The sequence below is a fragment of the Lathyrus oleraceus genome, chromosome 5, assembly GCF_024323335.1.
Source record: "Lathyrus oleraceus cultivar Zhongwan6 chromosome 5, CAAS_Psat_ZW6_1.0, whole genome shotgun sequence".
Classification (NCBI taxonomy): domain Eukaryota; kingdom Viridiplantae; phylum Streptophyta; class Magnoliopsida; order Fabales; family Fabaceae; genus Lathyrus; species Lathyrus oleraceus.
This window is the reverse complement of record NC_066583.1, coordinates 567,490,142-567,562,230: the sequence shown is the minus strand read 5'-3', so window position 1 is coordinate 567,562,230 and position 72,089 is coordinate 567,490,142. Positions and strand designations below refer to the sequence as shown.

The window sequence follows — 72,089 nt, the reverse complement described above, 5'->3', positions numbered from 1 at the left end:
ATTCAGTTAACTCAACAGCAGACATACGGTACGGAGCCATCGATATCGGCCTAGTACCAGGTACCAAGTCAATAGAGAACTCTACTTCACGCTCTGGCGGCAATTCATTCACTTCTTCCGGAAACACATCAGGAAAATCACACACCACAGCTAGATCGTAAATCATCAGTTTATCTTTAGCCTCCAAAGTCGCTAACAGCATAAACAACTCTGCCCCATCAGCTACTTCCTCATCCACTTGTCTCGCTGATAGAAACAAACTCTTTCCTTCCTCACTCTCAGGAAATATCACAGTCTTATCAAAACAATTGATAGAAACTCGGTTAAACACCAACCAGTTCATACCCAGAATAACATCAATCTGCACTAGTGGAAGACACACTAGGTCCATTCCAAAGTCCCTACCAAAAATACTTAAAGGACAGTTTAAACAAATCGAAGTAGTAGTCACTGAACCCTTCGCAGGAGTATCAATTACCATACTACCAAACATCTCAGATATCTCTAACTTAAGTTTCACAGCACAATCCAAAGATATAAAGGAATGAGTCGCACCTGTGTCAATAATAGCTACAAGAGGAAAGCCATTAATATAACACGTACCTCGGATTAAACGATCATCTGCAGAAGTCTCAGAACCCGATAAAGCAAAGACCTTGCCTCCTGACTGATTCCCTTTCTTCGGCTTCTGACACTGACTTCCAATATGCCCTTCTTCTCCGCAATTAAAACAAATCACTTCCTTGTGCTTGCAATCAGCTATTGCATGGCCAATCTTACCACAGCGAAAACACCTCTTTACTTCAGCAGTGCATACCTTACTCTTATGACCAGCCTGACCACATTTGAAGCAAACTATACCAGCAGGAGCACCTCCCCCACTAGCCCTCTGAGTCGGAACAGCTCTTTGCTTCCCTTTTCCAGCTGGAACATCATATGGCTTGCCACGATTTTGATGCTGCTTTCCCCTGCGGTCACTGACAATCTTATAATGAGCATTATTGTCCTCTTCAAATATCCTGCAGCTATCAACCAATTCAGTAAAAATGCGTATCTTCTGATACCCAACAGCCTTCTTAATTTCAGAGCGCAATCCGTTTTCAAACTTGATGCACTTTGAAAATTCAGCACCAGCACCAGTGTAATGAGGATAAAATTTGGACAACTCCACAAATTTCGCAGCATAATCAGTGACAGACATGTTTCCTTGCTTCAGTTCAAGGAACTCAATTTCCTTTTTACCACGGACATCTTCCGGATAATACTTTCTCATGAATTCCCTACGGAATACATCCCAAGTAATGGCTTCACCTGCCACGGTCAACCTCTCGTGAGTCTCTAGCCACCAGTCATCAGCTTCGACTGCTAGCATGTGAGTACCATACCGAACCTTCTGAGCTGGAGTGCAATCCATAACACGGAAGATCCTCTCAATCTCTTTCAACCATCCCAAGGCTGCATCTGGATCATGCTTCCCTTTAAACACCGGCGGATTCTCTCTCTGAAAAGTCGCCAAGCTACGTGATCCAGCATCACCACCAGCATTTGGCAAGTTCTGCACAGCTTGTGCCATCGCTTGCATTGCGGCAGCCATTGCAGCGTCATTCCTTCCAGCCATTCAACTTATCACTACAACACAACTTAAAAGTTAGACTAGTAACAATTACACAATTGTTAGACAGTAACGACACGACAACTGGCCGGACAGACCGACCTGCTCTGATACCACTAATGTAACACCCTTCTAAATACCCCAAATATTTAATTAAAACAACAACATATAAATCAATATCAGAGTAATCATGCACCAAGGGTGTCACATAATACTTCACATAATTCACCGTAAAAATCAGTCATGCTCATTATTTAATCCAACATGAACACTTCTTTAAAAATTCGCAGCGGATAGAAACATTCAACATCTGTAATATCTTAAAATTAACATTTATTCAACAAATAAAACATCCCGTCCCGATGTTACATCTATCAGAGCATGACCCACTAAAACCACTCTAGACTTCAAGCACTAGCTTCTACTCAACTCACTGCTCGTTACCTGAAAAATATAACTGTAAGGGTGAGTTCCTCAATCGATATAACAAATATTATAAATCATCATGTTATGTTAAGTAACTTTACACGTTAATCACCCACATCATATCATGCATTCGGTAGCAGCATATTCAACTCAACATCATATTCAAACACAACGTAAATGCAACTCAAATGAGACTCGACTCTTCATGCATGTGGTACCATTTGGAGTAAAACTCCCAACTTAAAATCATTGCCAGTTTAGTGGGCATCAAGGCATAAGCCTTCAACTTTCAACTTAAAATTTTTGCCAATCCAGGCCAACGTGGTGTGAGCAAAAGCCCCATAATTTTGCCAATCCAGGCCAACGTGGTGTGAGCAAAAGCCCCATAATTTTTGCCAATCCAGGCCAACGTGGTGTGAGCAAAAGCCCCGACTTAATGCATATGAATGTATATGGCATGTACGACTTGAAAGTTCAACAACATAATAACAACGACAACATAACAGCTTTTTCAGCAACAACAACTTAAAAATCAACTTTGGCTCATCAGCCTACAACTCAGCATTTTCAACAAAACAACTTGTATTCAACTTTGGCTCATCAGCCTACAACTTAATATTTTCCACAAAAACAACTTATCAACATATTTGCAACATAGACTCCACGAATTTATTTATCACAATTGGATACAATAGGCCAATCACCAATTACACTTACATCATAAAAATCAACCATTTTTACATACTGCAACAGTGTTAACCGGTTAACGCTATAGGTTAACCGGTTAACGCAGGAAAATTACACTTCCAGGCAAAACGCAACAGTGTTAACCGGTTAACGCTATAGGTTAACCGGTTAACGCAGGCAAAACTCAACATTTTTCACAATTTATAACAGTGTTAACCGGTTAACACCCTGGGTTAACCGGTTAACGCAGGCGAAACAGCAGTTCCTGCGCTAACACAAGGCAGAATGCAGAGTTTCCGCATTTTCCGCCGTTGGAGGACTTCCGGACCTCCGATTCAACTTCCGTAAAAAGCTATACGCTCAGAAATTCACAATACACTCAAACACAAATTCAATTTCAGTTTTAATACAACTTATTCAACATAATTTCTCAGCATTCTAAATCCCAATTAGGGTCAATCGACGGCTTATCACTACCCATTACATGTTAATCGATAATACCCATTAAACGACGATAAACCCCCCTTACCTTAACAATCCGGCAACTCTTCGAGCTTCAAGCTTTTCCGTTCTCCAACCTTTGCTCTACAGCTCTTTGCCCTTTTCCTCTTCTCTGCAGCTTCTCAGTTTTCACGTAAAAACCTTTTCCAAAAAATGAAAACCTTTTCTCTTATTCCACTTATATATTTTCCAATAATAATTATTATTCCAAAATAATAATAATAATCCAATAATTCAATTTATTTAATTAAATTATTAAATATATTATTAACTTAATTAAATAATTCTTTTACTTTATTTGGGGTGTTACACAAATCACACAAGCAATTGTTATCCTAGTTCGGTGCAACTCACCTACGTCCGAGGGCTACCAAGCCAGGAAGGAAATTCACTAAAATAGAATTAGTTCAAAGACTCTCCGTACACTTCAACAAGTTACAGTCTTTCTCACCTAATCTCTACCCGTGCAATTCTACCTAAGCACTCTTAGATATGAGAACCCACTCACTTCCCTTACAATCACACACCAGTGATTTTAAACAACAATCCCTTGAGAAAAGAAAATACTTTTCAATTACACACTCTTGATTTTACTTCACAGTTTCAATCAAGAAGACACACTTTTGATCTTGCTTCACAGCTTTGATCAAGAAGACACACACTCTTGCTTAACAGCTTTAGAGTGACAAATTACAACCACAAATCAGTCTAATTCAATCATCAATGGATGACTTGAATGACCTACAAGTCTTACGACTAAACAGACACAAACCCTAGCTCTCTCTATGTATTTCGCTCAGTCTTGGTTGTGTGTTCAAACAGGTTTTCTAAGTCCCTTTTTATAGAAGCATTCTGCTGGACTTGGACATCTTGAAAACCCTAAATCTATTTTCCAATCAAATCTTTTTATAACAGCTGGTTAGATCTCTTTGGAAAATAAGTAAATCTGGTTGTAATCAATGATTGAATGCGCCAGCTAATCAGATCTTCAATCATTCAAAGATTTCCATTAATTGTGCAATCATAAAACACCAGACATTCATACTGAATGTTTTGTGTACAGGATGTCATGACATCGGGTCTGACATCCTGGAAAAATCCTGCATAATCCAATAATTCCTTTTATAGCTTTTAGAAGGGGCAACCATATCAGATGTCATGACCTTGTGTATGTCATCTGAAACAATCCTGCATGAACATGTCTTTCATTTAAGCTCTAGTAGGTACAACCAATATCAGAAGCCATGGCATTGTATGTGGCATTCTGAAACAATCCTGCTTGCACATGTTCTTGAACTCCAGCAGGTACAAGGATATCTCATGTTAAGATATCACATATGACATCTTGTGAACACTCTTTGTTTTACCAAAATTGTTGTCAACACTTAGAATCAACATTTCTAATTTGAAAATAATGTCAAAGTTTGGACAAAAATGAGTTTGGCTTGGGTTAAAGTGGAGAGAAGAAGAGAAGGGCTAGTCCTAAACATGCAAAGATAAGAGAAGAGATATAACCCTTGGAGTTCCTTTTCTTGAGATCATAAAGATGATTCAAGATGCTCCTTTCCTTTGGACTTATAAATCAATCACTCAAGCAATGAAACAAATATTATTCAAGCTCCTAGGATCTCCATTTGGCTTGTCTCTCTTAACTTGGCTACTCATGACAATGGTCCTTCTCACTATCTCAAGATGGAATCCCTATCACACAAGAGCAAACATCAAAAAGTTCACAACACAATAAGAGGAATGGACAAAGAATGAGTTTAGATTATGGGTCCTTTGGAAGTCAACTTTAAGATTTAGCATTCTAAAGGCATGAAGCCTAGTTGCTCTTCAACAAGTTTAGCATTCTAAAGGCATGAGGACTAGTTGCTCTTGAACTTCTTTAAGCATAGGTAAGGTCCTAATTCTAAGTCCTTTCTCCTTGGCATTGGATTCACACAAACAATCACAAACACAAAGCAACAATATATTTATATATAATAATGAGCTCAAATGAGCAAAAGAAAAATGGCATAAGCATAAAATATGAGCTCAAGTGAGCAAAGGGAAAAGGCAATATGAATAAACAAGTAAGAAAGTAAATTGTACTAAAGTAAATTGCAAGAAATTAAATGCTTGAATTAAAGTTAGTAGTTAATGGTTAATGTTAGTGTGTCATAAGACAATTTAGCGCTATGTTAAGCAATCGTAAGTGGACTAATGTAGTAGTCACACCTATCTGAGGCCGGTCAATAAAACTATAGGCAAATAAACACAAGTTAGAGATCGTGACTAGTAAGCCAAGCTCCTACAACTTGCCATGCCAAAAGAAAAGAAGGAAAGCCTTGTATGGATTTTAAGTTTTTCGCTTGACCAAGAAGCAACCTATCTTGGACACAAAGCAACACACTTGATCTTTGATCAAGTTGAGTTTGATTTGGATCAAAGAAGGTTAAGCCTCTCATATGTCAAGACTAACCACAAATCATTAACTCATTGGCCAAAATAAAAATAAGAAGATGAAGATGAAATGAAATGGAAAGAACAAAAGGAAATTCAAATGACATAATCAAAACACAATGATCAAATGTGAATCAAATCATCATCAATCAATGTAAAACAAAAGAGAAATGAAGATTAGAGGTCAACAAAGTCAAACATATTTTTTGGTATTTTTTGAATTAAAATAAAACATAAAATAAAATGAACAAAATATGGTCAAACCTTAAATTCAATTCAAATCAACTTCAACAAGTCCAATTGAATCATCATAGGTCTAACATGGTCAAACAACGTTTGACAAATTTTCTCAACATTTTTTGAAAACAGAAACTATTTTAAAAAAAATTAAAAACAAAGAAAAATAACACATTATGAATTAAAATCTCAAATAAATCTCAAATCAATTAAGAAATTGATGAGACTATTTTTCATTGATTCATCATGATCCATATGTGTTAAGAAAATATTTTTTGGAATTTTTGCATATCAAAAAGTAATTAAAAACTATTAAAAACAAAATAATTCACAAAAAAATATTAAATGAAATCACAAAAATAATTAAAAATCAGATTATGAAACTAGATTTTTCAAGAAATGTTTTGCCATTGGTCTCATATTTTTGTGACTCCAAATAAAATAGTTATGAATTTTTAAAAATAAATGGAATTAAAAGAAAATAAAACAGAAAATAGAAAATATGAAAAAACAAGTAGCGCTGGATGGAATTCATTAAATGACGTGGACACATCCAATGGCACAGAAGCACTGGAGTATCATGGTCATGAGTCAAGCGCGAAACAAAATGAATTAAAATAAGTCAACTAAATGCATGGCCAAGATTAGATCGTGTGAGCCTCATCCAAGGGCCTAGGTTCAACCACGCGGGGATGGTGGTGGAAACCACCATCTTCTCTGGTGGACCAACTAATTCTGGCAACCAGTTGCAAGTTTTTGAACCTCAACCAAAATGCACAAGCCAGGTACCAAAATGAAGCTAGGGTGATGTACATCACCCCTTTAACCTTGGATTATCCTCAAGATCTCTATCAAGTGAGAAATCTGAGCTTGAAAATCCAGGTATGCAAACTGAAATGCTTCAAAACATGAAATCAACACCACCACTGGCCTGCCTCTTGCTCGAGGACTTCAGAAAACCATTTGAACACAAGCAATTCACATCATGGAGCAAGATATAGATCAAAACAGTTAGATGATAAACCTTTGAAGTGCAACTTTAAACAACACGATCTGCTCCAATTCTTGCTTCTACTTTGATCAGGAGATGATGATAATGCAAGGCTTAGGAATTGGAACTTGAAGATCAACCAAGGAAGTTGAAATTCAAATTTGAAATTGAGAAATAAAAATCATAATTCCTTTGAGTATGGTTGGGTTTTGATTTTAGCAGAGCTTCAGACTGCCTTAAGGTTGAGATTTGAATGAGGCAAGGCTTCTATTTATAGCTGAGTTGAAGGCAAGGCAAGGTAGAACTCGTGTGCATGAAGCTTTGGGTCCTCCATGCATGGGCCTGTACAGGCGCATGTGAGGCCCAAAATTAAGTGCAAATGCAAGCTGATATCATACCAAATTGAAATGGACGTGCATTCTGAGCTGTAATGGCTTGTGCATGAAGATTCAATGTGAATTGCATATTTGATCACAAATGTTCACCTCTTCGAAAGTCACTCATGGAAAATCCAAACATAGGCATGTGAGTAATGGTTTGAAAGGTATTGACATAAGAAACAAAAGCTATGTTGTGTAAAAATCCATTTGGAGTTTGGAAATTTATGAAAACTGGCCTTGAAGTTTGAGGTACAAAACATGTCTTTGGAAAATTTGCCAAAAATGGTCAACTTCAAGCCCTTCTGTTTTAATGATGCAAGTCTCAAATGGAAAAACCTCCAACATAAAAGTTGTAGATCTATTCAAGATGATCAATGTAGACTCGAATTGTGCATTATTTGGATTTTTAATGAGAAAGTTATGGGCACTTGAAGTTGGACATTTTTCAAATTCAATGGTTTTGATCCAAAGTGACCTATAATGTTTTGTATTATCACATGTGTTTATTTTATGATTATGAAATTTTTTCAAACATAACAATTGAATTAGACATCTTAAGCTTTCCAATGCAATTGGTCTAACCTCAAAATCATAAAAAATAAGGAAGTTAGGTCCTTGGGAAGTTGACCCAAAATTAGGGTTTCAGTCAAAATGACCTATAATGTTTTGAAATGAATGATGACCTTCCAAGTTTCAAATGAATTTTTGATGAAAATTAAAGTTTCTCATATGGTCCCTAAGAACATTTTTATATTGGGGTCATCTTCATTTGACAAAGACATCAAAAGTTAGGTCTCAGTGGATCTCAAATTGGTTAGATGACTTGACTGGTCAACTTCTCAAGGCCAAACTTAAAATCTTGATGAATGAATGATTAAGGATACTCACAAAGGCTCATATATGAATAAAATAATTAATGAAATAACTTCCCTTTATTGAATTTGATAAAAGGCCGAGGTTGATTGGGATTAAGGATACCTGATCGGATTAACCATGAATCAAGGGTTTGTTGCAAGTCACGAGCATGGAGTTTAGGTTAAGGACCACCCAAAAGGAGTGTACTAAGGTTTAAACCTGCCAAACATGTTCTACAAAAGGTTCCCATAGTCATAATCCCATCTTTCGGATATTATCAGAGGAACGACTACTCGTATTCCAACAATATTCTCAAGAGAGACTCTTATGAGTGTAGTATCGCGTAACAATCGTATCAAATCTCACACTTGAACGACTTTCGCACTACGTCCTACGAATAGGCCAAGATGGGTTTGGTAAACTAAGGTCCTCGGCTTCTTAGGTCTATATTGGAACAAGTAATGTCTAACCACAACTTACTTGTGTGACATCATTGATCTCAACATGACCTCCACCAAGTGAATGGGCTTGCAAGTCGACTCGCTAAGGAATAACTCCACACAAGTCGACAGGACTATGCCATTCTCCTATCCTAAGTGCACTCGAGTTCGGGTATAGAACTCATCTCACAAAGATCACCAAGCAGCCATAGCCAGCCAACAGATAAAGCAATGATATGTACACAATGCAATAAGGTAAAGCAGGTAAATAAATAACCGTACAAAAGCATGAACACCCAATAAACAAACTACAAAAGCTAGGAGGGACTCGCTTAGGGAAACCGGGTCCCCAGCAGAGTCGCCAGTTGTCGCAACCTGAAAAATACAGTGCGAAAAAAAAAACAACCGGCGAAAGAAAAAGACAGAAGAGTCGCCACCGTGCGTTATTCATCCCAAAGGAGGGAAAGGAAACGCTCGAAGTAAACCTGAAAAAGGAAAGGACAAGACGGGGTCTCGCAACCAAATCTTGGGTTCGGGAGTCGGTTATGCGAAGGGAAGGTATTAGCACCCCTATGCATCCGTAGTACTCTACGGGATCCACTTTTGTAGTTCTTGTCTAAAGGGTGTGAGTTTATCTTGTGCTGTTTGCCAAAAAAAAGGGTTAAATGAAAATGACTCGCGCGGATGTCGCATCCACTGCATACGTATCTCATCTGAATATGAGAATCAGAGTCTTCGTAGCTCGGCTGACCTATGGGTTGGGGGGATGTGTGCTCGCTAAGACATCGCGTCTTATGCCTACGTATCTCATCTGGCCTGAGAATCAGAGCAAAACGTAGTTCGGCTAGCTACGGGGTTATGGATTGGGTTTTGGACGAACGACGTTACTACGCAATCTACCGGATGCTCGACCTTTGGAGACTTACTCGCCTGTAGTAGAAGGAGTTAGCGTGTTGCTTTGGGTTTTAGGGTTTGGGATACTCGAGGGAAAAAGGGCAGTCCTTGACGAAGGAACCGCGCTACCTGCAGGGATATGAATACAAAACACAAACATGTATCTCAAAGTAAAATGCCACCAAGGGGCTCAAACGTTGCCTCCTATTGAGGTCTTCCAGCTAGGAAAGCAGTAAAATGCGGGAAAAATGTAAAAGTACCACGCGGATAAAGATCCGAAGTAACAGCAATTAGAGGAATGGGAAACCCTGAGATCCTTCCAAGCTAATGCCATCATAGAAAAGTGAGTCAGTACAGGTAATCGGAATGAACCTCCAGGGGTTATCCCACAAATAAAGTGGGAAACCACACAAGTTATCCCTGCAAAAGTCATGTGAGCCCTCACAAAAATTCAACAAAAGGGTTAGTGAAACACCATAAGCATTTTTTTCATGATCAACATTATGGTTTCAAAAAACTCAAACCCTGTGGCATACATTTCAGAAATTAAACGGTTAAACATTCAAGGCATTGTTTATACATTCATATACATATTAAACCCATGGGCAAAGGTAATGGGAATAATGGCAAACCTGATTGGAGAGCTTGATTGAAATTGAGTTGCACCCGTGAGGTTTACAAAACAATCTTTAGGGTTTATGTGAGGCAGAGGTGATTCTGTGTAGTTGAGTTCCCTTCGGGGTTTGGAGGCTGCTCTGAACTCCGTTAGGTCTTCTCTCACTATCTTTTTCCTCAGGGTTTTGTTCCAAGGAAACCTCAGAGTATTTTGCTTCTCTTCAAAATCCCCCTTTGTTCCGTGTTCTCTCAAGTGAAGCCTTGGTATTTATAGACTGAATTTCATGGTTTTGTGGGCTCAAATGAGAGAGACCCAAGTCCAAATTTTTTTATTATATTTTATTTATTTAATTATTTAATTAATTAATTAATTAATAAAAAATTTTATTATTATTATTATTTTTTTTTTGTAAATTTTTTTTTTTTCGTTTTTTTTTTTGGATCTAATTCTGATTTACATGATGCAATGCAATATGAAATGCTAAATGAATGCATGAATAAGGAGGGCAAATTTTGGGGTGTTACAGCTGCCCCTATTCAAACATTAGCTAACCCGAGTAGGAGGAAAGCGAACAGCTTATCAGACAAACGGGGTGAGCTGTGATTGAATACCAAAGACAGACCGAAAATTTGTGCTCCGAGAATACAACAAAAAACACGGAAATACACCGCGTTGTTTATCTTTCTTCCGATCCTCTAGCTTAATCTGGAGTTTCGATCCTCTGGCTGAACCTATACTCAATTTAGTCCTCTGGTTGGATATTAATTTTGATCCTCGGGCTGGATACGATTTTGATGTTCTGGCTAGATCTTCTTCGATCTTCTGGCTAGATCTCCTTCGTTTCGATTCTCTGGCTGAATCTATTTCCTTTGATTCTCTGGCTGAATCTACTTCGATCTTCTGGCTAGATCTGAATTGTTGCGATTTTCGATCTTCTGGCTAGATCTTCTTTGTTTCGATTCTCTGGCTGAATCTATTTCCTTTGATTCTCTGGCTGAATCTACTTCGATCTTCTGGCTAGATCTGAATTGCTTCGATTCTCTGGCTGAATCTATTTCCGGTCTTCGGGCTAGACCTGACTTCGATCTTCTGGCTAGATCTGGATTGTTTTGATGATAAATTCCCATCATTAGGATCCCGCATCTGAGGCATGCGCTGGTTGACCCTCTTTTGAAATCTACACCCAACCTTCATATTAGATATGCAGCTTCGAGAATATTCCACTTTTGGGCTTCGTACATATTCTTCGGGCTAGAACATGTTGTAACGACTCCTCAATTAGACTTGCTGGGGAATAAAGCTTGTAGGCGACTTCACTGGGGAATCTTCAAATTGAGCCTCAGGCTGACTCTTGGGAAAACAATTCTCAGACTGAATCTTCAAAAATGACCCTCATGCGGGATCACGGGAAAACGATTCTCAGGCTGAATCTTCAAAAAGTGACCCTCATGCTGGATCACGGGAAAACGATTCTCAGGCTGAATCTTCAAAATGACCCTTAGGCTGGATCACTCACGCTTGATCCTCTGGCTGGATCTCATGACCTTGGTTGTAAAGTAATTCTTCAGTCTGCTTGGAAGAACCTGTTTATCAGCTTATGTGTATGCTTGATATGATATGCATGCGAATGCAAATGCTATGCATGGTGTAAAAGAAAAAAGAAATCTGCTAGGGGAAGCAAACTCCGGTAGGGAACAGATCGCTGTATCAATCCTTGAATGCTCTGTGGGGAATGATCCGTCTGCCGGGACCAATGAGCCACCAAAAATAAATTGGCTGCTTGAAAAGTTGACCTTGCGGGGGGAGTATCAACTATGGAAACTTTTCTCGACGAGGCTCTGTGAGGAGAGTCTGTGGGGAAAACACTTTCTGGAGAAATGTCGTAGGAAACGACCTTTGCTGGGGATATGAACTTGCTAATTGTCCTCAAGCTGGGGATTAGAACAAATTTGTTAGAAATAATCTGCTGGGGATGAGATGAACACTGGGAACACCACCCTCTTGTCCGTTGGGTATGCAACCACTCCGTTGTTGCTAGGAAGATACAGTCTGACACCGTCAACTCCGCTGGGGATATATAGTCTGGATACTGTCAACTCTACTGGGGATAGACAATCTGGATACTGTCAACTCTGTTGGGGAACATGCTCTGCTGAGGAGAGACTTTGTCAACCGCTTGGGGATGAGGATTCATGACTTGGCATCCGGTTCCTGTGACCTGCAACCAAAAATACACGTATGCCTCGGGGGAATTACTCGGTTTGAATTCACCGTTCGGGATTAAGCACATTCAAAGCAATTTTAAATGTTTTCCTGTGCAAATCATTTGCAAAAGCCACCATTATGTTCATATCCAATATGTTTTATCAAAAATTCAGACATTTTTGCAAACAAACTGATAAATGAAAAATAAAGAGGCTCTTTAACTGAATTATTCGACTCTTAATGGGGAGAAAATTTGTGCCAGGAATAGGCGAGGGTATCAGGAAGCTGATCCCTGAAAAGAGGTGACCGCTATAAAAAAGAGAACTATCCTAATGGCAATGTGGAAACGGGGTCCCACTGAGTTTCGACTCTGCTATGGTTCGTATGTCCTCAAGACGCTCTACTCATCTTGCTTTCTGAAGTGGATGATTTAGTCGATCTTTAACCTTCGAAGATTGCCAGATTGAATGAAACGGTGATATAACACTGATGAACTCAGATCATAGTCATTCGCTTATTCCCTAACTTTTGCCTGGATCGCCCCCTTTTCGGGTTTTCAATCCACCGGGATACCTATTTTTGCCTGAGCCGCCCTTTTGGGTTTTCGACTCACCGGGTGTACTCTTTTTTTTTTATATATCCCTAATTTTTGCCCGAACCTCTTTATTCTCTTTTTTTTTTGTTCGTCGGGATGCCCCTTTTTTGCCTGGACTATTCTTTTTACTCTCCAGCGGGTCTATTTTATGCGAAGTATTTTTTAACTGCGTCTGAGTTGACAGGGGACGGGAAGTCTTCGCCATTCATGGTTGTTAGCATCAAAACTCCGCCATAGAAAATCCTTTTAACCACGTACGGACCCTCATAGTTCGGTGTCCATTTGCCCCTGTGATCTGTGTTGGGAGGAAGAAATCTTTTGAGTACCAATTCACCGACTCGATACTCCCGAGAGCGCACTTTCTGACCAAATGCTTTCTTCATTCGTCTCTGACCGAGATACGTCAATTCTGGGTACGTAGTTCCAGCATAGCACCATTTCCCTGTTGGTTTGATTGATGACCAAAGCTGAGTCCCCGTATACATCCAGGGATTTAATCTGTATTTTGACGGCTTCCTCAAGTCTTAGGATACAAGCTTCGTATTCGGCTTCATTGTTGGTGCAAGGAAAATTTATTCTGGCACCAAATGGCATATGAACCCCCTTCCGGTGTGATCAACACTATACCAACTACGCGACCATTGACGTGGACCGCCCCATCAAACATCATAACCCATTTGGATTCAGGGTCAGGCCCCTCCTCCGGGAGTGGTTCCTCTCAATCTTTCGATTTGAGGAACATGATGTCCTCATCAGGAAAGTCAAACCTCATAGGTTGGTAATCATCAATCGGTTGCTCTGCAAGATAGTCTGACATGACACTTCCCTTGATGGCTTTTTGTGAAGTGTATTGGACGTCGTACTCTGTCGGTATCATTTGTCGCCTAGTAACCTTTCCGGTAAGTGCTGGCTTTTCAAAAATATACTTGACTGGATCCATTTTTGATATCAATAGAGTCGTGTGAGTCAACATATACTGTCTTAGTCGGCGAGAAGCCCATGCCAAAGCGCGACAAGTTTTCTCGAGCAATGAGTATCTTTGTTCACAGTCGGTAAACTTTTGCTAAGGTAGTATATTGCATGCTCTTTTCGACCTGACTCGTCATGCTGACCGAGCACACAACCCATTGACCTTTCTAACACAGTCAAGTACATGATCAACGGTCTTTCCTCTCGGCCTGTAGACTGGCCTCGATCTTGATTTCTTTCTTGTCGTCTTTGGTACCAACGTTGATGGTCTCAACCACCTCCTGATAAGGTGTAATAGCTCGGTCCTCCTGTTTCAACAATCTGGCTAACCCTTCAGGCAATTCACAATCTTCCTCAGCCCCTTCTTCGGCTTGATAGATAGGATTCTCGAAGTCATACTTGGCCATAGCAGTGTCGTTAGCAGTGAGATCCGAGTGGTCGGCTCTGCATGATGGAGGATCATGCTTTACCTTAGAATGAGAGATTTTTTTTTTGGAAAGAGAGAAAAAACGAAAAAAGAAACATTGCCATTTTTTTTGTAAAAGTAAAAAAAACTGAAAGAAAGAGAACACAAAATTGTTTGCAAAAACCGTCCTTTATTGATGATAAAAATAATTGCGAAACGTAACTAAATGGATGGCCCTACAAATGAGCCGTTACACCTTGGGCAAAGTGTAAGACTTTATTATGCATGTAATAAAGGAAAAAAAATAAAAATCACTCTTTCAGCAGAGTAACCCGAACGTTTTTTTCAGACGACCAATTGTCGAGCTTTTCTCCCGGGACACACGGGCGAATCCAGCTATCTAAGTCACAGTCGCTGTCAGCCTTGTCTTCATCTGCAACACTGACGACGTGGGGAGAAACCAAACCCCCGCTGGAGAAAGTACCAGCTTCATTCTTCTGAGATCCCGGAGCATACCCCAATCCAAACTTGTCTTCTTTGATAACTGGCTCCACAAATTTGCCCCAGCCTTGGGCATTACCAGCTTTAACCACTTCGACAGCTTGCTTGTATGAAGAGATAGAAGTCCCGACCTTCTCAAACTCAGGTGAAAAGACAGCTTCGGGCGCGACCTCATTGATGTTTGTAGTTTCGAAGCCCTGACACAGCATCTCATGCATCTCGCCCTCCATCTCTACATACTTAAATGTAGACAGGTGGCTAACAAAAATATCCTCTTCACCACATACAGTGACGATCTGACCTTCTAGTTCATATTTGAGCTTCTGGTGGAGGGTAGAAGTAACAGCACCGGCAACATGAATCCAAGGCCGACCTAGCAGACAACTGTAGGCAGGCTGGATATCCATCACATAAAAGGTGATCTTGAACACCTGCGGTCCAATCTTAACTGGCAACTCAACTTCGCCAAAGACAGCTCTCTTAGAGCCATCAAAAGCCCTCACAACTAAGTTACTTGGCCTCAGGATGGTGTCATCGCAATCCAACTTCGTTAAGGCTTTCTTTGGAAGAACATTCAGAGAAGAGCCTGTATCAACCAAAACATGGGAAAACACCACCCCTTTGCACTCCATTGTGATATGCAAGGCTTTGTTGTGATTCCTGCCCTCAGGTGTCAGGTCATTATCGGTGAAACCTAGCCCCTGGCTAGCGTTTACATTGGAAACTACCGACTCCAGCTGGTTAACAATTATCTCCGGTGGAACATAAGCCATATTCAGTACTTTCAACAAGGCTGCTCTGTGCGCCTCAGAGCACAGCAATAGTGAGAGAATGGAGATCTTTGAGGGTGTCTGATTTAGCTGGTCGACTACCTTGTAGTCACTTTTCTTGATAATCCTCATAAACTCATCCACTTCCTTCTCGAATGCGGTCTTAGGAGGATCTTCCTCAGTAGTAACCTCTTCGGTGGATACCTGTTTCCTTTTAGCCTTGGCATCTGCCTCGGCTTTAGTATTCGTGCGTAATGTTGATGGTGTAAATAGGCGTCCACTGCGAGTGAAGCCACCAAGCCCTCCAACATTGTCTACAACGGAGCTACCAATGTCAATGTCTTCTTCGTTAACTTTCTGCTCCTGGCGGTAGATATCAGCCCCATAGTGCCACGGGATAGCATTGTCTTTCTCATACGGAACAGGTCCTGTTATTGTGATGGTGATCGGACCAACCAAAGTCGGTTGAGGGCTGTCAGAGTAAATTGCGACTGGTGCTGAACTTTCGATGTTCACCGCTGCTGGTTCTGTACTTTCTGGGAAATATATTGTTGTCGGAGCGAGTCTCTCGGGAACATATATTTCTTCAGGAGTGAAATAAAACGTCACCGTCGATACATCGTTCTTCACTGGACGGGCCTGATCGAACTGAAGACAACCTTCATCTATCAGTTGTTGAATACCCCTTCTCAAACTGTCACATCCGTTTTCGGCAGCTTGACAATTTCTGCATTCTTCCCCACAACCCGGGAAAATCTGTCCTTTCAGAAGTCGGTCTTTAACCACCGATAGCGAAGTCTTCACCTTAGTCACATCAGAAACCAAATTCAAAGTTTCCCCACTATCAACAGCATTAATCCTCTGCCCGCCGTGAGCCGGCATCGGGTTCTGGATAACATTAGGCACCGGAGCAAAATTGATAGCCTGGGCATCTCTCAAATCTTGTACCTTTAACTGGAGAGCCTTGCAATTATCTGTAGTATGGCCAGGTGCGTTGGAGTGAAAAGCACATCTGGCGTTGACATCATAACCTCTAGGAAAATTATTGGGATCGATTGGTGGGGCCAGAGTTCTCAATGTAACCAGATTCATGTCAATCAGCTTAGGAAGTAATACTGAATAAGGCATTGGGATTGGCTCGATGACCCGGTCCGTCTGCCTTGGACGTTGTTGATAGTGTCTCTGCTGACCCGGATTACCTCCTTGTTGTTGATTGTTGTACCTGGGTTGTTGTTGCGGATGATATTGCGGTTGAGGAACGGGTGTTGGAATAGTGACTGCGGCCACTTGATCTTGGTAATAATTAGGGCGTCCTCTACCCCTGCCTCTGCCGGCATACACAACGCTTGTCTCGCCTTCTTTTCTTCGCTGACCGTTACCAGCAAACGGTCTCTTGGGACCTGATGAGTTGGAAGCACTATTGTCTTGAATTCGGCCCATCTTCAACAGACTCTCAATTCTTTCTCCAGCAATTACTATCTCTGCAAAGCTGATTGACGGGCAAGCAGCCAATCTCTCAATATAATTTCCTTGAAGAGTGTTCATGAACATGTCCGCCATCTCCCTTTCAGACATAGGGGGTTGGACGGACGCAGCAATCTGTCTCCAACGCTGAGCATACTCTCTAAAGGTTTCCTTGGCAGTCTGAGACATACCTTGCAACAAGGTCCGATTTGGAGCCATGTCCAAGTTGTATTGATATTGCTTGATAAAAGCCTCTGCCAAGTCTTTCCAGCTCTTGATGGTAGTACGAGACAAATGAGAATACCATTCACGAGAAGCTCCAGTTAGACTGTCTTCAAAATAGTACATCCACAGCTTTTCATCTTCCGTGTGAGCTCCCAACCTTCCCAGATAAGATTGGAGATGAGTGCGTGGGCAAGAAGCCCCGTTGTATTTCTCAAAAGTAGGGGGTTTGAACTTGTGAGGAATCCTTACTCCCTGAACCAGACCAAGATTTGTGACATCAAAGCCTAAGGAATTTTGAGACTCCAAAGATTTGAGCTTCTCAGCAAGCTCATCCATACGGCGAGTGGTCTCGAGGGCCTCGTCTTGCAAAGAAAATTGATCACATTGATAATCTTCAGTAACGGGGTGCCCGTTAATCTGAATTCCTTGATTCACATTGTACCTTCCGCCAATATCATTTCCAACATTCCCTGTGTTGCCAACATTACCCGGGTTTCCATCAGCATTTGCGTTACCCGCGTTACCAGTGTTCACAGGGTTATCAGCGTTCCCAGGGTTACCAGGGTTTCCCTCAGCATTTGGTATCTCCAAATCTGGATTGGGCCTCGGTTGCTCAACCAATTCCCTCAACTTTTCTTGGCCTGCTGCCATACCAGTCATCAATCTCATGAACTGATCCATCCTTTCACGCATATCAGCCAGCTCTTTCTGTACTTGGTCCATCGCTAGCTGTGGACGATTTTCCTTTGTCGGGTACCTGTGGACTCGGTTGGGACCAATAACTGCCTGATACAGGGAACAAACATTAGACACTGCGGTGACACCTGCAAAACAGACAAGGGTTAATATGCATGGTATGCGATGCACTGCTTGTTCAGTTTTAAGGCACCCCCGTTTTGAAAGGGAATACCCTGCAAATGAATAAGCATGAGATGTTGGATGCAAATATGCAGATGATGTTATGCAATGCAAAGGCATGTCAATCAGAATTAATGTATCTGCTTGAACATCTGTCAGGTTGCACTGTCTGGAGAGAAATTAAGAGCACACCAAACAAAGGTCATGGGATGGATCATGTTATCCTTAATATCAACCACCTATTTTGGTGGATTATGGTTTACACCTTATCAACACCCGAGTTTCATTGATATTAAGGATACCTGATCGGATTAACCATGAATCAAGGGTTTGTTGCAAGTCACGAGCATGGAGTTTAGGTTAAGGACCACCCAAAAGGAGTGTACTAAGGTTTAAACCTGCCAAACATGTTCTACAAAAGGTTCCCATAGTAATAATCCCATCTTTCGGATATTATCAGAGGAACGACTACTCGTATTCCAACAATATTCTCAAGAGAGACTCTTATGAGTGTAGTATCGCGTAACAATCGTATCAAATCTCACACTTGAACGACTTTCGCACTACGTCCTACGAATAGGCCAAGATGGGTTTGGTAAACTAAGGTCCTCGGCTTCTTAGGTCTATATTGGAACAAGTAATGTCTAACCACAACTTACTTGTGTGACATCATTGATCTCAACATGACCTCCACCAAGTGAATGGGCTTGCAAGTCGACTCGCTAAGGAATAACTCCACACAAGTCGACAGGACTATGCCATTCTCCTATCCTAAGTGCACTCGAGTTCGGGTATAGAACTCATCTCACAAAGATCACCAAGCAGCCATAGCCAGCCAACAGATAAAGCAATGATATGTACACAATGCAATAAGGTAAAGCAGGTAAATAAATAACCGTACAAAAGCATGAACACCCAATAAACAAACTACAAAAGCTAGGAGGGACTCGCTTAGGGAAACCGGGTCCCCAGCAGAGTCGCCAGCTGTCGCAACCTGAAAAATACAGTGCGAAAAAAAAACAACCGGCGAAAGAAAAAGACAGAAGAGTCGCCACCGTGCGTTATTCATCCCAAAGGAGGGAAAGGAAACGCTCGAAGTAAACCTGAAAAAGGAAAGGACAAGACGGGGTCTCGCAACCAAATCTTGGGTTCGGGAGTCGGTTATGCGAAGGGAAGGTATTAGCACCCCTACGCATCCGTAGTACTCTACGGGATCCACTTTTGTAGTTCTTGTCTAAAGGGTGTGAGTTTATCTTGTGCTGTTTGCCAAAAAAAGGGTTAAATGAAAATGACTCGCGCGGATGTCGCATCCACTGCATACGTATCTCATCTGAATATGAGAATCAGAGTCTTCGTAGCTCGGCTGACCTATGGGTTGGGGGGATGTGTGCTCGCTAAGACATCGCGTCTTATGCCTACGTATCTCATCTGGCCTGAGAATCAGAGCAAAACGTAGTTCGGCTAGCTACGGGGTTATGGATTGGGTTTTGGACGAACGACGTTACTACGCAATCTACCGGATGCTCGACCTTTGGAGACTTACTCGCCTGTAGTAGAAGGAGTTAGCGTGTTGCTTTCGGTTTTAGGGTTTGGGATGCTCGAGGGAAAAAGGGAAGTCCTTGACGAAGGAACCGCGCTACCTGCAGGGATATGAATACAAAACACAAAACATGTATCTCAAAGTAAAATGCCACCAAGGGGCTCAAACGTTGCCTCCTATCGAGGTCTTCCAGCTAGGAAAGCAGTAAAATGCGGGAAAAATGTAAAAGTACCACGCGGATAAAGATCCGAAGTAACAGCAATTAGAGGAATGGGAAACCCTGAGATCCTTCCAAGCTAATGCCATCAAAGAAAAGTGAGTCAGTACAGGTAATCGGAATGAACCTCCAGGGGTTATCCCACAAATAAAGTGGGAAACCACGCAAGTTATCCCTGCAAAAGTCATGTGAGCCCTCACAAAAATTCAACAAAAGGGTTAGTGAAACACCATAAGCATTTTTTTCATGATCAACATTATGGTTTCAAAAAACTCAAACCCTGTGGCATACATTTCAGAAATTAAACGGTTAAACATTCAAGGCATTATTTATACATTCATACACATATTAAACCCATGGGCAAAGGTAATGGGAATAATGGCAAACCTGATTGGAGAGCTTGATTGAAATTGAGTTGCACCCGTGAGGTTTACAAAACAATCTTTAGGGTTTATGTGAGGCAGAGGTGATTCTGTGTAGTTGAGTTCCCTTCGGGGTTTGGAGGCTGCTCTGAACTCCGTTAGGTCTTCTCTCACTATCTTTTTCCTCAGGGTTTTGTTCCAAGGAAACCTCAGAGTATTTTGCTTCTCTTCAAAATCCCCCTTTGTTCTGTGTTCTCTCAAGTGAAGCCTTGGTATTTATAGACTGAATTTCATGGTTTTGTGGGCTCAAATGAGAGAGACCCAAGTCCAAATTTTTTTATTATATTTTATTTATTTAATTATTTAATTAATTAATTAATTAATTAATAATTTTTATTTTTTTTTGTAAAAAATTATTTTATTTTTTTCATTTTTTTTTCTTTTTTTCATTTTTTTTTTTGGATCTAATTCTGATTTACATGATGAAATGCAATATGAAATGCTAAATGAATGCATGAATGAGGAGGGCAAATTTTGGGGTGTTACACTTAGTGGTCTCAAACCAACTCACACAAGTCCCAACCCAAGGGTAAGGAACCACACATGCTATGATCCTTGAGGCAAAGCAATGAGCAATGATATGATGCCATGAGGGATCTTAGGGTCAAAATTAGGGTCTCACAGTACCCTAATGGTTTGTTATTGTGTAGCTTTAACAACAAATTTCGATTATGAGTATATGACGTGCAACATCACCAGTTTTTGATGATGTTTTCCAAAATCGCTTCTACGCCAATCATAAGAAGTTCTAAAAGATGTTTAAAGTTGTTGCTGCAATGATCTTTCTGCTTCTGAGTTGATTCACTCCTAAGAAGCTTATGAGGAGATGTTATGTTCCTACTGCAACATTCTCTCCGTTTTTGCTTCTAGACGTGAGTCTGATCACTAAGCTTATGAAGAATGGAAAGCTTCTGAAGTTGTGTTACTTAGCTGAATATTCTAAAGATCTCAAGGCAAATGTTGAGCTTATCAAGGTTCTGACCGTAGATTCTGAAGACTCTGAAGATTATGAAGATAATGAAGATCTCAAGCCAGACTATTGACACCGTCAAGGTTCTGACCGAAGATTCAGAAGTTTCTGAATCCAGCTTTATGTTTCTTCATTCCATGCTTCATCAACTTTCATCAGAAGCAAATGAACTTGAAGATAGGATCAAATGGGCATGTGATCAAATAGTACATAGTACAAATCAAATATCCTTTCCACTACCTGATATTATGGGCAAGGACAATACTATACAATACACCTGTCACTGAATTTTTGGGCGAAGGACAGTATGCAATATCACTCCTTTCACCATCCAACAGTGGACAACCGCTCTATGAGCTTTCCCCATTTCCCCCCCAACGATCTTCTTCTTATGCGATATAAGTGAGACTTGGAGAGTTGAAGAAATATGCAAGTGCTACAACAATTTTGAAATGTCTGTTTCTCTTATGAAAAGTTATTAATTTTGTACACAGTTTTTCTTTAAGTATTTATTTATCATTTGTGTAAAATCTACTTGTATATAAGCAACTTGTAACACACAAAATATTATTGAAACTCTTTGTTGGATTCCTTAAGGAGACTAGGGTATAGTCGGATCCTTGAGAAGACAAAGAAATTTGTTTTTTGTGAGTCTTTAAGGAGACTAGGGTATAGTCGGATCCATGAGAAGACAAAGAAGGTTATTCTATGTGATTATTGTAATCAGTTGATTATAATGTATTAAGTCCCTGTGTATAAGGAAAAATCACCTTGGTGGGTGGACTGGAGTAGCTTCGAGTTTCAAGTGAACCAGGATAAAAATGCTTGTATTTTTATTTATTTGTTATTAACATTTAAGTGGTGTTCTTGAGTTGGTAAAAGATTTTGTTTTGTAAAACCCAATTAAAACCCCCTTTCTTGTGTTTTTAACACCTTCAAGAACCTCTTTAGATATCGAATCATGCATAAATCAAAATTTGGTCAAAATTCAATAACCTAATCAGTTCTATCTAATGATCAATAATGAAGTAGTCGATCATATTATGTTCCTTAACCCTAAGATGACAAGTGTGAATGATGATGTTAACTAGTTATACCCCATTGAGGCATAGGCAGAGGTGGCTACGCATCCAGGTACACCCACACCTCAATATCATCCAAGTCCTTGATTATGGGAGATAAAGACGCTCTAGTTAGAACTATATCTTCATTCAAACCTTTTGAAAGACTATTCTAGGTTTGGTATCTCTTATAGAACCCACATCTATTGATGAAGCTCTTCTGGATAATTAATAGATTATGGTTATGCAAGAAGAACTGAATCAATTCACCAGAAACAACATTTTGGATCTTGTTCAGAAACCAAAGGGTTTCCATATTATTGGAACCAAATGGGTCTTCAGAAACAAGCTCAATGAGAAGGGAAAAGTTATCAGAAACAAGGATCGACTGGTAGCACAAGGTTATAGTCAGCAAGAAGGTATAAACTTTATATAAATCTTTGCTACAGTTGCCATGTTAGAGTATATTCATCTTTTAATTTCGTTTGCAGACAATCATAACATCATCCTTTATCAGATGGATGTTAAGAGTGCATTCTTAAACGGATATATTTCTAAAGAAGTATATGTGCACCAACCTCCTGGTTTTGAAAGTTCTCAAAATCCTGACTTTGTTTTTAAATTGAAAAAGTCGTTATATGGTTTGAAACAAGCTCCTAGAGCTTGGTATGATAGACTAAGTAACTTCCTTTTGGAAAATGAGTTTACCAGAGGGAAAATGGACACAACTCTCTTTTGCAAAACCTTTAAGAATGATATTCTGGTTGTGCGAATTTATGTTGATGATATTATTTTTGGTTCTTCTAATGCTTCGTTGTGCAAGGATTTTGCTATGTCAATGCAGGTAGAATTTGAAATGAGTCTGATGGGAGAACTCAAGTTCTTTCTGGGAATCCAGATTGATCAATGTTTAGAAGGAACGTACATTCATTAAAGCAAATATACAAGGGAACTTCTGAAGAAGTTTAACTTGTCCGAATGCAAGCAAGCAAAGTCTCCAATGCATCCTACATGTATTTTGGATAAAGAAGAGGTAAATAGTAAGGTAAATTAGAAGCTATTCAGAGGTATGATAGGCTCTCTCCTTTATCTAACTTCTTCAAGACCTGATATTTTATTCAGTGTCTGCTTATGTGCTCTCTTCCAATCAGATCATAGGAAAACTCACTTAACTGTTGTTTAGAGAATCTTTAGGTATCTGAAATGTACTACTAACATTGGTTTGTTTTATAGAAAATCAATTGAATATAAATTAGTAGGCTATTATAATGTTGACTACGCTGGAGACAGAATAGAAAGGAAAAGTACTTCTGGAAGTTGTCAACTTATGGGAGACTATCTGATCTCATGCTCCAACAAGAGATAGTCAACAATTACGCTTTCAACAACCGAAGCAAAATATATTTTAGCTTCTGGATGCAACACTTAGATACTCTGGATGAAGAGTCAACTGGAAGATTATCGGATTTTTTAGAGTAACATTCCTATCGTCTGTGATAATACTTCTGCTATCTGTTTGTCTAATAATCATATCTTGCATTCTAAGGCTAAGCATATTTAAATTAAACATCAGTTTTACATGACTATGTTCAGAAGGGTCTTTTTAACTTAAAATTTGTTGATACAAACCATCAATGGGAAAATATCTTTACAAAGCCCCTCGTTGAAGATAGATTCGTTTTCATTCTGAAAAACTTATTTAGGGATTTATGTCCAAAATGAAAAGATGGATTTCAGAATGTTTAAGTCTTCAGAACTCTAGATTAGATTCTGAGAATTTATTTGTTAACTTTGAAACATGAGCTTCCTAAAGTGAGAAAGTTTCATGAATCAGAAAGGTTATGATCAGAAGAAATCTTATCAATTTGTCTTTTTGGTTCTAAATAGTTGTTGCATTAAATGGTTGTCATATCGTTTGAACTCATGTGGTTCTAAATGGTGACAACTGTCCCACTTTCTGAGCATGCGTGATAATAGCATGACACACTGGGTTTCACAATTCTTAGAATTAGGTTAAAATCACTTACGCTTCCCCCAATGACTGTGTAATTTTTACCTTCTCATCATTGTAAATTTTTCTATATAAACTCACTTCACTCACATTTTCACACTACTTGCACAATATTCCCACACTTACATCTTTCAATCCTAAAACACCTCTCTGCAACTGTTCATCCTTTCCTTCAACTTCAATAATGGTGCTCCTTAACAACAGATTCATCAACAGTTTCAACAACTGCAACTAGCTCATCCTCAATCCCCTCCTAGATCTGTCACCATTAAAAGCACTCCTTCATTCAAAGAAGAAGTCAACGATAGTAATATCCCATTGGAAAACTATCCTATCTTCATAAAGATCGATCCACCAGAAGTTTTGGCATACTACATGGAGATTTGTCTTGAAGATAATATTGATCCATTGATGGGTCCCTTGAATCTCCCGGATGACTACCTAACTATTCATCCGCCTCCTCCTCCTTCCCAAAACCCTTAGTTTTTAAAAATAGTCTTCGCACGTATGTGTGTGTTTTTTACCTTAGTGTGTGTGTGCCTTTTTATGTATGTTATAATACTTGTTGCATTTCTGTTGTGTTTTTCATTGTATTTCCATATTTATAATCAATTGTGTCTTTTCTGCCTTTTGGCATGAATAATAAAAACTTTGTTTGTTTCTTTCCAATCTTTATTTTATTTGTCTATGTCTTTTTGATTGATGACAAAGGGGGAGAAAAATTTCTAAGGGGAAGAATAGTTATTTGTTTTTGACATACCTAAGTTCCTGAATAAGAACCCAAATATTGTTTAATATTTCTACTAACAACTACTTCGAAGAATAATTTTTAAACTGTTTTGCAGGGTTAAGTTCAAACATCATAAGCTTATGTGAAGTTTCAAAGATCAGAATGTAAATTACCAGTTCTGAAGAAATGGTCTACTATCTGAGTTCGAAAAAATTTCATGCCGATGATTGAGAATCAAATCCAAGCATATGAGTCTTCAAGGATTTAATAACCATGTCCTGAACTTGGAACATTGGGTACTTGGAATCAAGTTCTAAAGAATTGGAAAATTTGGCATCAAACTATGAAGAAGTGTATCTTCCATAGTAATCAGACTTGACAATCAAGATCTTAAGAAGAATTCTTAACCAGGTTCTAAAAACTCTTATCAAAGGGTTTTGCTATTCAAAGGAAATCTAGCTCTGAAAGAGAATTTCAGAGACAACTAGAATTCAAGTTTCTGAAGATAACCAAACTATGAATCTTCTTCAAAAGAATTCAACTAAGCTTCTAAAGTGAAGTTCATCAGAATGTTAATGTTAACAAACTAGTGCTTTGGACAACATCAAGCAACTTCTAAAGACAAACCAGATTCTAATTGAAGATCATTCTGGTACTTCAAAAAGGTTTATCAGGAAAGTGGTCTTTCATTCTGATTTTATCTTTTTAGGATTATACATCTCAGGAGGAGCTTTGTGCTTCTGTAATAAGTATCCTTCTATGATTACTCTGTACAAAATTGTTCATCAAAATACATGTTTATGTCATCATCATAAAGCGAGAGATTGTTAAAACAAGATTTAGTTCGACATCTATGCCTTGAGTTTTTAAGATAACAATGTTGTATTTGTGTGAGAACAATTTTGGTACCCTAATGGTTTTTTATTGTGTAACTTTAACAACCAATTTCGATTATGAGTATATGACGTGCAACATCATTAGTTTCTGATGATATGTTCCAAATTCGCTTCTACGCCAATCATAAGAAGTTCTGAAAAATGTTTAAAGTTGTTGCTGCAATGATCTTTTTGCTTCTAAGTTGATTCACACCTAAGAAGCTTTTGAGGAGATGTTATGTTGCTACTGCAACATTCTCTCCGTTTGTGCTTCTAGACGTGACTCTTATCCCCAAGCTTATGAAGAATGGAAATCTTATGAAGTTGTGTTATCTAGCTGAAGATTCCGAAGATCTCAAGGCAGATGTTGAGCTTATCAAGGTTCTGACCGTAGATTCTGAAGACTCTTAAGATTATGAAGATACTAAAGATCTCAAGCCAGACTACTGACGCCACCAAGGTTCTGACTGAAGATTCAGAAGTTTTTGAATCCAGCTTTATGTTTCTTCATTCCATGCTTCATCAACTTTCATCAGAAGAAAATGAACTTGAAGATAGGATCAAATGGGCATGTGATCAAATAGTACATAGTACAAATCAAATATCCTTTCCACTACCTGATATTATGGGCAAGGACAATACTATCCAATACACATGGCACTGAATTTGTGGGCGAAGGATAGTATACAATATAACTCCTTTCAACATCCAACAGTGGACAGCCGCTCTATGAGCTTTCCCCATCCCCCCCCCCTCCAACGATCTTCTTCTTATGATATATAAGTGAGACTTGGAGAGTTTAATAAATATGCAAGTGCTACAACAATTTTGAAAAGTTTGTTTCTTTGTGAAAATCTATCAATTTTTTACACAGTTTTTCTTTAAGTATTTATTTATCATTTGTGTAAAATCTACTTGTATATAAGCAACTTGTAACATACAAAATATTATTGAAACTCTTTGTTTGATTCCTTAAGGAGACTAGGGTATAGTGGGATCCTTAAGAAGACAAAGAAATTTGTTTTTTGTGAGTCCTTAAGGAGACTAGGGTATAGTCGGATCCTTGAGAAGACAAAGAAGGTTATTATTTCTGATTATCGTAATGAATTGATTATAATGGATTAAGTCCCTGTGTATAAGGAAAAATCACCTTGGTGGGTGGACTGTAGTAGCTTTGAGTTTCAAGTGAACCAGGAAAAAAATACTTGTATTTTTATTTCTTTGTTATTAACATTTAAGTGGTGTTCTTGAGTTGGTAAAAGCTTTTGTTTTGTAAAACCCAATTAAAACCCCATTCTTTTGTTTTTCACACCTTTAAGAACCTCTTTAGATATCGAATCGTGCATAAATCAAAATTTGATCAAAATTCAATAACCCAATCAGTTCTATCTAATGATCAATAATGAAGAAGTCGAGGATATTATGTTCCTTAACCCGAAGATGATAAGTGTGCATGATGTTGTTAACTGGTTATACCCCATTGAGGCCTAGGCAGAGGTGCCTACGCATCAAGGTACACCCACATCTCAATATCATCCAAGTCCTTGCATACCTTCCTCAAATATCTCTGATGCTTCTTCTTCTGTATGACCACTCATCCACTGTGTTAGGGATGTCAACTTTGCACTCCACATCCTACAATAAGATGTAACTGCTTTATGCCACAAATTTCTAGAATATACAACCCAAACAGCATAGCAAGCTCCACATAATCACCTACGTGATGAAATGATAGAAGATATATGGTATTGTATGATCAGTACGGGTATGCGTCCAGCAACACACCCTTGTGGACGCTGATTATCCCACTTGGTTTTCCTTTATTCTTTACACTTGTGACAAAACATTGAGAAAATGTGCGACTTAAGTGTAGCGGAGGAACTTTTTCCCGCTTTCCAAGTTTAGATTTTCCTTATTTCCTAGTTTAGATTTTCATCGCTTTCCAGTTTTCATTAGCCGAGCTATCGACGTTAAATTTAACGCTGTATGAGAGGAAACCTAGGAAAATTTTTCCTTTTCTAATAGTTTTAGTTAATTGGTTGCTTAATAAAAAAGGAGACCCTAGAAGGAAAATTACTCACTAGTCACATCTAAAAGTTGAAAACTGCACAAAAACTGAAGCTGACGCCCATCAGCATGCTCCTACAAGAGCGTTGATGGTCGTCATGAAGAAAGAGTTCAAAATTTTTACTTTTGGAGAGTTGACGGGTGGATCGTCAGTTAGTATGACACCCGTCAACACGTGCTAACCACTTTTTCAAAAAAAAAATGGACAATTTTTCCTCTCTCTCTTCTCATTTTTCTCATTTAAATCCTACCACCTACTTTTCAGTCTCTCTCTCTCTCTCTCCCTCTCTCTCTCTCTCTCTTTCTCTCTCTCTCTCTTCATATTCCCCCACTTACATTTTCCCACCAATTTTCTCCTTCTTCATCTTCACTTTTCCAACTTCCACTTCTTCTTCTTCTCCATTATTTCTCTTAAAACCTCCATTAATACACCACTTTAAAAACTCAATAATTCACTCATTTTCCACTCAAATCACAAATCGTAACCACATAATTAACCACCACGCTCTCCAAAACCCTTTTCCAAGCTCAAAAATGAAACTTTCTACCATCATAATTTTAAGATTTCTCATTGCCCACCCAACAAAGAGTCAGGAATTTGCTTCCATCATGCCTCAAAGAGCCCGAAATGTAGATTATATGGATATAGAGTTCAGAGATGAGGAGTACAGGTGACAGTTCATAACATTATTTTAATGCCCCATCATTTCAACCAGGTATTCTAATGACCCCTATCTTATAACTCTAGGCCTTTACGATTCTGTGCTCTATATGTATGAGCGCCTAAGGTTGAGTCACTTCATGACTCTAAGGCACAAAACTTACACTTAAATTTAGATTTCTTAAGTTCATTCGATTACACACCTTTGAGGTGTGTGGGTCACGTAAACGGCAACACCATTTTAGAATGTCCAGTCAATAATATACTCTAAATTATGATGAAATATGGGCCTATTTTCACTTTGTTGCAAGGAACATCAATTTAGTCACCACAATTCCCACTATTGATGTACCAAATGCTCTAGACTTTGTGTCGTACCTAAAAAAAAGGACACAAACTCACGAAACACAATCAAACACTCGCGGAATGGACTTACAGAGTCGCCACCGAACTTTATTTATTCTAATACAAGGGACATGGAAACTATCAATAAAACCCCTAAAAGAACGACAATGATATGGTCGTCCCAACCAAATCGAGTTCGGGAGTCGATTATGCAATGGGAAGGATTTAGCATCCCTCACGTCCGTTGTACTAAACGAGAACCGTTTAGTTAGTTGGTACTTAAGTGTTTTCTTTTGAAATGTTTGCTTCTCGAGTTATAAAAAGTTTGAAAAGAAAAAGAAAAGGGTCACAAAAAAGTTTTTTTACTAATGTGCCTGACAAGATTGCGGGTCTTGCTTCTACGTATCTTCGCGTGCGATGGAGCACTCAAGGCTATGTAGTTCTGGTTAAAAATGTTTGTTTGTTAGTTAATTTAATGAAATACATTTTGTCACTAATGACGGAAAGCACTATTTACCCATAATAGTTTAGAGGAGTGGACATTTGCATCACACCAAATGGATTTCTAAATATCAACATTTGCGAGAAAACACCGCTTATCTCAACTCACAGATTTTGGGATGAAATGTTGGTTTGCATCATCTTAAGGCAATATATCTTTCTTTTAAGAAGAGAGTTTTCGATCGTACGAAATCCAGAAGATAGATTTGATGTGTTTAGTATGTTTTAAGCGGAAGACGAATATTCGAACATAAAGCTCTACAATATTGTCCAAATATTCGGGGAAGGAAAAGTTCTACACCGTCCTTCCTTTTTCTTCTCATTGATTATAAAAATTATATGGATAATTGAGTTGAGATTCATTGCACGAAAAAACGATTATTCACACAGGAGTTATACAACGTTGTCCAAATAATCGGGAAGGGGGAGGGTCTACACTTTTTCCTTCTATAGGAAAACCAAACTCAATTCAAATGATTATTGTGCTTTAATATATAGGATGAACGTTCGAACATAGATCTCTACAGTGTTGCCCATCCATTCGGGGTAGGAGAAAGTCTACACAACCCTTCCTTTTTCATCCATGTTGTTGTAAAAATAGGACAATAAATATTTAAATTATTAAGAAAATACACTAGATGTTGGTCGAGGTTTGATTCTCATTTGCGAAATGGTTGAAACAGATTGAAAATAGTTGAATTGATAGTGCAAAATGGTGCAATCTTTTGAAAGCTAAACTTGATGTTGATCAAGTGTTTGAATATTATTTGAAAGATTGATTTTAGTATGTACATTAATTCTTGTTTTTTTATTTAACAATTAATCGTCTACATACATTAAGTAAATTAATACATGCAACCACTCACAACTAACAAGTAGTAAACAAGGCATTCAAACATCACACTCTTAATCAAAGGTTAAGCAAATCAAACATTAATGCAATAAAATTGTAAAGCCTAAGTCCTAAAGGAAACTTATTGGGCTCTTGAAAGGATATTATTGTAAAGAGAAAAGAACTAAAAAAAACTATGTATATTTTTTTTAAGAAAGCCCTCAATATACCACATGAAATCATCGTCCCACATGAAAAAAAATACCTACATGTGCGTCTGTAAGACCCAAATTTTGACCCTAAGATCTCTCATGTTATCTCATCATTTGCATTGGCTTTGAGATCACACCTTGGTACACTCCTTACCGCTCATTAATTGGGTTGGTATTGAGAGATATCACCAAGCACATTTGTGATTGTATCATAATTTATTTTCTTTTGCTTACTAACCAAAATACCAAAAATAGATCTAGTGTAGCTTTGTTTCTTTTGTAGGTAGTGTGTGTGTGTCCATCTGTGTCTCATCAAGCTCATATATAGGGTTTAAGACCCTCAATGCAAGAGATCAATCAAGGAAAGGTTCACAATGGTTCTAAGTATCATATATGGATCCCCATGCTCTTTAATTGCCATTTTTATCAAGAATTCATCAAGAGTTTGAAGCTTGTTTGCCTTGGAAGCCCTAGTTCATCTAGGTCTCTTGTGTGACTTCCTCATCAAGTTTTTTCATCAATTGGTCCAATATATCAATGGATACTTCATTATACTTCATATTAAGCATATATGATCCTCCATGAGCCCCAAAGAGTAAAATAACTTCAAGTTTGCAAGTTGGTTCAAAGAGGTTGACTAGAAAAGTCAACTGGTCAAATCTAGGATTCCCTAGACCCTATCTCCTACAATTTTTGTCATGTGAAAATGATTTAAAGATAAAAGTTACTCTTTATGATATTCCAAAAAACTTTCATGTTGGCATCAAGATCTAAGTTTGCTTGGAAAGTCATTTTTATGGTGAAAGATTATAGGTCATTTTGTTTGTGCCCTAGATGGAAGGTCAACTTCCAAGAATCATAACTTGCTCAATTTTTATGATATGAATGCCATACAAGTTTCATGATCAATTTCAAGATGTCTTATCTAACTTTGCTTCTTTGTGAAATTCCAAATTCTACTTTCAAGGGCATGTTCCAAGAGGAAAAATTATAGGTCATTTTGGGTCATAACAAGCAATTTTCCTCAACTTCTAAATACATAACCCCCTCATGCAAGATTCAAATAGTGTCAAATTTGTGACCAAATTGAAGAGGAATGAAAGAGATACAACGTTTAATAAGGAACCAATTTCATTTGAAGCTCATACCAAAAGTTATTCAAGGTGGTAGAAGTGATCATTTGACTTTTAACTCAGAAAATTATTAATCAAAAATATTTGCAAATGAGACTTCATATGTTCCTTGAAATTAAAAACAATCAAAAACATCGCATTACATGCATCATTTGGATAACATGTTTCTTTAGCCAAATGTCTTATAGTTCTTCTTCTGTGTGTCAAACAAGCTGCCTCATCACTATAGCACTCGAGCTAATCTCCATAGAAGAATGAAACATCTTAAACAAGAGAACATAGAGCTTAAGGATGAGATTGCCAAACTCACTACCTTGATGGAGTCTGTGATTACTGCTCAGAATCAATCATCTCCGCCTCCTGCAACTTCTCCTCCTCAGAGGACTATTATTTAAGAGATTGCGTCAGCATCTGTGCCTGGGGTTACTAGCCAGTAGGTGCCTACCATGCCTGCCGGATTCCAGTGGGGAACGCCACCAAACTTTTTGCCTGAAGGTTATGCTTTGACATTTGCTTCTATGCTGACATCTAGCTCGGTCCTGTATGTGCCTCCTCCTATTGTGCATACTTTACCCCGTGTTGAGGATACCATTTATCACTCTGAACCGTATGAAGGTCCTGATGTTTATGAGAAGATGGACGAGATGAAAAACCAATTCCTTTATTTGGTAAGAATGCTGGTGAGTTATTCCTAGTGCCCAATGTCAAGATCCCAATCAAGTTCAAGGTCCCATACTTTGAAAAATATATGGGGAATACCTACCCTATGAGTCATCTTGTCATATATGCTTTAAAGATGTATACTCAGACCGACAACTATCAACTACTCATCCACTACTTCCAAGACAGTCTAACTGGTGCTGCACTCAGATGGTATATGGGCTTGGTGATACGACTCGTGACTGTATATAGAATATAGTCAATCGGGTACTTGACTGCAAGTGCACAGTCCACTCGTTTTAGTTTTAAAAGATATCGAACCCACAGGGACCGATGGTCAAACTAATGCTACCGACGTTACTATGTTTAGCTAAGGGAATGATTTTTAGAAGATTGGTTGAAGAAAATTAGATCTAAGGGAAGTTGAGTTTTAAGAAAGAATTAATATGAGGATATCAGTACGCAACGCATTAATCGTCAGGGATTCGATAAGTCACCGGTGTATAATTTAAATACCAAATATCTTTTATTAGAAAATACTTATTTAAAAGGCTTTATCTCATACTCTCGTGATTGTTGATTCGGCTTATACCTTTAAGTGAGAATGTACGCTCTCGCTGTCCCATTTGAAGTTAAAAATACTTTTTGAAAATAGATAAGTTTTAATTGCTTTTAAAGTGCTCTCGCTGTTTTTAAAATCAATGCCTAGTTTTTACTATCCAGTTCAAGCCTCACGCTCTTGCGATTGTTGGTTCTCACCTTAGTTAATTTCCCACTCTCGTGGCAAAATCGTATTAAATAGCTTCTCACTTTTGTGACAAAGTTAATTAAATTTAAATTAAAAACCACAGCTGAAAAGATTATTCGAGAAAAGGAGTCTTTCACCGATTATTAAATCCCGTCTAATTAAATTGTTACATACCGATACCGAGCAATTAAATCCCGATTATTATTAAATCCGGTAATTGTTAACAGTGCGGCAAACATAATTATAACAATAACAGAGCAATAATAATAATAATTGAATAAAAACTTGGCAATTGGATAAATAGAGTACGTCGAATCACTTGAGCAGTCCTCCACAAGTCGGTAGGATTCTACTTCTTCGATACAATTGTTAAACTAAATTAAATAAAGTGTAGTAGTTCCCTAGTGTAGGAAACTACTACTTTGGCTAACTGAAAAACGGAAAGGGAAAGGGAAAAACGGAAATTGTAAACGGAATGGTAACTGAATTGCGGTAAGGGAAACAATGTTGCTGAAGGAAAATAATACTAGAAGTTGAGAATGCTGTAGAAAATAAATTGCAGAGAGAGAAATTAAGCGTCCCCCACTTTTCCAACCTCTGTCCTTTTTATATCTCCTGGTAAGTCATGGCAGTTGAGAAAAACAAGGATGACTCGGTTGAGTGAGGAATCCATGAGAAAGTGGTTCTGTTGGAGAGAATTTAGGCACGTTTTGGTTGCTTCTGTTGACTGCTTCAAGGCGTTAATTCTGGCCGTGTGACGTTCGTCATGGGCCTGTGACGGTCGTCACAGGCTAGGCGTGACGTTCGTCATACTCCTTGTGACGGTCGTCACATCAACAGTTTTTGTGTTCTGATACTTTCTGGTTTTCTGCCTCTTTCTCTTCTGTTTCTTGTTCTTTTTCTTCCTTTTCTAAATTTTGCCCATTTATGCATGGAGATTTAAATACCTACAAAAATAACTCGAATACTTGCGAAATAATCAGAATATAAACGAAAGTGGTATGATCTTTGCGTGTAAATAAAGGCAAATATGTGATGTATTTTCGCGTTATCAAACTCCCCTAAACTTGAATCTTTGCTTATCCTAAAGCAAATAAAATTTGAAAACACTAGTTAAATGCGAACACATCTCCAATTCGTACGTGGTTGTTAGAACTTTGTTAAGATGGAAGATATTCAAGTAAAACACTAAAGATACAGTGACGACACAAGCAATAAGCATTAACGTAGATCTCTCCTTTGTACAATCCAATTCGAATCATGCTATTATAGCTCAACCTAGTCTCCCTCGTTTCTATTTCACCCGGTTTCATTCTAGCGCAATCACATTAAGCCATTTGCCTTCGCCCGCACTTAGTGAAGTAGCCGGTTAGTGACTTTGATCCTTTTCTTAGCACGGGGTCTGGTGCACTAGTGCGGTACCCCTTTATATATCCCCTTTTTTTTAAGGTTGTGGGGGATCGAACCGTAGTTCGCCCTACCGAGTCCAGTACCAGGTACCTCTGAACCAACCAGCCGGGTTTTTCTGTTCCTTCCTTCTGTATATCTTGCAACCGTTTGTATGGTTCATTTATCAATTTCCTGATAGCAAAAGTATGAAGGATTTTCTTAATTTGTAGGCATCAAACACTTATATTCATCGGCTCTTCACGTGGTTTATGCTTGAGACGATGTTGTCTGCTAGTATAAACTAATAGGGGTTAATCTAGAACGGAGACTTAAGGTATTGGTATAATGGGTATTCAAACTGATCTCGCAGAAGTGAGGGATCTAAGGTGTCGGGACGGTATCAATCTTGTTAGATTTTTCTCAGTTTCCTAACAGAACCTCTGTAAGACAACCTATATACTCGTAGGGTATGCATTAAATCTTAAGGACAAATTTTTTTTGTATCAGCTAAAAATAGAAACAAGTAAAGGAAAGATAGAGATTTCCTCCCACATTTAAACAAAGCATTGTCCTCAATGCGACAATATAAAGAAAAAGAGAAGAAACAAGAATTACTGCATAGAATCAAGGAAGGGGAGCAAAAATACAAACGAGAGTCGAAGAAGGAAAATACTTAGTAACAAAGATAACAAATAAAAGAAAAGGCGGGTTGTCTCCCACTAAGCACTTTGTTTAATGTCATAAGTTCGATAGTAACGTTACGACGTACTAGTTTTGGGGTTGAGCAGGCAGCTCTATAAGTCTTAGACTGTTTGAATAGTCTCTACTGTCAATATTATGATAATGTTTTAATCGCTACCCGTTTACCATAAATGGGTCACTATTCCGACCTTTGATTTCTATCGCACCGCTTTTAAGAACTTTTGTGATTTCAAAAGGGCCTGACCACCTAGATTTAAGTTTTCCCAGAAAAAGTTTAAGTCTCGAATTAAATAGTAGTACTATGTCGCTGACATTAAACTCTTTCCTAGATATATGTTTGTCATGCCATTTTTTGGTTCGCTCTTTGTATATCCTGGCATTCTCATAGGCGTCTAGTCGAAGTTCTTCCAATTCGTGAATGTCCAAAATTCGTTTCTCACCTGCGGAAGTATAATTTATATTTAGGGTCGTAATTTCCCAGTAAGCTTTGTGTTCTAATTCCACAGGGAGATGACATGATTTACCGTAGACTAATTTAAAGGGTGTGGTCCCTATTGGGGTTTTGTAAGTTGTCCTATAGGCCTGCAGAGCTTCGTTTAGTTTAGATGACCAGTCTTTTCTGGATATTCCGACAGTCTTTTCTAGAATCTATTTGATCTCTCGATTCGAAACTTCGACTTGCCCACTGGTTTGTGGGTGATAAGGTGTTGCTACACGGTGTCGGACTCCATACTTCAGAAGAAGTTTTCCAAAGATATTTGATATGAAATGGGAGCCACCGTCACTAACTACTAGTTTTGGCACACCGAATCAAGGAAAGATGATGTTCTTGAACAACTTAATCACTACTCGTGTGTCATTGGTCAGAGAAGCTACAGCCTCGATCCATTTTGAAACATAATCGACAGCAACGAGTATGTACTTATTACCAAAAGAAGATAGGAATGGTCCCATGAAGTCAATCCCCCACACATCGAAAACTTCCACTTCTAAGATTCCGGTCTGTGGCATTTCATCGCGTCTTGAGATATTACCAGTGCGTTGGCACCGATCGCATTTTATAACCGCATTATGGACATCTTTCCATAGAGTAGGCCAAAAGAGGTCCGACTGTAAGATCTTAGCACCGATTTTTGAAGTATTTGTGTGCCCACCATAGGGAGCGGAATGGCAATGAGAGATTATGTCCTCTATTTCATCCTCCGGAACACATCGACGGAAAATACCGTCGGTACCTCTTTTGAAAAGCAGAGGTTCATCCCAGTAGTATTGTTTTAGATCATGAAAGAATTTCTTCTTTTGTTGGTAAGATAGGTCCGTTGGAAGTACTCCAACAGCTAGGTAGTTGACAAAATCAACATACCATGGCAGAGTTGCACTCGCTTGAATTTCTTCCACGGATTCTTCTATTTCGGTATCATTTATTGTTAGTTCAGACATGTCGCTTTTCCATTTGGGCTATAAGTCGTCCGTAAGGGAAATTGTCATTGATTGGAATTTGTTCAGGTTTATTCCCTTCGATTCGTGATAAGTGGTCCGCTACTACGTTTTCAGTACCTTTCTTATATTTTATCTCTAAGTCAAATTCTTGTAAGAGTAGTATCCATCTTAAAAGTCTTGGTTTGGCATCCTTCTTACTTAACAGATATCTAATAGTGGTGTGGTCAGTATAGATAATGATTTTAGCCCCTACTAGGTAGGAATGGAATTTGTCCAAGGCGAACACGACGGCTAAAAGTTTCTTTTCAGCGATGGCGTAGTTCATTTGGGCTGGATCTAGTGTTCTGCTTACGTAGTAGACAGCATGAAGTTTCTTATCCTTTCTTTGTCCCAGTACTGCACCTACGGTGTAATCACTCGCATCGCACATGATTTCGAAAGGTAATCTCCAGTCAGGTGGTTGCATTATGGGTGTGGTGATTAAAGATGTTTTTAATTGGTTGAACGTTGTTAAACATTTTTCAAAAAAAATAAAATTAGCGTCTTTCATTAATAAACTCATTAGTGGCTTGGTAGTTTTTGAGAAATCTTTGATAAAACGTCGGTAGAAACCGGCGTGTCCCTAAAAGCTTCATATTTCTGTACGGTTTTCAGAGGTTGAAGGTTCTCTATGATTTCGATCTTAGCTTTGTCTACTTCAATTCCTTTATCAGATACTACGTGACCTAACACGCTTCCTTGTTGGACCATGAAATGGCATTTCTCCCAATTCAAAACGAGATTCATCTTTACGCATCTTTCGAGTACCATTTCGAGGTTTGATAGACATCCTTCGAAACTCAGCCCACAAACAGAAAATTCGTCCATAAAGACTTCCATAATGTCGTCTATAAAATCAGCGAAGATTTCCATAATGCATCTTTGGAATGTTACGGGAGCGTTGCATAATCCAAATGGCATTCGTCGGTAAGCGAATGTACCATAAGGGCATGTGAAGGTTGTCTTTTCTTGGTCGTCAGGATGGATTGGAATTTGAAAGAATCCTAAATAACCGTCTAGATAGCAGAAGTGGGAATGCTTAGCCAATCGTTCAAGCATTTGGTCAATGAAAGGTAGAGGAAAATGATCTTTTCGAGTGGCTTTGTTTAGTTTTCTATAATCGATGCACATTCTACTTCCGGTTACAACTCTTTGTGCTATAGATTCTCCCTTCTCAGTCTTAACAACTGTAACACCCCCTTTCTTGGGTACTACATGAACGGGGCTAACCCATTGAATATCGAAGATCGGGTATATGATTCCAGCATCTAGTAACTTCTTTACTTCATCCTTGACTACCGTACTTAAGATTGGGTTGATCATTCTCTGGTGTTCTCTAGAGGTTTTACAATCTTCCTCCAGCATAATGCGATGCATACAGATAGAAGGACTTATCCCTTTTAGGTCGACGATGTTATATCCTAACGCAGTTGGATATTTTCTTAAGACATCTAGTAACTTTTCAGTTTCCATCTGTCCCAAGTCAGCGTTGACTATTACTGGTCTTTTGAATTCAGTGTCTAGGAATTCGTATCTTAGGTTCTTTGGTAGTGCTTTTAATTCCAAGTCAGGTTTCTTTGGGCATGGCATGTGGTTGGGCGTAAGTGCTAAGCATTCGCTTAGACTGTCGTTTTGGTATGGTTCATGCCAATTATCGTCTTCAAAGATTGGAGGGATTTGGATTTTCATTATATCAGAGTATGTGGTTTCTTGCATCTCCATCTCTCTTACGCACTCGTCTATGACATCAAGTAGATAACATGTGTCGTCTATGGCTGGCGCTTGTAATAATTGTGTTAAGATGAATTCAACCTTTTCCTCTCCAACTTCGAATGTTAGCTTACCTCTCTTTACGTCTATTATAGATCCGGCGGTATGAAGTCTGTAGGAATGTGAAATTGTCCTACACGTACGGGGACATTCTCTAGTATACCGACATGATATTTTATTGAGCGGTCAACTAATTGAATAGACATCTTGGTCGGTCTTAGTTCTCTCATATTGAGCCTTTTACAGATGGTTAAGGGCATTACACTAATGCTGGCTCCTAGATCGCATAGAGCTTTGTTTATGACGAATTTTCCAATGACACAGGGTATGGAAAAACTACCTGGGTCTTTTAGTTTGGGAGGCACGTTATTCTGGATTATTGCGCTACACTCAGCAGTAAGTGTAACTGTTTCGTTATCCTCAATCTTTTTCTTATTGGATAAGATCTCCTTAAGAAATTTGGCATATGAGGGCATTTGTGTGATGGCTTCTGTAAAGGGAATTGTAATGTTCAGTTGCTTCAGAAGTTCAACAAATTTCCTAAATTGCCCTGCGGTTTTAGAACTTGCTAGTCTTTGAGGATACAGAATGGGTGGTTTATAAGGTGGTGGAGGCACATAAGGTTTTTATTTCTCTCCGGCCTTTCGGGTATTATCTTCCATTTCCTTTGGTTCAATTACCTGCTCAGTTGTGGTTTTGTCTGGTTTTTGGTACATGGCAGGGTTTTGGAGTCTTGGATCTACGGGTCCGTCTATTTCTTTTCCACTCCTTAGTATAACGACATTTGCATATCCTTTTGGATTAGGTTGCGGCTGTCCAGGAAATGTTCCAGCTGGAGCAGCTGTAGATGCTTGTTATTGAGCCACTTGTGAAATCTGTGTTTCAAGCATTTTATTATGGGTGGCTAAGGCGTCTACTTTGCTCGCTAGTTGTTTAAGTTGCTCGCTAGTATGTATGTTTTGGTTCAAGAAGTCTTTGTTTGTCTGAGCTTGGGTAGCTATGAAGCTTTCCATCATTAGTTCTAGGTTTGACTTCCTAGGCATGTTAAGAGCATTATTAGCTGGCGTTTGATATCCAGGCGGAAAAACTTGTGCTTGGCCAGGTGCATACAGGGCGTTGTTATTCTTATACGAAAAATTAGGATGGTTTTTCCAGCCTGGGTTGTAGGTATTCGAATAAGGATTTCCTTGTGCGTAATTCACTTGATCGGTTGGGACTCCTGCTAATATCTGACATTCTGGTGCAGTGTGTCTAGGGTTTCCACATAACTCACAATTTGAAGTCACGGCAGCCACAGTGGCTGCGGGTGGTATGGCCAAGTTATCTAACTTTTGAACAAGGGCATCTACCTTGGCATGGACATGGTCAAGGCTACTGATTTCGTACATTCCACACTTTGTTTGGGACTTTTCTACTGGAGTTCTTTCACCTCCCCATTGGCAATGGTTTTGGGCCATATTTTCAATGAGTTAGGCGGTATCAAATATATGACAGGGTTACCTGATATTGTAATAATCGTTGATCAGCAAAAAGAATATACGGCTCTTCAAGAATGTATCACTTTAGGAATTCCAACGATTTGTTTAATCGATACAAATTGTGACCCAGATCTTGCAGATATGTCGATTCCGGCTAATGATGATGCTATAGCTTCCATCCGATTAATTCTTAACAAATTAGTTTTTGCAATTTGTGAGGGTCGTTCTAGCTCTATACGAAATTATTGATTAATAATAAGATAAATCCATTTTTAGATTTGGTTGGGCGGTCATAGATTTTTGGAATTGGGTATTATAGCATTACAAAATTGTGTAAAAAGAAATATTTTGTGATTAGTAGGTATTCAAAATAGAAAATCAAAGTAAAATAAGGAAATGGTTGAATCAAAATAATTCCCTTTCAAGTTATATTTTTTTATTTTAGAGGACAGGGCAATATGAATGTTCTATTATGTTACATCAACACATTAAACAGATTCTATGATATATCGGCTGTGGAAGTAGGTCAACATTTCTATTGGCAAATAGGGGATTTTCAAGTGCATGCTCAAGTACTTATTACCTCTTGGGTTGTAATTGCTATCTTATTAATTTCAACCATTCTAGTTGTTAGAAATCCGCAAACTATTCCCACGTCTGGTCAGAATTTCTTTGAATATGTCCTTGAATTCATTCGAGACGTGAGCAAAACTCAGATTGGAGAAGAATATGGTCCATGGGTTCCGTTTATTGGAACTCTGTTTCTATTTATTTTTGTTTCGAATTGGTCAGGGGCCCTTTTGCCTTGGAAAATTATAAAGTTACCTCATGGAGAGTTAGCTGCACCCACAAATGATATAAATACTACTGTTGCATTAGCTTTACTTACGTCAGTAGCCTATTTCTATGCGGGTATTTCAAAAAAAGGATAGGCTTCGTTGTATGGCTTGTCCATAAGTGCACTGCCTGCGGCAGCGTCTATTGTCAGTCTTGTGTTATACAGAAGCCCATTGTAAAATGTGTGAATGATCACCCAGTCTTCGAGACCATGATGTGGACATATCCTCATCATGTCTTTGTATCTCTCCAATGCGTCATAGAGAGATTCTACATCTTTTTGTCGAAATCCGTTGATTTGAGCTCTCAGCATAGCAGTTTTTCTTGGCGGAAAATATCGGGATAAGAAAACATTCTTCAGTTTTTCCCATGTTGTAACTGAGTTGGATGGCAAGGATTACAACCAAGCCCAAGTTCTGTCTCTTAGTGAGAAAGGAAAGAGGCGTAGTCTTATCGCATCTTGAGATACACTATTCGCCTTTACAGTGTCTGCGTACTGCACAAACTTGGTCAGGTGTTCATTAGGGTCGTCCGTAGGATTTCCAGCAAATTGATGTTGTTGGACGGTTGATAATAATGAGGGTTTCCGCTCGAAATCGTTTTGATTGATAGTGGGGGAAACAATGTTGTTGTGAGGTTCTTGTTGGGACGGGGTGTAGCACCTCAAATTTGCACCTACCTTTTGTACATTCATTTTCATGATTAGGTCATTACCATTAACATTGTCCACTGCATAACATTGCATTGCCCATTTGCCCAAGTGCAAGTCAGTAAGTCATTAGGTCAGGACTGGTTAGGAGGATCAGTTGTGCAAGCAAGCAAGTGCATTTCCTATTGAAGCAAAGCCCTAAGGTTGATTCAACAAGTTCATATGATCTAGGGATCATTTTGAAGAGGTTTGGCCAAAGATTGGATGATCAAAGCTCAACAGTCAAGCTGAATTTCATCTGAAACCCTAGAAAGTCAATTGTGGTCAGCTGTGCTTGAATTCATGGATTTGAAGGTGGGAGATGGTTTGAAAGGCCTCATTCATGTCCATACAAGTCTCATCTGACATGTCAAAGATCAACATTGGAGAATTTGAGGTCAGAGGAAAAGTTTCCAAAAATAGTAAGTGACCTGTAATTTCAAACTGCCAAAAATGGAAAGGTCTTCTCCTCAAGATTACATGTCCAAGAATGCTTCAAATGAAATTTTGTCCAACACGAAAGTTTAAGATCTTGCTCTCACCTTTCCAAAAAGTTCAAGAACATCCATTTCTCATTTGTGGTTGGCAAATCATGATCAAATCATTGTCCATGGATTTTGAACTTCAAACTTGGATAACTTTCACACCAATTGGCCAAACCATGTGGGGTTTTTTGCTACAATCTCCTTTTGACATGCTCTATCCAAATCATTCATTACATTTCATCAAATCTCATCACACAAAAATGGCATTTTTCATTGGATTTGAATTTAAAAAAGGGAGGGAAAAAGGTGACTTTCAAAAATATGCATTTTCCACACATAATTTCACTTGCAATTGGTCTTAAATCAAATTTAGAGTGTGTTTGGGCAGAAATTCGTGCACTGTAGCAAGGTTCTCATGCACATAGGGTGTTTTGACCAACATTAGCATAAACACTTCATTTCATTAATCCTTGCATTTTTGGCTAAGTGAGATTAGGAAGATCATTAATCCATCGTATATAAGGCTAATGCTAACTGAATTTGGGATTAACATTCATTGTGCACCAGATCTAGATCCAAATTGCAAATTCTCTCAACTTTTCCTCTTGATTTTTTTGCAAATCTTTTCATAGAACTGGCATTGTGCTTCACTGATCCAGCATCTACAAGCATCATTGAGCTTTCTGCAAGCAAGGATTCATCAATTTCGTGTTGTTTCTTGGACTGTTACATCGAGCATCATCAATGGCAGCTTGAATTTAGAGCATCGTCAAGCATAATTGAGCTTCGAATCTCCATTCATTCATCTACTGGAGCACCATAGAACTTCTGTTTTCATCTTGCAAGGCTTAAAAACTCCAAATCCAGCTCTGCCATCTCTTGAAGGTTGGAATTCGAACCTTATAATTGTTGAAATTAGGCTATGCATTTGATAGATCTTTGATCCAGGAGCATGCTGCACTTTATAGTTTTGATTTTCATTAAGAATTGAGTGAGATATTGTGAATCTAAGTTTGAGATGCAAAACTTATCTTGCTCGATCTGGACATGTTAGCTTGAATTAGGTGAAATGGATTTGAGAATGTTGTTGTACGTGGAAGGACAAGTGTATTGATGTATTCATTTTTGATTTTGGTGAAAAATGTTCATGACCTGGGATTTTCATGATGAACACGCGAAGAACCCTAACAATTTTGCTCCCAGACTGCTAGTTGATCCGTTTCTTGCGTGTGTTGCATGTTTTTGGTGTTTGCGTGCCATGAAGCCAATTAAACCGCGCCACCTGTATTAGTAAAACGGTGCGTTTAATATAAACGCGCCAGGTTTTGAATTGGAACGCAACTCGATTCCGGGCGATGGCATTTTCCTTTTGGCTTTGGCAATTTTCTCATTCATATGCTTACATGTTTCACATGCCTTGTTCATCATTTTTTCATTTTTTCTTTACATTGAAAATTCATATCTCAATGAATATTGGTCCAATTAACATGAGGTTTTTTCCATGGTGTTTCTTGTGATCTCTAGTATTTGTTGATGATTTGTATGAAAATTGTGCACGTGTGGAATCTGTTTGGGCTTAGGGTTTATATGAACATGTGTTTTGTTACACCTTTCTTACCATTTAGATTGTGCAATCCTGATGCTTAATCTAATGGAGATGAAATTTTATATGTGTAAACTAGACACCTTTAGGAGCATTTTGGTATAGAGTTTGTGATTTTTGCATTCCTGGTTTGTGAGATATGACCTGATCATTGGAGGTGTGACAATTTGTGTCACACCATTTCTTGTCCAATTTGTGGAATTTCTTTACCATGCCATATGAACTTGAAATAATCTGAATTTTTGCATGTTGATACTTCTGGATGTTAAGTTTGAATGTGAATTTTTGTGGAATTTTTGAGTGCATTTCCAATTTGATTGAGATTTTCTCCCCTGTTTGACCAATTGTGGAATTTTTGAGTTGATGTGGATTGAATCATTCTGTTTGGTTCTAAGAGCTTCAAATTGCATGCTTTGCACTAAATACTTCATGAAATGATATTGGTTGATGATATGAACATGAGACCACTTGGATTTGTTTCTTATTTGATTGAACTTGATTCTTGATATTTTTCATGTTCTGTTTTGGTTTATTGCTCCAATTTTGACCCTAGGCCATGTCCTAGTGGTTAGTGCTTAATGTTTGAGCTTTGTTTCAGGTCAAAGAGCACAATTGCTTATACTTGATGATGTGCACTCAATTGGAGTTGGTCTATTGCTTGTTTATGACTAACCTTAAGTTTGTTTTGTAGGCTTTGAGACTTGAGCTTAGGCCTTGTGGCTTGCACCTTTGTGCATTGCTTTGCTTGTTTGTCTATTTATGTACAGTTAACTGTTGACCATTGTCTGTTTGGCTTTTGATTGAATTGAATACTGATTATGTTGGATTGTTTTCAGGTACCTTAGTTGCTATAGTTCCTTTGTGAACTTGCTTTTGCTTTGCTTGCTAGCTTGAGCATTGAGGTATAATGATTCTAACTCCATGTAGTCTAGAAGACCTGGCCTGTTACTTGGCCAGGCACCTGTCTGAAGTCCTCCTTAAGAGGCAATGCTTGTGCTTGTTTATTTTTGTCCCCAAGCAGGAAAAGACCTTTGATAAGGCAATTGGCAGATACAAGAGATGTGCAATCCATCTCCTGCTATTCTTGTTGAGTCATTCCTTTGCTCACACAACTGGTGTTGATGCATTGTGGATAGTAACCCAAGATCCTTATACAGTTGTACAGTTGAGTCAGTGTCATAAGTGTAGAAGGGTTCCCACTTTCTGAACCCACACTTCTTTTGTCTTAAGCTCTCCCAGGCCAGGGATAAGAGCTGTGAAGTCTCATCTTCACTTCCTATTTCATCAGCTTCACCCTAACTCTCAATGTTAGGGTTAAGAGCTAACATCACCCTGATACAGTTGGCTTGCCTTTGCAGCCTAACCCTTGCGTGAGCCCACTTTGTGTGTATATAGTGTGTGTTATTTGTGATTATTTGCTTTCGCCTGTGCTGTTTAGGATAGCTTGCTCCCTATGCAAGTTAGATAGCAACTTTAACTTAGGGATGATTATGCATGATAACATCTAGGCTCGAGTCGTAGTCTCCCTAGTTGTGTCTCCCTTTGTTATTTGGTTAGGCTAGTCCTTTGTCCCTGCGTAGGGGAACTACGTCGCCCTGATCCTCATACCAGATGAGGTATGTAGGCAGGAGATGAGCTGATCTCTCCGGGCGCCTTTTGTTTTGTCTTTGTGTGTGTTAGGAGATGGATGTAAGCCCAGCGATTGGCATTCCATATCCTCTTGTTGTATGCTTGGAGTCCGGTATAAGTCCATCAAGTGGCATCTGGTTTCCAGTGTGCGTGTGTTTGGTTCGGAGTCTGATGTAAGTCCAGCGATTGGCATTCAGATTCCATGTTTGCCTGTATGGTTTTGTTTGTGTGCGTGAGCCGAGCTACGGATGCTCTGATTCTTCTTAGTCCGAGAAGATACGTATGCATAGGATGCGACATCCTAGCGAGCATGTTTTTCCCCGGTCCGAACTACGTCGACTCTAATGTCTATGCCTGATAGACTACGTAGGCCCAGGATGCGATATCCTGCCGAGTCAGTTTCGTTTGTTTTCTTGTGTCTCTTTCAGCCAGTGTATTTGTTTGTGAGCAGTGTTTAGCAACCATATTCCTTCCTTTTGTGCGTGGATCCCGTCGAGTACGACGGATGCGTAGGGGTGCTAATACCTTCCCTTCGCGTAACCGACTCCCGATCCCATTCTCTTTGGTCGCGAGACCATGTCTTTTCCAGGTTTACTTCGAGCGTTTCCTTTCCCTCTTTTGGGATAAATAATGCACGGTGGCGGCTCTGTTGTTCTGTTTTCTCGCCGGTTTTTCGCGTAATGCGACAGCTGGCGACTCTGCTAGGGACAAAGAGAAGTTGACCTCTTGCTGGTCCATCTTCCCTAAGCGAGTCTCTCCTAGCGCTCTCTAGGTTAGGGTTTTGGTTGCTATTTGCTGTTATTTATTGTATGCATGATTATTATGTTGTATATATGTGCATATCTGTTTGCATGCATCATACTGTCATTTAGCTGTCTTCTGTATAGGTGGTTCTTCTGTTTGGGGTGGGTGTTCTGAGTGGGGCTAAAACCCAGGCCCGAGTATACACCTAGGATTAGTGTGGTCTCGCTTTTCCTCACTTGCTGTATATGCATGTTGTTGCAACGTGTCACCACAGCCGGACGAGGTTCATTTGAGGGAGTCCTTCCGTTTGGAGTTATTCCACTCAGGTTGGATGATCTCATATGAGCTGTTGACTTCGGTGACCGTTCTTTCCCGGATCTTTGATTGAGACGATCTTAAGAGAGCTACAACGGCACACCCGAAAGGGCAAACCCGTTGAGTATCTTTGCCCGATTGTCGAGATCATTGTCCGCCTTAGGATTACCTTGTTAGAATTCACCTGTGAGGGGAGGGTTTGATCCTTGCAAGTACAGATTTCTGCCAGTGATGTTGTGTTGATGATCTTAAGTCGGATTTATGGATCTTTATTTTGAGACGCCGGAGGTTTGATCCTGGTATTGATCGGAGGGTTCCGTTTATTTCGGATCCCTGGGCTGAATTTGAGGGTGCTCAGATGTGGATATGGTTCAGTTGACTTGGGTTCAGATGACTTTGGGTTTCAGATGAATTTGTGGTTCCAAGTTCAAGTCGAAGCTTCGATCCTGTGCCATATGATACTCAGCCGACCAGTCATGGCTCCATCATTTGCATCATAGCATGTTTATTTTCGGAAAAAAGAAAAATGTATAATAATGCATGAAAAAAGTTAACCTGCATACACATCACGCACATCATATACATATCATTTTGCATAACAGGTGTTCTCGTTCCCGACTTCTCACTCTGGTTCCTGTGTCAGGCAGGATAGCTGATCAGAGACCACACCGGTATTCAACCAGACTCAATCAACAGAGAAGTATGGATCAGGTTCAGACCGAGTTGGCTGAGATGAGGGCGAACATGGCCCAGTTCATGACGATGATGCAAGGGGTTGCGCAAGGTCAAGAGGAGCTTCGAGCCTTGGTTCAGAGATAAGAGACCGTGATTCAGACGTCCCATCGTGGTTCACCTGCTGGTATCCCTGTTCATGAGAATGTCAATGTTGCTGCTCCCGCTAACGACTATGCTATGGGGGATGAATTAAGAGGAATACGGATTAATGGACAGCCTCTTGCTGCAGAGACTGTCAATGTCAGAGCTACCCGGGCTCCGGTTCGTCATCCAGCTCCTATTGTCGACAGACAAGAGGACATGTTCACACTACTGAGTGAAGATGACAGTGATGTGGGAAGAGTTGAGGATAGGGATCGTAAGGTTGATGCCCTGGCTGAGAAGATTAGAGCGATGGAATGCCAGAACTCTCTTGGGTTCGATGTGACCAATATGGGATTGGTTGAAGGTTTGAGAATCCCATACAAATTCAAAGCACCGTCCTTCGACAAGTACAACGGTACTTCCTGCCCTCGCACCCACGTGCAGGCTTATTATCGGAAGATCTCTGCGTATACCGATGATGAAAAGATGTGGATGTACTTTTTCCAAGATAGTCTATCTGGGGCTTCTTTGGACTGGTACATGGAATTGAAGAGAGATTCTATCTGATGCTGGAGGGATCTGGGTGAGGCCTTCTTGAGGCAATACAAGCACAACATGGACATGGCGCCTAGCCGGACTCAGCTGCAGAGTCTTTGCCAAAAATCTGGTGAGAGCTTCAAGGAGTACGCCCAGAGGTGGCGTGAGCTGGCTGCGAGAGTCCAACCCCCTATGCTGGAGAGGGAGTTGACTGATATGTTCATTGGCACTCTTCAGGGTGTGTTTATGGACCGGATGGGAAGCTGCCCATTCGGTAGCTTTTCTGATGTTGTCATTTGTGGTGAGAGGACTGAGAGTTTGATCAAGGCTGGGAAGATCAATGATGCTAGCTCCTCGTCTTCCAAGAAACCGTTCTCTAGGGCACTTCGCCGTAGAGAGGGTGATACTAATGATGTTCAAAACCGCCGGGTTCAGAACAGAAATCAATACCGTCAGGTTGCCGCAGTGACCATTCCTGCACCTCAACAACGTCAACAACCGCAACAACAGAGGGTTCAACAACAGATGCCACCACCACAACAACAACAACAGCAACGTCCGTATCAGCCGAGGCAGAGGATGCCTGATAGACGTTTTGATCCCTTGCCGATGACTTACGCTGAGTTACTTCCTGAGTTGCTCAGACTAGGGTTTGTCGAACTGAGGACCATGGCGCCATTGACAAAAATACCACCTGGGTATGATGCCAATGTGCGTTGTGACTTTCATTCTGGTGCGCCGGGACACCATATTGAAAACTGCAGGGCTTTCCATCATAAAGTCCAGGACTTGATTGATGCCAAGACTATCAATTTCGCTCTTGTACCGAATGTTGTTAATAACCTTATGCCGCCGCATGGTGCTCACCGGGTGAAATGTGTCGAAGGGGTTGAAGCTGAAGATCTTGTTGTTAATGTCGACGATGTTCAGACTTCTCTGTCGGTGGTCAAGGGCCGTTTGATGAATGGGGGTGTCTACCCGGGTTGTGATGAAGCTTGTATGGGCTGTGCAGAAGCCGAGAATGGTTGTGATCAGTTGCGGGCTGATATTCAGAGTTTGATAGACGAGGGTTGTGTCCAGTTTGTCCGGGCTGATAATAGAGATTGTGGGGCAGTGTCAACTGTCACAATTTACTTCAAACCGTCTGAAGGACGTGGGCAGAGGGCTGTTAATGCGCCTACAACCAGTGGTACTCCTATTACCATATCTGCGCCAGTTACTGCCAGTAATCCAACAACAATCGTCGCTCCGGTCAGAAGGGCTGTGGATAGTAGGGTCGTACCTTGGAAGTATGATAATGCCTACCGAAGCAACAGAAGGGCTGAGAACCGGGTCAGGCCATCGAATCAAGCGCCGGTGACGATCAGTGTACCCAGTAAAGCTCTTGTGGTGGTGGGTCCCGTAGTGGACAATGTTGGTGGGGACCGGGAGGTTTTACCAGAAGTGGACGTTTGTTTGCTCCCCAACCGTTGAGGGATGCCAATACTGAGGCATCTGCTAGATCAAAGGGTAAACAGGCCGTGGTTGACGAAGAGCCTGCTTAGACGAATGTGCCTGGTGGCTCGTTTGAGAAGGACGTGGAGGAATTCATGAAGATCATTAAGAAGAGTGACTACAAGATTGTAGATCAACTCAACCAGACTCCGTCCAAGATTTCAATCCTCTCTTTGCTGTTGTGGTCTGAGGCACATTGCAACGCCTTGTTGAAGATGCTGAATATGGCGTATGTACCTCAAGAGATCTCCGTCAACCAGCTAGAGGGCGTGATCGCTAACGTGAGCACCAGACACGACCTGGGGTTCACTGATCTTGATTTGACGCCTGAAGGGCGAAACCATAACAAGGCCTTGCACATCACGATGGAGTGCAAGGGGGCTGTGTTGTCTCACGTGCTGGTAGACACCGGTTCTTCTCTGAACGTGCTGCCCAAGCAGATTCTGAAGAAGATTGCTGTTGAAGGGGTTGTGCTTACTCCTAGTGACCTTATCGTTCGTGCTTTCGACGGATCCAAACGTTCTGTGTTTGGGGAAGTTACTTTGCCTGTGAAGATAGGTCCAGAGGTGTTCGACATCATCTTCTATGTTATGGACATCCAGCCCGCTTACAGTTGTTTGTTGGGACGTCCATGGATCCATGCAGTAGGGGCAGTCTCGTCGACTCTCCACCAGAAGCTCAAGTATGTCTGGAACGGTCAGATTGTGACCGTGTGTGGCGAAGAGGATATTCTGGTGAGTCACCTGTCCTCTTTCAAATATGTATAGGTGGATGGCGAGATCCATGAAACCTTATGCCAGGCGTTTGAGACTGTTGCTCTCGAGAGGGTGGCATTTGCTGATCAGAGAAAGCCGGGTGCTTCGATTGCTTCGTACAAGCAGGCCAAAAAGGTTGTTGACTCTGGAAAGGCTGAAGGCTGGGGCAAGATGGTGGACTTTCCTATTAAAGAGGACAAATTTGGAATTGGCTATCAACCGTTGCAAGCGGAGCAGGGTGTGCCAGCAGGTCCGAGTACCTTTACCAGTGTTGGGCTGATGAATCACGGTGACGTATTTGCAGCTGATGTTGAAGATGGTGACAGTGATTGTGATCTCGACTGCTGGGTTCGCCTGTGTGCGCCAGGGGAGATTATCAGCAATTGGACAGCAAAGGATGTAGTCCAAGTTACTCTTCAAACAGAGTAATTTTCTTTTGTTTTTTTCATTCTGCACAAAACCCTACGTTCTGCCCAAGGCGTAGTGGTTCATTGTAGGGCCACATCATGTTTTACAAATGGTTATCATTAATAAAGGACGTTTTGCAAACAATTTTGTGATCCCTGTCTTTCTATTTTTGTTTTCACTTTTTCAAAAAATATAAAAATGGCAATGTTTTTGTTTTCTGTGACTTTGTTGAACTCTTTTTCTAAAACAAAGCATTAAAACATGCAGAAGTGATCTCACGACATCTACTATGAACAGTCCTGTTATGGCTCAGTATGATTTCGATAATCCCATCTACCAAGTTGAAGAGGAGAGTGAGGAAGACAGTGAACTCCCTAAAGAATTGGTTAGATTGTTGAAGCAAGAGGAGAGGGTCATCCAACCTCATCAGGAGGAGTTGGAGATTGTGAATCTTGGGACTGAGGACGCTAGAAGAGATATTAAGATCGGGGCTGCTTTGAAGACAGAGGTCAAGAGCAGGTTGATTAAAATGTTGAGAGAGTATGTAGAGATATTCGCCTGGTCTTATCAAGATATGCCTGGGTTGGATACTAATATTGTGGTGTATAGACTACCTCTCAGAGAAGATTGTCCTTCGGTCAAGCAGAAGCTTCGTAGAACGAGTCCTGATATGGCAGTGAAAATCAAGGAAGAGGTTCAGAAGCAGTTCGATGCGGGTTTCTTGCCAGTGACAACTTATCCACCGTGGGTGGCCAACATCGTTCCCGTGCCGAAGAAGGATGGCAAAGTCAGAATGTGTGTCGATTACCGGGATCTGAACATAGCGAGTCCGAAAGATGATTTCCCATTACCTCATATTGATGTATTGGTTGATAATACGGCTCAATCCTCGGTATTCTCTTTCATGGATGGTTTCTCGGGCTACAATCAGATTAAGATGGCACCAGAGGACATGGAAAAGACGACATTCATTACACCTTGGGGCACGTTCTGCTATAAGGTGATGCCATTTGGGCTGAAAAATGCCGGTGCTACCTATCAGAGGGCTATGACGACTCTCTTTCATGACATGATGCACAAAGAGATTGAAGTGTACGTGGATGACATGATTGCGAAGTCGCAGACAGAAGAGGAGCACCTGGTTAATTTGCAGAAGTTGTTCGACAGATTGGTAAAGTTCAAACTGAGGCTGAATCCAAACAAGTGTACGTTTGGTGTGCGATCAGGGAAGCTGTTGGGCTTCATTGTCAGTGAGAAAGGGATTGAGGTTGATCCAGAAAAAGTCAAAGCTATTCAAGAAATGCCTGAACCGAAAACAGAGAAGCAGGATCGTGGGATTTAGGGAGATTGAACTACATTGCACGGTTCATATCTCACCTAACTGCCACGTGTGAACCGATTTTCAAATTGCTAAGAAAGAATCAAGCAATCAGGTGGAATGATGACTATCAGAAAGCTTTTGACAAGATAAAAGAGTATTTACAGAAACCTCCAATCCTGATACCTCCAGTTCCAGGGAGACCATTGATAATGTACCTATCAGTAACCGAGAACTTGATGGGGTGTGTATTGGGACAGCATGACGAGTCTGGTCGAAAAGAGCATGCCATATACTACCTTAGCAAAAAGTTTACCAATTGTGAAATCAAATATTCACAGCTTGAGAAAACTTGTTGTGCTTTGGCCTGGGCTGCTCGCCGACTGAGGCAGTATATGTTGAACCATACTACCTTATTGATTTCTAAGATGGATCCAGTGAAGTACATCTTTGAGAAGCCGACTCTCACCAGACGTGTTGCCCGTTGGCAGATGATCTTAACAGAATATGATATTCAGTACACGTCATAGAAGGCCATTAAAGGTAGTATTCTGTCAGACTATCTTGCCGAGCAACCGATTGATGATTATCAGCCTATGATGTTTGAATTCCCTGATGAAGACATCATGTATCTTAAGATGAAAGATTGTGAAGAGCCTCTTGTCGAGGAAGGACCGGATCCTGATGGCAAGTGGACATTGATGTTTGATGGGGCTGTGAATGTGAATGGTAACGGTGTTGGTGCAGTGCTGATCAATCCAAAAGGTGCTCATATACCTTTTTCTGCCAGATTGACTTTTGACGTCACCAACAATGAAGCTGAGTATGAGGCTTGTATCATGGGGATAGAAGAAGCCATTGATCTGAGGATCAAAACGCTTGACATATTTGGAGACTCTGCTCTAGTGATCAATCAGGTCAATGGAGATTGGAATACGAACCAACCGCATTTGATTCCGTATAGAGATTACACTAGAAGAATACTGACGTTCTTCAAGAAGGTGAAGTTGTATCATGTCCCCCGGGATGAGAATCAGATGGTTGATGCCTTGGCTACTTTGTCCTCGATGATCAAAGTTCATTGGTGGAATCATGTGCCACATGTTGCGGTGAATCGACTCGAGAGGCCTGCGTATGTGTTTGCAGCCGAGTCTGTCGTGATTGATGAGAAGCCGTGGTACTATGATATCAAGAACTTCCTCAAGAGTCAGGAGTATCCTGAAGGTGCGTCAAAGAATGACAAGAAAACCCTGAGAAGGCTAGCTGGAAGCTTTTATTTGAATCAGGATGATGTGCTGTATAAGAGGAATTTTGACATGGTCTTGCTCAGATGCGTGGATAGACACGAAGCAGACATGTTGATGCAAGAAGTGCACGAAGGTTCGTTTGGTACCCATGCTGGTGGTCATGCAATGTCTAAGAAATTGTTGAGAGCCGGTTATTACTGGATGACTATGGAATCCGATTGTTTCAAATACGCTCGGAAGTGCCATAAGTGCCAAATTTATGCTGATAAGGTGCATGTACCACCAAGCCCTCTGAATGTCATGAACTCGCCTTGGCCGTTCACCATGTGGGGGATTGATATGATTGGGAAGATTGAGCCTACTGCTTCGAATGGACATCGCTTTATCTTGGTCGCGATTGACTACTTCACCAAATGGGTGGAAGCAGTTTCCTATGCTAATGTGACTAAGCAAGTGGTTGCCCGGTTCATCAAGAAAGAAATCATCTGTCGTTATGGAGTTCCTGAGAGAATCATCACTGATAATGGTCTGAATCTCAATAACAAGATGATGAAAGAGCTTTATAGAGATTTCAAGATTGAACATCACAATTCTTCTCCTTACAGACCGAAGATGAATGGTGCTGTAGAGGCGGCTAATAAGAATATCAAGAAGATTGTGCAGAAGATGGTCGTTACGTACAAGGATTGGCATGAGATGCTGCCTTTCGCTTTGCATGGGTACCGTACCTCAGTACGTAAGTCGACCGGGGCAACCCCGTACTCCCTTGTGTATGGTATGGAAGCAGTCCTACCTGTTAAAGTGGAGATCCCTTCTCTGAGAGTTTTATTAGATGTCAAGCTGGACGAAGCCGAGTGGATTTGGACAAGGTTTAATGAGTTGAGCCTTATCGAAGAGAGACGGCTAGCAGTTGTGTGCCATGGGCAGTTATATCAGAGAAGGATGAAGCGAGCCTTTGATCAGAAAGTGCGTCCTCGGAGCTATCAGACTGGTGATCTAGTTCTGAAGAGGATCCTTCCTCCAGGTACAGATAACAGGGGCAAGTGGACTCCTAATTATGAAGGTCTGTATGTTGTGAAGAAGGTTTTCTCCGGTGGAGCCTTGATGCTTACAACTATGGATGGTGAAGATTTCCCGTCCCCTGTTAACTCAGATGTAGTCAAAAAATACTTCGCATAAATTGTCCCGCTGGACAAAAAGAATAAAAGAGTCCAGGCAAAAAAAGGGCATCCCGGCGAACCAAAAAATAGAATGAAGAGGTTCAGGCAAAAATTAGGGATATAAATGAAAAGAATTTGTACACCCGGTAAGTCAAAAACCCGCAAGGGCGGCTTAGGCAAAAATGGGTATCCCGGTGGATTGAAAACCCAAAAGGGCGATCCAGCCAAAAGAGGGATTAAAGCGAAGACTACAGTCTGAGTTATCTGTACTTCATCGTGCTTTGTCGTCTGCCATCTCCAAAGATGTGATCGGTCCAATCATTCTTCTCAGAAAGCAAGGAAGTTGGGAGGAAAACTGATGATCTGTGAGTTATAACAGAATTGGGAAATAGTGGATGCCGTGTTCACATTGCCATTAGGATAGATTTCTCCTTTTGTACGCAATTACCTCTTTCTAGGAATTGCTTCCCAATGTATTCGCCTTTTCAGGCACATTTTCAATCAATAAAAGTCGTTATTCAGATAAATAGCTCTCTTGTTTTTATTTTACTGTTTGTTTGCAAAAACGTCCGAATTTTTGATAAACATTGCATATAAAAAAACATGAAGGCTAAACAATAACTTGCAGAAAGATAAAACATTTGAAAATCATTTTGAATGTTGAGGACACTTGAGCGTATCTTGTCCATGTATCCCCTGGGGCATTTTGTTGTGCTGTTTTGCAGGTCGTTGTCTGTGAGAATGCTTCCCCAGCAGATACTTCTCCAAGCAAGTTTGAGAGCTATCAGAGCTGTATTTTCCCCTGCAGAGACATCTGTGGATGGTGCCTTCTATCCCAGCAGATCTAAAGATTGCCTATCCCCAGCAGGCCTGGAAGTGGGTGTATTCCCCAGTGAATATTTCCCCAGTTGAGATCCCCACTGAGTTGGAAGGATGTGGTATCCCCAGCGGAGGTCAGTGGAGTGTTGTTCCCCAGCAGTCGGGTTTGAAGTACTGTTATCCCCAGCGTGGTCGTGAGCGCTTGTTCCCCGGCAGGTTGGCGGATGTCTCTCCCCAGCACAGGGTCTGGTATATTACTTTCCACCCCAGAGTTTTACTCTTCCTCAGCAGAGTTGGTGTGTCATCCCCGACAGAGTTGTTTTCCCTAGCAGATCTCCCGAGCAGAGATTGGTGTTGATAATTTTCCTCAGCAAGTCCCCGAGTGGAGCGGGTTCAAAGAAATTTATCTCCAGCAGCTATCCTACCTGTGGATTGGATGAGTTTCCCGTAGTGGAATGATATTTGCATCCCCCAGCTGAGTCTATCCTACTTATGGATTAGATGGGTCGTCCCTAGCAGAGTGGCATTTATTTCCCAAAGCAGAGTTTATCCTATTTGTGAATTGGTTGGTTCTCCCCAGTGAAGTCGCCTGGTTAGCCCTAGCAAAGTCGCTTTGTTACTCCCCAGAGAGTTGCCATGCTTTCCCCAGTGGAGTAGTATTGATGGTTCCTCAGCGCAGTCGCCGTTGGGTAGTCCTCAGCAAGATCGCTTTGATTGTTTCCCCAAGCGGAGTCCCCGAGTGGATTGGGTCCTATGAAGGATGTCCTCGGCGGATTTTATCCGTTTCCCCATCAACAGTATTGTTTCTCCAGCACGAGTGAGAAGTCGGTGCTCTCCCCGCAGAGTATTCCTCAAGCAGAGTCTCCCCACAGAGTTGGAGTATCTGATCAGTTTTGGCTCCCCAGCCAGAGTTCATCATTTTGCATTTGGCATATAGTGATCATTGCATCCTCAAAATCGCGTAGCATTTTCATTCATATGGAGCATTACGCCATAGAAAAATTCAAACATATGCATTCATGTGTTAACCATCAGACCATATCCCCGGCAGAGGCGGATCTTTGTTAAACATCTGTACGGCACGGTTGCTACAGTTGCTCCTGACAGCATTCAGGATTGATACCCCCCAGAGAGGTTTATTTCCCCATCCGTTGGTGAAAGGAAAGCCTGATTCTCCCCAGTGAGATCCCCAGCAAGTGTTTAGCCTTGCCCCGACATGTGTAGATGTCATCTTGTGATACGGGTCGGTATCATGTCAGCACCCGCGTGTGTTATTTATTTGGTGTCGGTAAACACCATCTTTTGGTGTCGGTAAGCATCGAGTTTCACCCAGTCATTCGTCGATGTCTGGTCGTCTTTTGATGTCGGTAAACATCATCTTTCGATGTTCGTAATACCCTCCCCAGAGGTTACCTCTCCGTTGGTTTCGATAAACGTTGAGTTTTTCCTAGTCGTCCGCGAACGTCTAGTCGAATTATCCCCCAAGAAGAGTTACCTCTCCGTTGGTTTTGGTAAACGTCGAGTTTTTCCCAATCGTCCGTTGACGTTTGGTTGGGTCTTGTTCTCTCCCCCAGAAGGGTTACCTCTCCATTGGTTTCGATAAACGTTGAGTTTTTCCCGATCATCCGTTGATGATTTGGTTGTGCCTTTCCCCAATAAGAGTTACCTCTCTGTTGGTTTCGATAAACGTTGAGTTTTTCTCATTCGTCTGTTGACGTCTGATTATATATCCTATTCCCCAGCCATTCGTTAATGTCTGGTTGATTCTCAGCCAGAATCCCCAGTAGAGTCGTCGGTGGACGTCCTATTCAGTTTCCGGTTGTTGTATCCCTTCCTTAGTGAAGTTTTCTCCTTCTCCGTTGGTGTCGATAAACGTCGAGCTTCTCCCGTTCGTCCGTTGGCGTCCGGTCGAGTCTTCCTTGTTATTCATTAATGCCTGGTTACCTCTCCGTTGGTTTTGGTAAACGATGAGTTTTTCCCACTACGTCCGCTGACGTATGGTTGTATCTTTCCCAGTTCATTCGTTAATATCTGGGTACCTCTCTCCGTTGGTTTCGATAAACGTTGAGTTTTTCCTATGCGTCCGTTGACGTATAGTTGCTTATTCCCCACAGACCATTCGTTAATGGCTGTTGATTTCCCTAAGAGTCACCTCTCTCCGTTGGTTTCGATAAACGTTGAGTTTTTCCTATGCGTCCGTTGACGTATAGTTGCTTATTCCCCACAGACCATTCGTTAATGGCTGTTGATTTCCCTCAGAGTTACCTCTCCGTTGGTTTCGATAGAAGTTGAGTTTTTCCCGATCGTCTGTTGACGGTTGTTTGTGATATATTTCCCTATGCAGAGTTACCTCTCCGTTGGTTTTGGTAAACGTTGAGTTTTTCTCATTCGTCCGTTGACGTTTGATTGTGTATCATATGCCCCAGTAATTCGTTAATGTCTGGTTGCTTCCCAGCCAGAATCCCCAGTAGAGTCGTCGGTGGACGTCCTATTCAGTTTCCGGTTGTTGTATCCCTTCCTTAGTGAAGTTTTCTCCTTCTCCGTTGGTGTCGATAAACGTCGAGCTTCTCCCGTTCGTCCGTTGACGTCTGGTCGAGTTTTCTCCTTCTCCGTTGGTGTCGATAAACGTCGAGCTTCTCCCGTTCGTCCGTTGACGTCTGATCGAGTTTTCTCCTTCTCCGTTGGTGTCGATAAACGTCGAGCTTCTCCCTTTCGTCCGTTGACGTCTGGTCGAGTATTCCCATTCATCCGTTGATGTCTGGTCACCTCTCAGTTGGTTTTGGTAAACGTCGAGTTTTTCCTGGTTGTCCCCAGTAGAGTTACCTCTCCGTTGACATCTAGATGTATTTTCGCTATTCCCTAGTAGGGTCTCCTTCTCCGTTGGTGTCGATAAACGTCGAGCTTCTCCCGTTCGTCCGTTGGCGTCCGGTCGAGTCTTCCCAGTCATTCATTAATGTCTGGTTACCTCTCCGTTGGTTTTGGTAAACGATGAGTTTTTCCCACTACGCCCGCTGACGTATGGTTGTATCTTTCCCAGTTCATTCGTTAATGTCTGGGTACCTCTCTGTTGGTCTCGGTAAACGTTGAGTTTTTCCTAGTTGTCCGTTGGCATCTAGTTGTGATTTCCATTCCCATTCATCGTGTTGTGATGTCTGGATGTGACAGTACCTTTGAAAATAAAAATCCTCAGTAATAAATATCAGATCCCAGTGGACGTTTCCGTTGGTGGATCCCTGAATTGTGCAAATTTCTACGGTTCTTTGGTATTCAATCCATGTTTACCCTGAAAGTCTGACAGTCGTTGCTCTCATCCGTTCGGGTTCCCAGTTGATTGAATAGGGGCAGCTGTAGCACCTCAAATTTGCACCTACATTTTGTACATTCATTTTCATGATTAGGTCATTAACATTAACATTGTCCACTACATAACATTGCATTTCCCATTTGCCCAAGTGCAAGTCAGCAAGTCATTAGGTTAGGACTGGTTAGGAGGATCAGTTGTGCAAGCAAGCAAGTGCATTTCCTATTGAAGCAAAGCCCTAAGGTTGATTCAACAAGTTCATATGATCTAGGGATCATTTTGAAGAGGTTTGGCCAAAGATTGGATGATCAAAGCTCAACAGTCAAGCTGAATTTCATCTGAAACCCTAGAAAGTCAACTGTGGTCAACTGTGCCTGAATTCATGGATTTGAAGGTGGGAGATGGTTTGAAAGGCCTCATTCATGTCCATACAAGTCTCATCTGACATGTCAAAGATCAACATTGGAGAATTTGAGGTCAGAGGAAAAGTTTCCAAAAATAGTAAGTGACCTGTAATTTCAAACTGCCAAAAATGGAAAGGTCTTCTCCTCAAGATTACATGTCCAAGAATGCTTCAAATGAAATTTTGTCCAACACAAAAGTTTAAGATCTTGCTCTCACCTTTCCAAAAAGTTCAAGAACATCCATTTCTCATTTGTGGTTGGCAAATCATGATCAAATCATTGTCCATGGATTTTGAACTTCAAACTTGGATAACTTTCACACCAATTGGCCAAATCATGTGGGGTTTTTTGCTACAATCTCCTTTTGACATGCTCTATCCAAATCATTCATTACATTTCATCAAATCTCATCACACAAAAATGGCATTTTTCATTGGATTTGAATTTAAAAAAGGGAGGGAAAAAGGTGACTTTCAAAAATATGCATTTTCCACACATAATTTCACTTGCAATTGGTCTTAAATCAAATTTAGAGTGTGTTTGGGCAGAAATTCGTGCACTGTAGCAAGGTTCTCATGCACATAGGGTGTTTTGACCAACATTAGCATAAACACTTCATTTCATTAATCCTTGCATTTTTGGCTAAGTGAGATTAGGAAGATCATTAATCCATCGTATATAAGGCTAATGCTAACTGAATTTGGGATTAACATTCATTGTGCACCAGATCTAGATCCAAATTGCAAATTCTCTCAACTTTTCCTCTTGATTTTTTTGCAAATCTTTTCATAGAACTGGCATTGTGCTTCACTGATCCAGCATCTACAAGCATCATTGAGCTTTCTGCAAGCAAGGATTCATCAATTTCGTGTTGTTTCTTGGACTGTTACATCGAGCATCATCAATGGCAGCTTGAATTTAGAGCATCGTCAAGCATAATTGAGCTTCGAATCTCCATTCATTCATCTACTGGAGCACCATAGAACTTCTGTTTTCATCTTGCAAGGCTTAAAAACTCCAAATCCAGCTCTGCCATCTCTTGAAGGTTGGAATTCGAACCTTATAATTGTTGAAATTAGGCTATGCATTTGATAGATCTTTGATCCAAGAGCATGCTGCACTTTATAGTTTTGATTTTCATTAAGAATTGAGTGAGATATTGTGAATCTAAGTTTGAGATGCAAAACTTATCTTGCTCGATCTGGACATGTTAGCTTGAATTAGGTGAAATGGATTTGAGAATGTTGTTGTACGTGGAAGGACGAGTGTATTGATGTATTCATTTTTGATTTTGGTGAAAAATGTTCATGACCTGGGATTTTCATGATGAACACGCGAAGAACCCTAACAATTTTGCTCCCAGACTGCTAGTTGATCCGTTTCTTGCGTGTGTTGCATGTTTTTGGTGTTTGCGTGCCATGAAGCCAATTAAACCGCGCCACCTGTATTAGTAAAACGGCACGTTTCATATAAACGCGCCAGGTTTTGAATTGGAACGCAGCTCGATTCTGGGCGATGGCATTTTCCTTTTGGCTTTGGCAATTTTCTCATTCATATGCTTACATGTGTTCACATGCCTTGTTCATCATTTTTTCATTTTTTCTTTACATTGAAAATTCATATCTCAATGAATATTGGTCCAATTAACATGAGGTTTTTTCCATGGTGTTTCTTGTGATCTCCAGTATTTTTTGATGATTTTTATGAAAATTGTGCACGTGTGGAATCTGTTTGGGCTTAGGGTTTATGTGAACATGTGTTTTGTTACACCTTGCTTACCATTTAGATTGTGAAATCCTGATGCTTAATCCAATGGAGGTGAAATTGTATATGTGTAAACTAGACACCTTTAGGAGCATTTTGGTATAGAGTTTGTGATTTTTGCATTCCTGGTTTGTGAGATATGACCTGATCATTGGAGGTGTGACAATTTGTGTCACACCATTTCTTGTCCAATTTGTGGAATTTCTTTACCATGCCATATGAACTTGAAATAATCTGAATTTTTGCATGTTGATACTTCTGGATGTTAAGTTTTAATGTGAATTTTTGTGGATTTTTTGAGTGCATTTCCAATTTGATTGAGATTTTCTCCCCTGTTTGACCAATTGTGGACTTTTTGTGAGTCATGACCTTATTTCATTTGTGAAATCCTTGTTGTGTACTGGATGGACTTGAAATTTTACACATGTATTCTAGACACATTGAAGTTTGTCATGGCTTTGATTTGATGCATTTATCTTGTGCCAATTCTGTTTTGTGCTTGCTTGAAGTTGATGTATGATTTGGTGCCTTGTATGAGCTTGTTTGAACATGCTTTGACTTATGTATTTTATTTGACTTGCTTCCCTTTGTCCAAATGACTTGAAATTTGGTGTGTTGATCCTTTGATGAATGTTGATTAACCATGAACTTTTTGGGGATTTATTGAAATGTTTTTGAGTTGATGTGGATTGAATCATTCTGTTTGGTTCTAAGAGCTTCAAATTGCTAGCTTGAGCATTGAGGTATAATGATTCTAACTCCATGTAGTCTGGAAGACCTGGCCTGTTAGTTGGCCAGACACCTGTCTGAAGTCCTCCTTAAGAGGCAATGCTTGTGCTTGTTTATTTTTGTCCCCAAGCAGGAAAACACCTTTGATAAGGCAATTGGCAGATACAAGAGATGTGCAATCCATCTCCTGCTATTCTTGTTGAGTCATTCCTTTGCTCACACAACTGGTGTTGATGCATTGTGGATAGTAACCCAAGATCCTTGTACAGTTGTACAGTTGAGTCAGTGTCATAAGTGTAGAAGGGTTCCCACTTTCTGAACCCACACTTCTTTTGTCTTAAGCTCTCCCAGGCCAGGGATAAGAGCTGTGAAGTCTCATCTTCACTTCCTATTTCATCAGCTTCACCCTAACTCTCAATGTTAGGGTTAAGAGCTAACATCACCCTGATACAGTTGGCTTGCCTTTGCAGCCTAACCCTTGCGTGAGCCCACTTTGTGTGTATATAGTGTGTGCTATTTGTGATTGTTTGCTTTCACCTGTGCTGTTTAGGATAGCTTGCTCCCTGTGCAAGTTAGATAGCAACCTTAACTTAGGGATGATTATGCATGATAACATCTAGGCTCGAGTCGTAGTCTCCCTAGTTGTGTCTCCCTTTGTTATCTGGTTAGGCTAGTCCATTGTCCCTGCGTAGGGGAACTACGTCGCCCTGATCCTCATACTATATGAGGTACGTAGGCAGGAGATGAGCTGATCTCTCCGGGCGCCTTTTGTTTTGTCTTTGTGTGTGTTAGGAGATGGATGTAAGCCCAACGATTGGCATTCCATATCCTCTTGTTGTGTGCTTGGAGTCCGGTATAAGTCCATCAAGTGGCATCTGGTTTCCAGTGTGCGTGTGTTTGGTTCGGAGTCTGATGTAAGTCCAGCGATTGGCATTCGGATTCCATGTTTGCTTGTGTGGTTTTGTTTGTGTGCGTGAGCCGAGCTACGGATGCTCTGATTCTTCTTAGTCTGAGAAGATACGTATGCATAGGATGTGACATCCTAGCGAGCATGTTTTTCCCCGGTCCGAACTACGTCGACTCTGATGTCTATGCCTGATAGACTACGTAGGCCCCGGATGCGATATCCTGCCGAGTCAGTTTCGTTTGTTTTCTTGTGTCTCTTTTAGCCAATGTGTTTGTTTGTGAGCAGTGTTTAGCAACCATATTCCTTCCTTTTGTGCGTGGATCCCGTCGAGTACGACGGATGCGTAGGGGTGCTAATACCTTCCCTTCGCGTAACCGACTCCCGATCCCATTCTCTTTGGTCGCGAGACCATGTCTTTTCCAGGTTTACTTCGAGCGTTTCCTTTCCCTCTTTTGGGATAAATAATGCACTGTGGCGGCTCTGTTGTTCTATTTTCCCGCCGGTTTTTCGCGTAATGCGACACGGGGTAGCATAGAACTTAAGAGGACGATTATGTGATCCTTCTTCAGCAATGGTTGGTTTTTCTTCTGGTTTAGAAGTAGGAAAGAAGATATCAGGAATATCGTACCTTTGTTGGTACTCTAGTATTCGACGTCTTATATATAAGAAACGCTCTAGTTCAGTGATTGGTGGTGCTAAGTTATCGCCTTGTGAGCGAGTACTTGGCATACAATCGGGGGAAATAAGGGAAAGAAGATTAGTTTTTGTTTTTACCTTAGTTTATACCGTGCAACGAAAGAATCACACTATTTTACTAAATCAGTTCCCGACAACTTCTCCAAAAACTTGATAGGTCTCGTGACTGTATATAGAATATAGTCAATCGGGTACTTACTGCAAGTGCACAGTCCAGTCATTTTAGTTTTAAAAGATATCGAACCCACAAGGACCGGTGGTCAAACTAATGCTACCGACGTTACTATGTTTAGCTAAGGGAATGATTTTTAGAAGATTGGTTGAAGAAAATTAGATCTAAGGGAAGTTGAGTTTTAAGAAAGAATTAATAAGAGGATATCAGTATGCAACGCATTAATCGTCAGGGATTCGATAAGTCACCGGTGTATAATTTAAATACCAAATATCTTTTAGTAGAAAATACTTATTTAAAAGGCTTTATCTCACACTCTCGTGATTGTTGATTCGGCCTATACCTTTAAGTGAGAATGTACGCTCTCGCTGTCCCATTTGAAGTTAAAAATACTTTTTGAAAATAGATAAGTTCTAATTGCTTTTAAAGTACTTTCGCTGTTTTTAAAATCAATGCCTAGTTTTTACTATCCAGTTCAAGCCTCACGCTCTCGCGATTGTTGGTTCTCACCTTAGTTAATTTCCCACTCTCGTGGCAAAATCATATTAAATAGCTTCTCACTTTTGTGACAAAATTAATTAAATTTAAATTAAAAACCATATCCGAAAAGATTATTCGAGAAAAGGAGTCTTTCACCGATTATTAAATCCCGTCTAATTAAATTGTTACATATCGATACCGGTAATTTAGCCGGACATGTTAAATAGCGCAAACACAGACGAGCATAAACAGATTAACAGTGCGGCAAACATAATTATAACAATAACAGAGCAATAATAATAATAATTGAATAAAAATCTCAATTGGATAAATAGAGTACGTCGAATCACTTGAGCAGTCCTCCATAAGTCGATAGGATTCTACTTCTTCGATACAATTGTTAAACTAAATTAAATAAAGTGTAGTAGTTCCCCAGTGTAGGAAACTACTACTTTGGCTAACTAAAAAACGGAAAGGGAAAGGGAAAAACGGAAACTGTAAATAGAATGGTAACTGAATTGCGGTAAGGGAAATAATGTTGCTGAAGGAAAATAATACTAGAAGCTGAGAATGCTATAGAAAATAAATTGCAGAGAGAGAAATTAAGCGTCCCCCACTTTTCCAACCTCTGTCCTTTTTATATCTCCTGGTAAGTCATGGCATTTGAGAAAAATAAGGATGACTCGGTTGAGTGAGGAATCCACGGGGAAGTGGTTCTGTTGGAGAGAATTTAGGCACGTTTTGGTTGCTTCTGTTGACTACTTCAAGGCATTAATTCTATCCGTGTGACGTTCGTCATGGGCCTGTGACGGTCGTTACAGGCTGGGCGTGCCGGTCGTCATACTCCTTGTGACGGTCGTCACATCAACAGTTTTTATGTTCTGATACTTTCTGAATTTCTGCTGCTTTCTCATCTGTTTCTTGTTCTTTTTCTTCCTTTTCTACATTTTGCCCATTTATGCATGGAGATTGAAATATCTGCAAAAATAACTCGAATACTTGCGAAATAATCGGAATATAAACAAAAGTGGTATGATCTTTGAGTGTAAATCAAGGCAAATATGTGATGTATTTTCGCGTTATCACTTGGACAGTACTAATGATTGTACTTTTAATTACTTGGGCGAGGCTTTCGTCAAGAAATATAAGTATAATATTGATATGGCTCCAGATCAAGATCAATTGAGATCGATGTCCCTGAAGGACAAAGAGACAATCAAAGACTACGCCCAAAGATGGAGAGAGATGGCAGCTCAAATTAGCCCACCCTTAGAGGAGAAAGAAATGACCAAGATCTTTTTGAAGACCCTGAGTTTATTTTATTATGAACGCATGATTGCTAGTGCTCCTAATGGTTTCACCGAAATGGTGAACATGAGGATGCGACTGGAAGAAGGTGTTAGAGAAGGACGATTGTCCAAAGATGAAGCGTCTCCAAGCAAGAAATACGGTGGTAGTTTCTCCAAAAAGAAGGAAGGAGAAACCAATGCAGTGTCCGTAGGGAGGCAGATGAGGCCTCATGTGAGGAAGAATGTTAGACCGCGGCAACAACATCATCAAGTATCATCAGTTATTCTTGTTTTCACTAATAATTCAACAAATCAACCAGTTCCTGTTAACAACAACAACAACCACACAACAATGTACCAACAACAACAGCAATCATCATCAGAATTTTGAGAGGAAGAATGTCTCTTTTGACCTTATTCATATGAAGTATGTAGAGTTATATCCTTCTTTGGTTGTAAAGAATCTGATTCAACCAACGAATCCTCCCTAAATTCCTGAACTGTTTCCATGGTGGTTCAAGCTAGATCTGCACTATGCTTTTCATCAGGGAGCTCCCAGCCATGACATTAAAAACCGTTATACTTTGAAGTATGAGGTTCAGAAGATGATTAAGAGCAGCATGGTGTCCTTTGAGGACCAAACACCTAATGTTAAAGCCAATCCATTACCTGCTCATGGAAATGCTTCTGTGAACATGGTAGATGGATGTTCTGGGAATTTCAGGGTTTTTGATGTTTGTCGTATTCGAAGGTCATTGGTGGAGATTCATAGAGATTTATGCTTGGTAAGTGATTGTGAACATGACCATGATGGTTGTGTTATTTGTAGCGTCAACCCTCAGGGATGTGTAATTGTCAAGAGGGATATTCAGAAACTGATGGATGAAAATGTTATTCAAATTCAGCAATCCAGGTATATGGGGAATGATGTAAATGTTATCATGCCAGTGTTCAAGACCCCCGAGCGGGTAGTTATTGAATTTGATAGCACTAGCAGAAATGTCAACAGATATGTATCGCCGTTGGTTATACAGTTAGCGAGCCTCGTCCCCTATTCATCCGATAAAGATATGCCTTATAAGTATAATGCCACCATGATTGAGAATGCGCAAGAGGTTCCTCTTCCCGCTGCAAATTCAGTGGTGAGCATTGCATATGTCATAAAGGTGACCCGTAGTGGTCGTATGTTTGGCCATGTATCTCCTAAAGTTGTGGAAGATGTTTCAATGGGTAAGAAAGCGGGAGTTCCTGCAGTTGATCCGGTTAGTGCTCCAACTTGTCAGTCTGGTGAATCCAACGTGTTGAAGGCTGCCGCATCTCGAAAAATACGATTCCTCGTGATGGTCGCGAAAGAAATTAGTTCGAACAGAGTCGCCACCGAACTTTATTTATTCCAATGAAGGAATAGGAAAATATCGATAAAACCTTTGAAACATAGAATAATGATCGTCGCAACCATATTCGGGTTCGGGAGTCGATTACGCAAGGGGAAGGTATTAGCACCCCTCACGTCCGTTATACTCAACGGGAACCTTTTAGTTTAATTTGAGATTTGAATGTTAACTTATGTTGTTTGTTTTCTTCGAGTGACAAAAATATTAAAAAGAGAGATGGATGGAAACCTCAGAAAGGGGGAAAAGGAGGTTTTTTTTATTAGTGTGCTCGCCAAGATCTCGCAATCTTGTGCTTACGTATCCTTATAGTGGAATAAGGAAATCAGAGCACTCGTAGTTCGGGGAGCTATGATTTGTTGGTGTCTTTTAATGAATGAATGTTTAGATCGCGTTCTAAAGGCTAAACGTTGGCTTGTCTACTCTCGGCGGAGGTTTAAACACTAGTTTGTTGTGCGTATTTAGAAAGGATTAAACAGTGTTCTTTTTTAAAAGAGTTTTGATCCCACGGTGGAGATGAAAGAGATTTGATAAGTTGGATGTGTTTTAATGAACAAGTATTTAGATCTCATCCTAGCGGTTAAACATTGGCTTGCATGCTCACGGTGGAGACTTAAGCGCTAGTTTGTGTACGCACTAGAAAGGATTAAGCAATGTTCTTTCTGAAAAGAAATGAGTTATCGATCGCACGGGGGTGAGAAATTAGGTTTAATATGTTTAGTATTTTGCAGAAGTACGACAAAAGATTGAGCAATGTGGTGCACACCAATCGTTCAATTCTTTTGAGGAATAACAAGGTGAACGCCTTCTATTTCCTTTTTCGTTCAAATCATTATTAAAATCTATTTGCGGAAATCGAATATGTGCGGTAGTGAGGCATGCGCCTCCCTCTTGCTTATTCAAGGAACAATGAGGCGTGCACCACCCATTCCTTTATCCAAGTTCATTTAGCATGTTTTAATCGGAAGTCGATAATTTGAGCAATATGGCGAGCACCAATCATTCGATTATTCGAGAGATAGTGAAGCGAACGCCTTCCATCCTTCTTCATCCGAAGTTTAAATTAAAAAGTATTTATATTGATTTGAAAAAATAATTTGAACTTATATGATTAAGGTTTTAATCGGGTGACAAGAATTCGAGCAATGTGGCAAGCGCCAATCATTTGAATACTCGGGAGATAGTGAAGTGAACGGCTCCTATACTTTTTTTCATCCCATGTTTGAATTATAAAAAAACATATTTTTAGAGGTTATATTTATTTTTAAAATGATTTGAATTTGTATAATTTAAACTTTAATCGGGTGACAAGAATTCGAGCATTGTGGTGTGCGCAAATCATTTGAACTCTCGAGAGATAATGAAGCGGACGCTTCTTATGCTCCTTTTCATCCAAAGCTTGTAAATTATATAAAGAATAAAATTTAGAAGTTATATTGATTTAGAGAAAATGATTTGAATTTGCATAGTTAATTGGGTTTAGATAGAAATACTTGATGTATCAATTCTCTAATCGATTTAATTATAATCGAGTAGGTCTCACTGTAAGGAAGCCCAAGAGTAAGCTATGTGAGGTTGATGGCGATGCTAAGAGAAATCGACTTACAAAGGTATTTGAAAATGGACTCGACATTGAATCACGAATTATTTGATTTTGTTTTGAAATTGGTTGAAATGGTTTTTGAATCGATGGGATTTGAAATGGTTTGTCATGATTGTAACGCACCACACATATGAAATCAATAATTTGTACAAACGAGTAAACAAGTACAAAAAAATAATTCATATAAATCCTAAAAGTGAATAATTATCTAAACTATGTTAAGTAATAAATGATGATAATAAAACATATTAATTAATTAAATAATAGTAAATTATATAATTAATATTAGGTAATTATAAAAATGATACTAAAATTTTAATTGATAAATCAAATTTTGTTCAAATCAACTACATTCAAACAACCAATCACATGCTAAAAAGAAAAGAACTAAAAGAACTACACCAAAAACAGATGGGCCTTGAAGGCCTTAGAAGCCCACTAGGAAGCACAACAGAAAGGAGAAGGGAAATGGGCCGAAACCCAGGAAGCCCACATGGGTGTTATCCAAATCGGGTTGTTTTGAAACCCTAAACCGGGTCCAACAAGATCCTCCCCATTCTACCGGGAAGAGTGAAAGAGAGAAAGACTCTCCAACTTCAACGGTTACACGGGTAATAAATGTGTGTGTGTGGGGGGGGGGAACCGAAACGGCAACTGGCTTTGGGAAGTGAGAAAAAGCTTCAACATTAATGGCCTTAAAGCAAAATAAATCAAATTCTTAGGGAAAAGACAAGTTCGAAGCGTTCAAACATCTTTACCTCTCCCTCTCTGCGAAATGCTTATCGCTCTTCTTCAAAACCACTCACAGGAAACCCGAGTTCCATTCCTTAATCCAACATAAGACTGGTTTTGATAACAGGAAAACAAATCCACACTCAATAATGTAAATTATAAACTACCATGAAGCCCTATCAAAAACATAACTTATGCACGTCATAATAACATCAATGAAACACAAGAACGGGTCATCAATTCGCAGAGGTACAAATCACACAAGAAGAAAACAAGCCACACATACATTTGTTCGTGTCAAATTAAATCAGAGTAAGAAGCAGAGGATTAAAGATCTACCAAATCGAGATGTTTTAGAGATAAATGAATAAGTATGTTCTTTATCTACTCTTCCTGCTTTTTCGATCCTCCTTCTTCTATTCTACATTCTTGCTGCGAGTATTGAATCGATTTTCTTTGAGTGATGTTTGGGATGAATTCCTACAGAGGGCTTGTATGTTTTTTTTCTTCTAAAATTTCTGCAGAATTTCCTCCAGATCCCCTTCTGAATGAACGTCCTCTTTTTTATATCAGCAGGTGAGTGGTCCTTGTGGGGGTATCACCAATGAGTTGTCTAATATTATATGAGATCAAAACCGTTACAGGGAATTTTTTATTAGATCTTGTGGGGACCAATTCGTTAGGGGTGAAATCTAGAAGTGAGTTTGTCTGTAGTGACGTATTTTGATCCATTTGAAACTCGGGTGGTCCAACCCAGTTGGTATGACATCATCACGTAAATTCAATTTTTTTGTATGAGATGCTCCCATTTGCTTTGCACAGGTATCGTACATCCATCCGCACTTCAACAGGGGCAACCCTTTTTTCTCTTGTATATGGTATGGAAGCAGTACTCCCCGTAGAGGTTGAGATCCCTTCGTTGCGTGTGCTCATGAAAGCCAAGTTGGCTGATGTTGAATGGTGTCAGACCAGGTTTGATCAGTTGAATTTGATAGAAGAGAATAGATTAACTGCCATGTGTCATGGTCAGTTATATCAGCAGAGGATGAAGAAAACTTTTGATATAAAGGTCAAACCTCGTGTATTTAGAGAAGGTGACCTTTTGCTCAAGAAGATTTTATCTTTCAAACCAGATTGTAGGGGCAAATGGACTCCTAATTATGAAGGCTCATATGTTGTTAGGAGAGCCTTTTCAGGCGGTGCGTTGATTCTTACAACTATGGGTGGTGAAGAGTTGACTTGTCCTGTGAATGCAAATGCAGTCAAGAAATACTTCGCCTAAAAAAGAAAAGAATAGCTTGCTAAGTTGAAAATCCGAAACGGCGGCTTAGGCAAAAAAGAAGCGTCTCGGTGGATTGAAAACCCGAAAGGGCGATCTAGGAAAAAGTTAGAGACATAAAACAAAAAGAACTTTCCCGATAAGTTGAGTACCCCACTTTGGGGCAACTTATGAAAAAATGAGGGATTATGGCAAGTAATTGCATTCTGCTGATCTTCAATTTGAAGAACTTTTGAGCACAAGGGTTGACATCAATTCATCATCCCCGGTAGCGGCCGAAAGCACTGTGGACTGTATCGGGAAATTCATGATCATCAAGCTATTGACAAGATAGAGATCAATTGACAAGAGTCGCCACCACGCTTTTATTGTTTCCAAGGGAAAAGGGAAAAAGTACGAACAAAACCCAAAAAAGTAAGAAGTTTTCAAATAAAAACTAATAAAAGTCAGAGATCACAGGTAAGGGGGTTGGTTACACAGAGGGAAGGTGCTAGCACCCAAAGTGTCCTAGGTACTCCTAGGGAGCCCTTTTTGTGTGCATATGTATTTTGTACAAAGTGATGTTTACAAACAAATAGAATGGGGGGATGAGAAAAGAATTCATTAATTATATTTTTTTGTGTTTGACAAGACCTTCAGACTTGTGCCTACGTACCAACATAAAAATGAGGGATCAAAACCTCGTAGTTCGTGATATAAGTTTCAAAATGGATGCATTGCTTTTAACAAAATTTAAGTTTGAAAGGCACAAAGGCCAAAAAATGTCTTGAATGAGTTAGTTCTTTTTGGCTTTTTTAAAGTTTAGGTCAAGTATAGTTAAGTTTATTCAGAAGTTTGATTTAAGAAAAGAATTTTGAAAATGCAATGGCATAAGGCCAAAGTTTCTATCTTTTTGCAAAAGTGGTCAAAGTTTAGAACAAAAATAGTTCATACAAAGAAGATTTTAAAAAAAATGGAGGGAGAGATTTTGAAATTAAATAAAAGGGGAGAACATGAAGAGACTGTCCTATGTACAAAATTAAAAGTTTAGAATTGAAAAGATCTGACCAAGTGGGTAGCAATCCAATAGACAAGAATGTTAATAGAAACCCAGAATTCCCCTGGACTTTTAGAATCAAGCAATATACAAATGCACCATTATATTATCTTGAAGAGCAACGCATCAAATAAAGATGGCCTCATCCAAGCTTATCCATTCCATTATCTTCTTCAAAATAACCCATGCAATAGATGAATTCCACAAGTCACAGGTTCAAAATAACAGCTTCACAATGATCATGTTGCAGATGAATCTTAGAGAGATCTTCAAAGATGTATCAGATGAATTTCAAATTTTAAGCACTTGGTTCTTCAACAAGTTGGCATTGGCCAAGTCCATTAGCATAAGAAGGTTGCCTAAATTCTAAGTCCATTTGTCCAAGATCAAGCCAACAGTCCACTCAAAAGTTTTTTAGGGTTTTTGTTATTATTATGTACATTAATGGTCAAATACCATACAAACAAGCAAAGTATACACAAACAAAATATATCACGCAATGTGGTCCAAATGGACAAAGTGAAAATTGCATTAACATAACCAATTAGAATGATATGAACAATGGCAAATGAAATAGAGTGCTAAAAATAAATTGCATTAAAGTAAAGGCTTGAAGTTAAAAGTTAGTAGTTAATAGGTTAAAAGTTAGTATTGTTTTGTTTATTTGCTTTCAAGATATTCTTTGGAGAACACTCAACCCACTTATCACAAGCATGAATCATTGAACCAAAACATCTTCCAAAGGAAGGAAAGAAGGCCAAGTTTCCACACAATATCATGAAAGAGGGGAGACTTACAATCTCACTAACTAGAATGCTTATGCCTTTTATGTCATAAATTTAGCGCTACGTTAAGCAATCGTAATTGAACTTATGTAGAAGTCACAACTATTTGAGGTCGGGCAATAGAATTTTGGTGTTAATGCATGTTAGAGACATAGTTTAATGGGCTATGGTCATGAAACATACCATACACAAAAAGAATATGCAAAAGATGTGGCCTAATCTCATCCATACTCATGTCAATTTTTCAATGAACTAGCATTAGGACTTTGAGATGTCATAGGCCAAATGGAATGAATGAATGAAGAAAAGGAATAAGATGAAGTGGGAGGGGGATGAATGAAATCACAAATTGGTCAAAGGAGGACTTTTACCAAATTAATATCATTCATTCATTTTGGGAGATGGAATGTACATTCCATCAATCCCCTAAATTCAATGATATTAATTTGACAAAGTAAAATCAACCTTGACCAAGGCCCAACAACAACTAGCAAACTCAAACAAGTCAATACAAATGGTCAATAAAAATAATTGGCATTTATTCAACTAAAAATAATAAAATAGTGCATTTAAATCAAATATGGTTTGTCCAATTCCTAAAATCTCATCAAAATACCAAAGAAATGACCATGAGATTTATCATAGGTCAAACAAGGTCAAAAGACCTTGGAGAAAAAATTTCATCATTTTTGGACATTTAAAACTATTTTTAAAAATTAAAAACAAATGCAAAATCAATTAATTCATGAAAAATATTAATAATGATCCAAAAAATAATTTTAA

At 39.9% G+C, this 72,089-nt stretch overlaps 1 protein-coding gene and 1 non-coding gene across 2 annotated transcripts; both read left to right on the top strand.

Moving 5' to 3' along the window:
- Positions 1-39,876: 39,876 nt before the first annotated feature.
- On the top strand, positions 39,877-40,812 carry LOC127086507 (ATP synthase subunit a, chloroplastic-like). Its single transcript, XM_051027280.1, has one exon. It carries the CDS (start codon positions 40,339-40,341, stop codon positions 40,810-40,812), a length of 474 nt encoding a protein of 157 aa, XP_050883237.1. The 5' UTR covers positions 39,877-40,338.
- Positions 40,813-40,923: 111 nt separating this feature from the next.
- LOC127090094 (small nucleolar RNA R71) lies at positions 40,924-41,030 on the top strand. Its single transcript, XR_007791627.1, has one exon. It is a non-coding gene; the product is annotated as a small nucleolar RNA R71 (small nucleolar RNA).
- Positions 41,031-72,089: the final 31,059 nt, after the last annotated feature.

What these genes read in the sequence shown, in the direction of transcription:
- LOC127086507 (XM_051027280.1), top strand. Translation starts at nt 40,339, where the DNA reads ATGAATGTTCTATTATGTTACATCAACACATTAAACAGATTCTATGAT.